This window comes from Triturus cristatus, chromosome 10 (genome assembly GCF_964204655.1).
Source record: "Triturus cristatus chromosome 10, aTriCri1.1, whole genome shotgun sequence".
Lineage (NCBI taxonomy): Eukaryota > Metazoa > Chordata > Amphibia > Caudata > Salamandridae > Triturus > Triturus cristatus.
In genome coordinates, this window is record NC_140593.1 from 12,971,987 (window position 1) to 13,035,272 (window position 63,286).

Genomic DNA, 63,286 nt, shown 5'->3' on the forward strand with positions numbered 1-63,286 from the left:
TTTTTTCAAATAAAACTAACATCGCTCCGAGTCTTTCTTTTAAAAATTTTCATCCCAGAAAATGCAATCATAGAAACAACCAGAAGAGGGCCTTGCACTCCAACTGAAGACCATAGAGCTGCAGCTTGGAGTGTTTTAAAACAAAACAGGTAAATTATCCTGGAGTCATGGCTTATACAACCCAGAAGCCATACTGTTTTGTTTTTAATGTTGCTGGGGGGCTGCTGAATTTCCTGTAGCCTCCACAAAATGACAAAATGGCTTTATGGTACTCCTTCCTATTCTAGTGGCACCTCAAAGTAAAACAAAGAAGCATAAAAAATAAAACAGGGCATGATGGGAAGCTCCTATATGGCGTACAGCATAATTATTGAGCGGCTCCTGACGCTCATTTATTATTAACATATTTTACAAAATTTGCATTGGGTGTCATGTTGCCCAACTCAACCCTCATATATTATTTTTTTATAAGGATATTGGGGCAGCCAGTCTTTCTCTCAAGCTTTTGAAGGCTCAGGGGATCCCTCTGCCCAGGTATGTATTTATTTTAATGAGGGGAGAGGGCACTTGGGCACCCTCATTGAGCCACTGGGGGCCCTGGGGACCTCATCTCACTGGGCCTTTTTTTTAAATTAGGGGAAGGCACTCACGGTCCCCCTCTCCAAGCCACTAAGGGCCCAGGGGACTCTATCCCCAATGGCCTTTTTTAAATTAAGGGGAGTGGCAGTCTACCCCCTCACTGGGCTTTTAAACCTCAGGGATTCCACATCCCAGGGCTTTCGGTAGAGGCCCCTGTGTCCATCCTGGATACACACAAATAACTGCATTTGGGGATGCGGGGGAAATAGCAAGGACCCATCCCCCAGCTGGCTCTCCAGATAGCACCACTTTTTCTACGCTCCAGCCCGACTGAGACCAGCATTTTTCTACTGTGTCAACCAGGTGGAAGCAAAGTCGATTTCCCTGCCTGGGACAGTACGGGCATGGATATTGAAGACCTCTTTGAGGTATCGGCAGGCATTCCATGACAGGAACTTGAGCTGTGAGGCTATGCAAGTGTTTTCAGCTACTTTTTTTGATTGTGTGGGAACAGGAATGCTACTTTATCAACAATATAAGTCAGATATTACGCAAGAAAACTGAAGCAGTGCATAGCATGTTTGATGAAAGCACAATGTACACACTTTTGGAAATTGATTTGTATACAGATGAACCATATGATTCACCTAAGACTGATAAGCAGTATTTGTATCATTAGGAGAAATTGTGCAAAAAGAAAATCAATAGATGGTGAGAAGTTACATCTCTGAAGAATGACATCGAGGTGAGCTGAATGCTTCATGGTCTCAATGGATTCAACGTATGAGAAACCACCCCAAAATCTACTGGAAGAATGGTCACAATTAATGGTGTATTCATGTAAGGAAATAGTGAGGTTTTGTCCTAGTATGCCCATTTGGAACTTGATAATATTTGAGAAGATATTAAAAAAAATAAAGGAGCTTTTGGATAAAAATCCAGCACAAGAGAAAGTATAATCCTTTTTTTTGTCACTGAAAAAGAGATTAGTAAATATGAGGAAGAAATTAAGCAGAAAAAGAGAAGCAACTTTTAGAGAGATAAACAAGTTTCTGCCAGTGGGAGAATTATGACTTTACCAGGGAGATTGACACTTTGAGAATAGATTACAAACCTAGGAAACAAGCACTGATAAGCACAGAATCAGGAGCAGATACATATTCAGACATTGAAGTGCAGCAGTCCCTCAAATAAGTTGGGCCAGCCTTTTATTTTTTTAGCTGAATACAGACTACTACAAATGAGCAGAGTACAAGAAAAACCTCAAAAACAGTACAAAGAAAAGGTGAAAACAACAAGAAAGGCCTAAACCCAAAGAGGAGGTGAAGGTAACAAAGGACAGTTTGCCACATCGAAAGAGAACAAGGGCAGTAAGAAAGCAAATATAATGGGTGAGATAAATCCAGCAGTGATTACCTTGTCACCTGAACTGACTAAAGATAAACAGCCAAAATTAGAATTAGGACTTTCATTTTGACCAATAGTAAATTTTGATTAGTGCCTACCTCACATTGATTTGTTTTTATTTATAGGAAAATTGAAATTATTGACGGTTTTCCCCCTTCAAGAAAACAAATGGTCCTTGAAGAGGGCACCACTAAATTACCAGCATATGACCACACATATGATAATCTCTTTATATGTGTTATTAAAGGTCAAGCTACATTAATGGAGTTAAAGGTTTGGAGTGCTGCTTGGGCCACAGAAGGGTACTAGTGGAGATCAATGGGCCCTGATACAGACTGTAGAAGTATGAGTAATTTCGAACCAAAGTCACACTGGAATTCCACAACACCATAATACAGTATTGACACATTTCATGAGGAGGTTATGGTTACTAATTAGAATTTGGCAAAATTTAGAGGACCGTTATGCCACCAACATGACCAAAGCTAAAAGAACAGATGATGGACGGAATGCTGAGCAATGCAAACATTCACCCCCAGTCAACTGATCTTGCTATAATACAGCATACATTTTTTTGCCCACCAAGTCAGCCCTGTTTAGAACTAGACAAATGAAAATCTGTCTTGACCCTGCTCCTCTTGGAAACAGTCCAGCTCAAACTGCAAAGCCAGTTCCTACATGGACCGGAAGCAAGCATCTTAAGCAAGCATCTTGGGACCGGGTTTAGGGTATCAACCCTCAATAGCCAGGCTAGCAGAATTCAGTGGCGCAGTGAGTATGGGACCCACATCTGGGCATACCTTTCCCTATTAGGGTAACAAATGCAAAATAAACAGATGACAGATGGAATGCTGAGCAATGCAAACATTCAACCAACAGTCGATAGATCTGGATTTAATCCATTGTTTTTTTGACCACCACATCACACCAGTTTGGACCGAACCATATGCAAATCAATATTGACCATGCTCCTCATGGGAAAAGTATAGCCCGAAATGCCAAGCCAGCTCCTCCCTGGATGGGAAATAAGCATCCTAGGACCGGGTTTTGGGATATTACCCCTTATCAGTCAGTCTAGCTGATTCCAATGGCCCACTGAGCATGGGACCACCCCTGTGCATTCACATCCCACTTAGAGTGAAAGAAACGAAAAGAACAGATGATGGATGGAATGCTGGACAATGCAAACATTCACCCCCACTCAACAGATCTGGGTTTAATTCATCATTATATTGACCTCCACACCACCCCAGTTTGAATACAGCCATATGAAAATCAATTTTGACCCTGCTCCTCATTGAAACATTCCAGGCCAAACTGCCAAGCCTGGGCAGAGTTCATGTAGTGTCGCTATGCAGAACTCTGCGAAGCAGCAAAAAAACTCAGCCGTGCTACGTGGAGTTCTGCGAGTGGGCGGAGTTGCTTGTCCCACCCGTTCACATGGCGTTTCCTGCTGAACAGCAACACGGATTGCGTGTTCGATGGGAAATATCGCTCAAACTGCACCATGTATTTCTTCTATGTTATTGTTTGGGGCCTGTTTTAAATCCTCCCTTAATCTTTCCAATCCTTTATTCCCAAAACTTTTTTTCTGATCTTTTTTTATTTATTATCTATCCCTCTCTTTTCTTGAGTGTATAATTTGAATTCTATTTTACTTTTTTGTTTTTAACTCCTTCAGTGCTTCTGACGGCTCCCGGGCAACATGAGTCCAGTAGGGAAGGTGTTGGTATATTCCTTATGTTGGAGCACCATCTAGAGCAAGTCCAGTACGGAATGTGTTGGAATAGTAGCACGCAATGCTTTCCAAAGGGGCGACCAGATAGCCGGGCTTCCCTGAAAGTCCCGATGAGGGCTCATTTGCCTCCCCAATCTCAGCCAGGGCTCCAGGAGGTCGGGCATGTCCGGGCATTGGATCCCCTCAGTCTCGGGGTGCACACGGGTTACCAGAAATAGTGGTAGCCTTCCTCCAGATTATTAAGGGCAAGGTATGCCAGGACACCCCTCCCGGGCTGGCGGTTCTCTGATGGGGACCAGATCAGCTATGCCCGGGTAACACCTCCCAGGCGTCCGGGCTCCCTCCTCCGGCCTGCACCGAGGCAAAGTGCCCGGGCAGTCCTCCTCCGGGTGTGAGGGCCCCGGGAGCTCCCGCGGGCCTCCCTGTGCCTGAGGCCCAGCCGGCGTCCCCGAGCCCCCCAGGACGTGCAGCTCCCAAGCCCTGCAAGGGCAGGTGGGAGCCCACCCGGGAAGGCTTGGCTCGGGGCAGGCAGATGGGAGTCCTTTTGGTCCTGGTCATCTGGTCGCACCTTTCCCCTCGGCCATCTGGTCGCACGCAATGCTTTCCAATGGTGCAACCAGATGGCAGGGCTGCCCTGGAAGTCCCGATGGAGGCTCATTCACCTCCCCAATCCCAGCCAGGGCTCCAGGAGGACGGGCTGGTCGTTGCCCTGGGTCCCCTCCATCACTCGGTGTGCATGGCTTCCCAGAAATAGGGGTAGCCTTCCTCCGGATTACTAAGGGCAGTGTATGCCTGGGTACCCCTCCCGGGCTGGCAGTTCTCTGCCGGGGACCAGATGGGCTATGCCCGGGCAACACCTCCCTGACGTCCGGGGCTCCCTCTTCCAGCCCTCGGCGTGGCAAAGTGCCCGGCACGGGCTCCATGAGTCCCAGGCAGTCCTCAAACGGGCGTGCGGGCCAGGGAGCGCCCACGGTCCTCCCCATGCCTGAGGCCCAGCCGGGTCCCCGAGCAGCCCAGAACATGCAGCCCCTGAGCCCTGCAAGGGCAGGCGGGTGTCCTACCAGGAATGCTCGGCTCGGGGCAGGCAGATGGGAGTCCTTTTGGTCCTGGCAATCTGGTCGCACCTTTCCCCTCGGCCATCTGGTCGGATGGCCGGGCTGCCCTGGAAGTCCCGATTGGGGCTCATTCACCTCCCGGATCACAGCCAGGGCTCCAGGAGGTCGGGCACATTTGCGCACTGGGTCCCCTATGTCACTTAGTGCGCATGGGTTTCCAGAAAGAGGGGTGGCTTTCCTCCAGGTTAGTAGGGGCAGAGTATGCGGAACACCCCTCCCAAGCTGGCGGTTCTTTGCCAGGGACCAGATGGGCTATGCCCGGGCACCACCTCCCAGGCGTCCAGGGCTCCCTCCTCTGGGGTTTGGCATGGCAAAGTGCCCAGGACGGTCTCCACGGGTCCCAGGCAGTCCTCCCCCAGGCACCTGGTCATGAGAGCTCTGGTGGTCCTCCCCGTGCCTGAGGCACAGCCGGAGTCCCCGAACCCCCTGGGAAGCGGAGCCCCCTGAGCTCTGCGTGGGCAGGCGGGAGCTCTACCGAGAAGGCTCGGGTCGGGTATACGGGAGTCTTTCCAGGTCCCGGACATTTGGTCGCACCTTTCCCCTCAGCCATCTGGTCGCACACAGTGCTTTCCAGTAAGGGCGACCAGATGGCCGGGACAACCTGGAAGTCCCGATGAGGGCTCATTTGCCTCTCTGATCGAAGCCAGGGCTCCAGGAGGTCGGGCGACAGACCGTCAGCATTGGCGTGATCTGTGCCAGGGGGATGCTCCACCGTAAAGTCCATACCCTGTAGGGAGATGGACCACCTCAACAGTTTTGGGTTCTCACCCCTCATTTGCATCAACCATCTGAGGGGCCTGTGGTCGGTCTGAACCCGGAAGTGAGTCCCAAACAAGTAGGGCCTCAGCTTCTTCAGCGCCCAGACCACAGCAAATGCTTCTCGCTCTATCGCACTCCACCTTTGTTCCTGTGGAAGTAACCTCCTACTAATAAAGGCTACAGGTTGGTACCAGCCCTCCTCAGTCATCTGTGAGAGAACAGCCCCTACACCATGCTCTGATGCGTCTGTCTGCACTAGGAATTCTTTGGAGAAGTCAGGAGCCAAGAGCACGGGCGCCGTGCACATGGCAGTTTTCAGGGTGTCAAAAGCCTTCTGACAGGTGTCAGTCCATATCACTTTTCTGGGCGGCTTCTTCGAAGTCAGCTCTGTCAAGGGTGCAACAATGCTGCCATACCCCTTGACAAACCTCCTGTAGTACCCTGTGAGTCCTAAAAAGGCCCTCACCGCTGTCTGGGTCTTTGGGGGTTCCCAAGCCAGGATGGTTTCAATCTTGGGTTGGAGGGGCGCCACCTGGCTACTCCCCACTTGGTGTCCCAAGTACACCACTGAACCCTGCCCGATCTGACACTTGCTTGCGTTGATCGTTCGGCCTGCCTTGCGCAGTGCCATCAACACTTCCCAGAGATGTTGCAAGTGTTCTTTCCATGTGCCACTGAACACTGCGATGTCATCCAGGTATGCGGCGCTGAACTCGGTCAGCCCAGCCAACACCTGGTTGACCAACTTCTGGAAGGTGGCAGGGGCATTCTTCATCCCAAATGGCATAACCCGGAACTGGAAATGCCCATCTGGTGTAGAGAATGCGGACCTCTCTTTGGCCCCATCAGTCAAGGCGATCTGCCAGTACCCAGACGTTAAATCAAACGTGCTGAGGTACCGTGCAGCCCCTAACCGATCGATGAGCTCATCAGCTCTGGGGATGGGGTGCGCATCAGTCTTGGTTACTGAATTGAGTCCTCTGTAGTCCACACAGAACCGGAGTTCGGGTGTGGCTCCCGGCGCTGCAGCCTTTGGGACCAAGACCACTGGGCTGGCCCAAGGACTGCTGGAGGACTTAACCACCCCTAGAGCAAGCATCTTTGAGACCTCCTCTTTGATTCAGGCTCTGGCCCTGTCAGTTACCCTGTAAGCCTTGTGCTTCACAGGTAAGCTGTCTCCTGTGTCCACATCATGGACGCACCAATCTGTGACACCAGGAATCAGGGAGAACAGGTCAGGAAACTGCCCCAGCAGCTGGCGGCAGTCATCCTGTTGCTCAGGGGTCAGGGTGGGTGAGAGGCTAACTCCATCCACTGACCCGTCTCGCTCAGAGGCTACCAGGAGGTCAGGAAGAGACTCGGACTCCTCCTCCGTCCCATCATCTGTGGCCAAGAGCATGCCCACTTCGGACCTCTCCAAGTGGGGCTTCAGTCGATTGACATGGAGGACCCTCAAGGGGTTCCTAGGAGACTGCAAGTCCACCAAGTAGGTGACAGAACTCTTGCGCTCCACAATCTCAAAGGGTCCTGTCCACTTGTCCTGGAGTGCACAAGGCTCCACCGGGGCCAGGACCCATACCTTTTGACCAGGTTGAAGCTCAACCAGAGTGGCGTTCTGGTCGTACCACCACTTCATTTCCTCCTGGCTGGCTTCCAGGTTTGCCTCAGCAAGTTGCCTGAAACGCCTAGTCTGGTTCCGGAAGGCCAGCATGTAACTGTTTACATTCTGGGGAGGTTTCCTGGGAGATTGCTCCCAGCCTTCCTTGACCAAACTAAGAGGTCCTCGTACTGGGTGGCCATACAGAAGCTCAAAGGGACTGAACCCCAGAGACTTCTGTGGCACCTCACGGTATGCAAGGAGAAGGCATGGTGAGAGGACGTCCCACTTACGCCTCATGGGTCCCTCAAGGCCCATAATCATGCCCTTTAGGGTTCGGTTGAATCGCTCAACCAACCCCTTTCCTTGGGGATGGTAAGGGGTGGTGAATTTGTATGTCACACCACACTCTTGCCAAAGGGATTTCATATATTTTGATATGAAATTGGTCCCGCTGTAGAACACCACCTCTAGAGGGAATCCTACTTGTGTGAAAATTCCCATCAGTGCCCGTCCCACCACGGGGGCCGTCACTGTCCTCAGAGGGATGGCTTCAGGGTACCGGGTGGCATGGTCCACCAAGACCAGGATAAACCTGTTGCCCATGGCTGTCTTGGGGTCCAGTGGCCCCACAATGTCAATCCCCACTCGCTGGAATGGGGTACTGACTACAGGGAAAGGTTGGAGTGGAGCTTTCAGCTTCCTTCCACTCTTGCCACTTGCCTGGCAAGTCTGGCATGTCCTGCAGTGAGTGTCAGAACTCCTGCGCCTTTGAGGCCAATAAAAGTGGGTGACAAGCCTTTCGAAGGTCTTGTCCTGCCCCGAATGCCCTGCTAACGGAACGTCGTGAGCCAGCCCCAGTAGGAAGGCTCTGAACTTCTGGGGTACCACCAGCTCACGGGCTGACCCAGGTTCAGCAACCTTAGGCTCGGAGTACAGGAGGTCGTTCTCCCAGTAGATTAAGTGAGTACCGGACTGATCACCATTGGCCTGGGCTGCAGCCTGCTGCCGCATACCCACTAGACAGGGGCACTCTTTCTGCTCCCTGCAGAATTCCTCCCTGGTGGGGCCTCCTTCTTGCTGCCAATGGGTCAGCTCAGGCAGGTCCCCCAGTTCGGCTATCTGTTCCCCGGTAGGCTCCAGGGCATCCCCCTCAAGGTCTGCTTCCTCCTGGGCCGTGGGAACTTTAGGAGCCGGTTTCCCGTGCCTCCCGCACCCTCTCCTTAAGGCCGGTTCCTGGGCCTCTCCCTCAGGCTCCAGGGTCCCTTCAACACCCCTACTGGCTGCCATCGACCGGGTGGTCACGCACGCCCAATCAGGTAAGCCCACCATCCGCAGGTGAGCTGTCTTCTCCACCTTTTCCCAAGGGGAGCTCTCCAAATCATTACCTAAGAGATAGTCTACAGGCATGGCAGTCCTCACAGCGACATGCAGAGTACCAGAGACCCCCCTACTCAAATGGAACTTGAGCCATTGGACAATGACTCTGCGTGTTGTCACCATTGACAACCCGACAATAGGCATGGGGTACGACCTGCTCTTGACATACCAGGTGCTGCCGCACTGCAGTCACGCTGGCTCCTGTGTCTCTAAGAGCCTCTACCTTCTCCCCATGGACGGTCACCACTTGCCCATATTTCTTAGTGTTAGAGGGCAAGTCGGCGTTAGGGACCATCTCACTGTCTCCTTGTTAGACGGCGACCTCAGAGGAGCCCGGGAAGGAGTCCTGACTACCCTGAGACCCACCCTCGTAGTATCGTAGCCGGGCACTGGCGGGAGACTCCCCAGGGGGAGGAATCTCGCAACTAGGATCGTACTTGTAGCACCACACAACACAGAGTGACCACACTGGGTTTCCTCAGAAAGTAAGCTTTATCAAGTAGGTTATCACTGCAAATATGTACAAGGTGAGCACGGGCTCGAGAGTCTCAGAAAGGTAGGGGGTAGCGGGACAGTCTTTGGCCAAGGTTCAAAGCAGGGAGGTATCCGGCGCACAGCTCACAATCCTCGAGCTGGGGGGATACGTGGTCGTAGTCGGGGTCCGGCGGGACCGTGAGAGTCTGGGGGAGCCGCGAGTCACTCAGCAGGCTCAGGCACAGGTTCGGAGGTCTTACGATCTTCACGGAGCTGCGAGTCACTCAGCAGGCTCAGGCACAGGTTCGGAGGTCTTACGATCTTCAAGGAGCCGCGAGTCACTCAGCAGGCTCAGGCACAGGTTCGGAGGGCTTACGATCTTCAAGGAGCCGCGAGTCACTCAGCAGGCTTAGGCACAGGTTCGGAGGTCTTACGATCTTCAAGGAGCCGCGAGTCACTCATCAGGCTTAGGTCGGTTCAGTTCCAGGAGCCGCGACCACGTCAGCAGGCTCTCGTTGTTCCAGCGTCGAATCTGCCGGCCAGACCCAGAGCACCCCTTGTTATAGGTCGACCCCTCTTTGATGTCCGGAGTCTGTGCAGGCAGGGGTCTTGACACCTGGGGGTCGCTTGTCGGGATTTCCTGCTATTGTCTTTTGATCCTTTCAGGGCCGGGTCGGGAGGAGTCCCAGACACCCAGCAGGCACGGAGCCAGCCCTCAGGGAGGCCGGAGGGCCGATCGAAACCCATCGTCCCAGGGGAGTTCAGAGGTGCGATAGAACTGCTCCTCCCTCTCTCATCCCCTGGAAGCGTGATGTCCTCCAGCCGGAGTGGCGCCTCTAGGCCCGGGTCGCGCTGGGGCCGGCGGCCATCTTGGTGCATGGAGTGGGCACGCGGGCCCGGGGTGGCCGAAAGGAGAGGCCATGGACGGGGATGTCCGGGGTCGGTGCGGGTGTCCTGGTGGAGAGGGTCGGCTGGGCCGTGTGCTTGGGCTGCAGGTACCAAGTTTCGGTGGTGCGGGGGCACGGAGGGCCATTCTACGAGGCCGGGTCCAACACGCGTCCCCCCCAGCTGAAAGCCGGAGAGAACTGCCCATCATCTTGGGGGGTTCTCTTCGCTGAAGCGGAAGAACCTGGAGAGGCCGTCAGCGTTGGCGTGGTCCGTACCTGGGCGGTGTTCTACGGTGAAATCCATTCCTTGGAGGGAGATTGACCACCGCAGTAGCTTGGGGTTTTCTCCTCGCATCTGCATGAGCCATCGCAAGGGCCGATGGTCAGTTTGGACTCTGAAATGAGTGCCGAACAGGTAGGGTCGTAGTTTTTTGAGTGCCCAGACCACGGCAAAGGCTTTGCGCTCTATGGTGCTCCACCTCTGTTCTCGGGGCAACAGCCGCCGACTGAGGAAGGCGACGGGCTGGTCTAGGCCTTGGTCATTCACTTGGGACAGGACGGCCCCAATGCCATACTCGGAGGCATCGGTCTGGACTACGAACTCCTTGGCGTAGTCGGGAGCCTGTAGGACGGGGGCAGTGCACATGGCCTTTTTTAGAGCATCGAAAGCTTCCTGGCAGGCAGCCGTCCACTGCACCTTCTTTGGCTGTTTTTTAGACGTGAGTTCAGTGAGGGGGCCGACAAGGCTGCCATACCCCAGAATGAATCTGCGGTAGTAGCCCGTGAGTCCCAGAAAGGCTCGGACCTCCGTTTAGGTGATGGGTGGTTCCCAGGCCAGGATGGCGTCGATCTTTGGCTGTAGAGGGGCGACCTGGCCACTCCCGACCTGGTGCCCCAGGTAGACTACGGATCCTTGCCCGATCTGGCACTTGCTGGCTTTTACTGTGAGGCCTGCCTGGCGCAGGGCGGTTAGCACTCTCCGGAGGTGCTGGAGGTGCCCACTCCACTCTGAACTGAAGACAGCGATGTCGTCCAGATATGCCGCGCTGAACTGTTCTAGCCCGGCCAGAACCCTATTCACCAGTCGCTGGAAAGTGGCCGGGGCATTTTTCATCCCGAAGGGCATCACGCGGAAGCGGTAGTGCCCATCGGGGGTGGTGAAAGCGGACCGCTCCTTGGCCCCTTCGGTGAGCGCAATCTGCCAGTATCCGCAGGTGAGGTCGAAAGTGCTGAGGAACCGGGCTGCCCCTAGTCGGTCAATGAGTTCGTCGGCTCGTGGAATGGGGTGGGCATCGGCTCGGGTAATGTCATTGAGCCCCCGGTAATCCACGCAGAATCGGAGCTCGGGGGTGACACCGGGGGCCCCTGCCTTCGGGACCAGGACCACGGGGCTGGCCCAGGGACTGTCAGAGGGCTCGATCACCCCCAGGGTCAACATCTTCGAGACTTCATCTTGAATGCAGGACCGGACCCGGTCAGGAACCCGGTAGGCTCGGTGTCTCACCGGCGGGCTGTCCCCTGTGTCCACGTCATGAACACACCAGTTGGTGACCCGGGGGGTCAGAGAGAAGAGGTCGGCAAATTGTCTTAGGAGCTGGCGGCAGTCCGCTTGTTGCTGGGCAGTGAGGGCTGGGGTGAGGTTCACCCCCTCCACGGAGCCATCCTGCTCCTTGACACACAGGAGGTCCGGGAGGGGATCCGACTCATCTTCGGCCCCGTCATCGGTGGCCAGCAGGAGGCTCAGTTCTGTCCGCACAAAGTGAGGCTTGAGGCGGTTCACGTGCAGGACCCGGAGGGGGTCCCGAGGCGACTGGACGTCCACCAAGTATGTGACTTGACTCTTCCGCTCAACCACTTTGTAAGGCCCAGTCCATCGGTCCTGGAGGGCGCCAGGTTTCACGGGGGCCATGACCCACACCTGTTGGCCCGGCTGGAACTCGACCAGAGTGGCATTCTGGTCGTACCAGCGCTTCATTTCTTCTTGACTTGCTTCCAGGTTGGCCTCGGCCATTTCTCTGAACTTCCTGGTCTGGTTCCGGAGGGCCAGGACGTATTGGAACACATCTCGGGGTGTGGTCTGGGGCGCTGCCTCCCACTCTTCCTTAACCAAACTGAGGGGACCTCGGAGGGGGTGCCCATAGAGTAATTCAAACGGGCTGAACCCTAGGGACTTCTGGGGGACCTCCCGGTAAGCGAACAAGAGGCAGGGGAGTAGGACGTCCCACTTACGCCGGAGGGGCTCTTCTAGGCCAGCGATCATCCCTTTCAAAGTCCTATTAAACCTTTCTACTAGGCCGTTCCCTTGGGGATGGTACGGGGTGGTGAACTTATAGGACACTCCACATTGTTGCCACAGGGACGTCATATACCTTGATATAAAATTAGTGCCGCGATCGCTCACGACCTCGCGGGGAAAACCCACCCTGGAAAAGATCCCCATCAGGGCCCGGCCCACCACGGGGGCCGTAATGGTGCGTAGGGGAATAGCCTCCGGATAGCGGGTGGCGTGGTCTACTAGGACCAATATGAAACGGTGACCTTGGGAGGTGGGGGGGTCCAGTGGTCCCACGATGTCGATTCCGACTCGTTCGAAGGGGGTACTGACGACCGGGAAGGGCTGGAGGGGAGCCTTGCGCTTCCCCCCACTCTTCCCACTAGCCTGGCACGTGGGGCAGGACTTGCAGTGGGCCTCTACTGCTGCTCTCATCTTAGGCCAATAAAAATGGGTCACGAGACGGCTGTAGGTCTTGTCCTGACCCAGGTGGCCGGCGAGGGGAACGTCGTGGGCTAAGCCCAGGAGGAGATCTCGGAAGCGGAGGGGTACCACCAGTACCCGTCCGGATCCCAGCTCCACCGACTTCTGCTCACTATACAGGATGTTATTCTCCCAATAGATTCGGTGTGTCCCGGTCTGGTCACCTGCGGCTTGGCCCTCGGCCTGGCGCCGTAGTCCGACTAGGGAGGGACAAGTGGCTTGTTCCCGGCAAAATTCTTCCCGGGTGGGCCCATCCTCGTGGCGCCAATGGGCTAACTCGGGTAGATCCCCCAACTCGGGGACCGGGGCGGGGTCGGATAGGGCGGGTTCATCGCGGGCGACGGACCCTTCTGCTGGGGGGACGGGAGGACCCTCGGCGGGGACTGTACTGGTTTCTTCGACCGGGGTGCTCTCGACTTCTCTCCGGGGAGTGAGTCGGGCTGACATAGATCGGGTGGTGGCGCACACCCACTCGGGGAGTCCCATCATGCCTAGGTGGGCCTTGCGCTCTACGTGCTTCCAGGGAGAACTCTCCAGGTCGTTCCCTAGGAGGCAGTCGACCGGCTGGGAGGTTCTTACGGCCACCCTGAGTTTACCTATCACCCCTCCCCACTCAAATGGCACCAGGGCTACCTGACACATACTTTCTCTATTGTCGGCGGATATTACGGGCCAAAAGACGTTGGGGAGGATCTGCTCCTCGGGGACTAGGTGCCGGAGGACACCGGTGATACTGGCCCCGGTGTCCCGCAGGGCCTCTACCTGGTGGCCATTGATCTTGACGAGCTGCCCATATTTCTGTGTGTTGGAGGGTAGGAGGCTACCAGGGATCATCTCCCTATCTCCCAGGGATACTAGGGCCATCGCTGCGGGTTCCCACTCCTCGGCTTCCTCAACCTCCTCCCCCAGGGCTACGTTGGCTATCTGTCTCGCAGGGGGGACTGTGGTCATGGGGCACTCGGGGTCATTGGCGTAGTGCCCGGGTTTCTGGCAACGGAAACAGGTGACGGTCACCCGGTGTCCCCGTCTCCCAGGGGGCCCGGTCACTGGAGGGGGGGCGCCGGGAAAGGTGGGGGTTGTGTCTTCGGGGGGCTAGGCTGGGACTCTCTCGGCCCTCCCTGGTTCCCTCCCCCCCTCTGGCGGGGTGGTCCCTGACTGTTTCGGGGGTACTCTCCTACCATGCCCCGGGAGACCCGGGTGTTGGTCCAGCGGTCGGCCTCTACAGCCAGCTTCCGGGGATCTGTGAGCTTGCTATCCAGCAGATGCTGACGTAGCTCTATGAAGCAGTTCGCAGCCAGATGTTCCCACAACATGAGATCAGTGAGTTCGGCAAGGGTGGTGACTTTGCTGCCCTTGATCCACCCATCGAAGGCCCGACTGAAAAAGTTTACATACTCCACCCAGGTGGTGCCCGGGATCTTCCTGCAGTCCCGGAACCGTTGGCGGTACATTTCTGGGGTGAGGCCGTATCTTGTGAGTAGAGCCTCTTTCATGTGGCTGTAGGAGGTCTGCAGGGAGAGGGGTAGGTCGAGCAGGGTGTCCCTTCCTTCGCTCAGAAACCGCCCCCACAACCCCGCCCCCCAGTCCTTCTGCGGTATCCGATGGGAGGTCATGGCGACCTCGTAGGCCCGAAACCATTGCTGAATGTCATCGTTTTTATAATATTCCTTGACCACATCCTTGGGGATGTGGACTTTCTGTTCCGCTGGGGAGGCCGTCTCTTGGTTTCCCGGAGCCTCCCCTCCTCGTTTCGGGCCTTGAGCTCGAGTTCCTTTAAGCTGCGTTCGTGCTCCAGTTGGAGCTTCCTTCCTTCGTGCTCCCGTTGGAGCTTCTTTTCTTCCAGTTCGCCTTGTACGCGCATTTGCTCTACCGCTAGTTTTTTCTCCGCTAACTTCAATTCGCCCTCGATTTTGAGTTTGGCTAACTCGAGTTCATGATTGCGGCTTCTCTCTCTGTCCGCGAGTTCTTCCGGGGATAGGCCCCCGTCTGGTACGATGCCTCGCACCCGATTGCCGCTGCTTTCACCTGGGGGGGGTTCGGCTTCGTCGGGGCGCTCCCCCGTGCCTTCCGAGCGGGAGGCCTCGGTTTCCACCCAAGTTTTCAGTGCTTTCTGCAAATCTTCCTTAGTGTTGAGACCAGTGGTAGCGATTTTAAGTTCTTTGCAAAATTGCTTTAGCTCTTTGTGTGTATATTCTTCTAGATGCTCCACCTGGAACACTCTGTTGGCGTTGGTTTCTGCGGGGCTCATGGCGCTTCCTTCTGCCATCTTTGTCGGTCGTGCGTCCGTTGTTCACTGTACGATCTCTAGGTGATGGGCCCGAATCCCGTTGTTTGCCACCAATGTTAGACGGCGACCTCAGAGGAGCCCGGGAAGGAGTCCTGACTACCCTGAGACCCACCCTCGTAGTATCGTAGCCGGGCACTGGCGGGAGACTCCCCAGGGGGAGGAATCTCGCAACTAGGATCGTACTTGTAGCACCACACAACACAGAGTGACCACACTGGGTTTCCTCAGAAAGTAAGCTTTATCAAGTAGGTTATCACTGCAAATATGTACAAGGTGAGCACGGGCTCGAGAGTCTCGGAAAGGTAGGGGGTAGCGGGACAGTCTTTGGCCAAGGTTCAAAGCAGGGAGGTATCCGGCGCACAGCTCACAATCCTCGAGCTGGGGGGATACGTGGTCGTAGTCGGGGTCCGGCGGGACCGTGAGAGTCTGGGGGAGCCGCGAGTCACTCAGCAGGCTCAGGCACAGGTTCGGAGGTCTTACGATCTTCACGGAGCCGCGAGTCACTCAGCAGGCTCAGGCACAGGTTCGGAGGTCTTACGATCTTCAAGGAGCCGCGAGTCACTCAGCAGGCTCAGGCACAGGTTCGGAGGGCTTACGATCTTCAAGGAGCCGCGAGTCACTCAGCAGGCTTAGGCACAGGTTCGGAGGTCTTACGATCTTCAAGGAGCCGCGAGTCACTCAGCAGGCTTAGGTCGGTTCAGTTCCAGGAGCCGCGACCACGTCAGCAGGCTCTCGTTGTTCCAGCGTCGAATCTGCCGGCCAGACCCAGAGCACCCCTTGTTATAGGTCGACCCCTCTTTGATGTCCGGAGTCTGTGCAGGCAGGGGTCTTGTCACCTGGGGGTCGCTTGTCGGGATTTCCTGCTATTGTCTTTTGATCCTTTCAGGGCCGGGTCGGGAGGAGTCCCAGACACCCAGCAGGCACGGAGCCAGCCCTCAGGGAGGCCGGAGGGCCGATCGAAACCCATCGTCCCAGGGAAGTTCAGAGGTGCGATAGAACTGCTCCTCCCTCTCTCATCCCCTGGAAGCGTGATGTCCTCCAGCCGGAGTGGCGCCTCTAGGCCCGGGTCGCGCTGGGGCCGGCGGCCATTTTGGTGCATGGAGTGGGCACGCGGGCCCGGGGTGGCCGAAAGGAGAGGCCATGGACGGGGATGTCCGGGGTCGGTGCGGGTGTCCTGGTGGAGAGGGTCGGCTGGGCCGTGTGCTTGGGCTGCAGGTACCAAGTTTCGGTGGTGCGGGGGCACGGAGGGCCATTCTACGAGGCGGGTCCAACACTCCTAGTAAGACTAAGGTCAGTTGGACGGGGTCCCACCCACCTGGGACTTCTACCTCCTCCCCAAAGGCTACTGTAGCCACTTGCTTCGGTAGAGCACCAGTGGGTGCGGGTTTCGCATACTGGCGACACTTGGGATCACTGGCAAAGTGACCTAGTTCACCACATTTATAACATTGAGGGGGCCCCTTGGGAACAGGTTTACCTGTCGGGGCCCCTGTCGGCTTCGGGGGTGGGGGAGGCTGAGAACCTTTCTGCTGGTTCCCTTGGGGATTACTTTGGGGGCCTTTTTGGAACCCTTTCTGTTTTCCCTTGTCCCCCCCACTCTTCTGCTGGGGACCCTGCCCACACTTGGCGGAGTCTCCCACGTGATCTTTGTGGACCCTGGTGCTGACCCAACGGTCCGCCTCCTCAGCAAGCTTCCTAGGGTTAGTCAGCTTGCTATCTATCAGGTGTTGGCGTAGCTCAGGAAAGCAATTAAGCGACAAGTGCTCCCATGCAATTAAATCAAAGAGTCCTTGGTAATCATCTACTTTGCTACCCTTCACCCAGCCATCCAGTGCTCTGCAGAAAAAGGTTACATGCTCCACAAACGTACTCCCCACAATCTTGGTACACCCCCTGAACCTCTGTCTATATAATTCAGGAGTTAGCCCATATCTGGTCATTAAAGCTTCTTTCATGTGGGGGTAAGAATTGTAGACATCAGAGGGCAAATCTAAGAGTGTGTCCCAGCCCTCACTGAGGAACCGTCCCCACAACCCCGCTCCCCAATCTCTCTCAGGGACCCGGTGGGAGGACATGGCTACCTCATAGGCCCGGAACCATTGCCCTATGTCATCATTCTTGTGGTACTCTTTAACTACATCTTTTGGCATGTACACCCTTGACTCTACCTGCACAGGCGTTGCGCTGCCACCAGAGGGAGGGTTTTCCAAACTTTTCTCTTTTATCGGCAACTCACTCATTCTTGCGTCGTGCTCCATCAGAATCTTTCTTTCTTCCAGAGCCATTCTCTTTTCTTCCAGAGCCAGTTTCTTGCTCTCTAGCTCCAACTGGCCATTTAATTTCAATTTTGCCAAAGTGACCTCTTGCTCTCTGGCGGCCTGTCTGTCTGCCAGCTCCTCTGGTGACAGGCCTCTGCCAAAACTGTGGACGCTCTCCGCTGGCTCCACTGGCACCATCCCATCAACGTCACCTCTTGATTCCATCCAGGCTCTCAGCGCCGTGTAGAAGTGTGCTTTGTTTGTGCATCCTTTGCGTGGAACCTTGAACTTCTTGCAGAAATGTTGGAGTTGATCTCTTGTGTAGCTATCCAGTTTCGACTCATCCCATACCAATTCTTGCCTTTCAGAGGTTTCAGAGAGCGATTTATTTCTCAATGCTGTTTGGGCCAGGCATGACTCCAAACACAGGGGATCTTCTTGGCAAGTGAAATTAAGATTAAAAGTTCTGTGGCTTTAAGCTGCTGGACTGTCCTCACTGTGCAATGGCTAGGAATCACTGCGCAGACACCAAGAATGCAAATCCGTAAATCCTCACCGCTGCCACCAATGTTAGAATCCGGGGTCTCTGGTTGGCGCAGGTATGCACTTGCGACAAGCAGGGACCCCTTTCCTCTAAGTCGGGGCAAAGGATTACCTCTTTAAAAATAACCCCTGCTCACCCTCTAGGTAACATGGCGCGAGCAGTCAGGCTAGATTCCAGAGGGCATTAGGTTAAGCATTCAAGTTGTCCCACACAATAACCACCAACCCACCACACAGAGACACAAGGCTGTATTTATGCAAAAATAAAGTTCTCTATATAAAAGATTTCTTTACGCAGGCTTCAGAAAATACAGTTCTTCACTTCAATAAGGTTCCAGTTACTTGTATAGCGTTTAGGCAGTCCACAGTTCTTAAAATGGCAAAGTTCTACTTTAAATATGCTTCTTTGGGGTATTGTACGCTTCGTAGCGCCTCCGGTACGCTTCGTGCTGCTATTTGGATGTGTCGTGCTGTTCCTCACGCTTCTCGCGTGAGTACGCATATGCTGGACGTGAACTGTACGGACCGTACCCTCGTAGGTAGGCGTCGTACACGTTCGGGACGCCTCTTGCCAAACCTCACGCTTCCCGGGTGGGCAACGTACTATACTTTCAATGGGGTACGGCTCGTACTCTTCCGGATCGCTTCGGACGGCTGCTACGTGGGTTGCCGAAGCTCACGCTTTACGCGTGAACAGCGTAGCGGGTCTAAAGCGCCAGTACGGTCGGAACAAAGCAACGGACGGATCGTACAGGAGCGCGCTGCACAAAGTACCTCAAATTCTTGGGCAAGGATGGTCACAGCAGGTTCCGTAGAGGGGTGTCCCACGTCGCGTTGTCGTCCCTCTTGGACAGCGGGCGGCGGTGCTTTGTGGGACGCTTCGGGACTTCTCCAGGCACTCGACTAGGTCAGAAGCAGGAGGGGCAGCTCGGGGGCAATTCCTTCAGCGCGTCGCGCTGGCAGCTTCACGGGGAGGACACCCAGTGCATCGTAGGTCTTTTCAGGGGCTTCCACGGCCAGGGGAGTCGCAGAGGCTCGGCGCTCAGAGCCTAACCTGTCTCTTCTTCGCGGTGCGAGCTACGGCTCGGGGGCAGATGCTTGCGGTGCTTGGACCCAGAAGGCAGGTCTTTGCGGTGCTCGCAGTAGCCCCGGTGGCAGATGTCGCGGTGCTCAGATGAGGGACACACAGTTCCTCAGGGGTCAGCGTCACAGGATCGCCTCTAGCAGCTTCTTCTCTTCTTGGCGAAAGGTAGCGCCCACTGTTCCTGGGGCGCAGTTCAGGGGGCAAGTTCACAAGCAATCCCTTGGAGATTGTTTTAAAAGCACAAGTTGAATTTAAAAGTCTTTCTCAGTCTTTTCCTCCTCTCCTTCAACAGCAAGGCACCCACCACAGGCCAGTCTCACAGGTCAGAGACAGTAGTCCTCCATGCAGCTTTCCCAGGTCCTTCTCTTCGGGCAGAGGTTCTTCTTGGCGCAAACCGGATCTGATTTCTTTGGAGCCAGGCTCCTACTTTTATAGCACAATTATTTTGTTCTTTGTTGCCAGGGGGCCTGGGCCTGGCTCAGTCCAGTTTTGGAGCACTTTGTTGTGGTGACTCTGCTCTTTCCTTTCAGCAGCAGGGCCGAGACATCAGCCGCTCCACAGGGGGCGGAGCGGGCATTGTGGTGGCAGGGCACAGGTCTATTCAGAGTCAAAGGTGTACTCCTCCCACCCATCCTGGTGTAATCTCTCTACCCACCACCTGGCAGCCAGCCTGTCTCCTGGAATTCCCCAGCCCTGCTCCTTACTGTTGCTAGGCAGAACACACACACACAGCAGAGGCGGACTGAAATGGCAAGGTCAGTAAATACTAACTTTCTAAAAGTAGTATTTACAAACACAGGATATTAAAATAAACTTTACTAAAAGAAGTATTTTATTATTCTGAGTTCAGGCATACTAAACTTGACTTTCTACCATCTCTATGAGTCCATTCTGGCCTATGGAGAGCAGGTAGCCTTCAATAGTGAAAAACGAAAATGGCTGTAATTCACTATTAAGACATGCCACACACATCAGGGCATGTCCTACCTTATGCCTATAATGCACCCTACCCTTGGGCCTACCAGAGGGGTGGCTAATATGCAGCATTTGTATTTACAAGCCCCGGCACTCCTGGTGCACTTTACTAGGGGCTGATAGTAAACCGAATAAGCCAAACATGGACACCAATTAATGTAGACACTTTTCATAAGGGAGCACTTGCACTGTGGCACTGATTGGCAGTGGCACAGTGCTCTGAGCAGCCAACACCAACAAAACATCTGAGGCACATCTCAAAAAGTGGAAGGGAAACTCACGCCAAGGTGCCAGGTCTAACAGTTAGTTTTACCCTACTGATGATGTGTTGTTGCAATAGGAATTCTGCTCAGTATGAGACATTTGGTGTATGTGCTTGGCTGAGGAGCCAATGGGGCGAAGCGACTATATGTGGGATTATGATTGAACGCCTCTAAGTCAGAATCCCCCCAAACCGTAACAATACCGCTGTGCCGTGGAGCATCCGTTGGCCTGGGATAGCTGGCCTCTCTCGGGGGGCCAGTGTGTAGAGCTGCTCGCTTGCGGACCGGAGCACGGACAGAAGGGGGCCGCCTCCATCAGCCTTAGTGCACCGCATGTTCGTGGGGCACCCAGTGCTAAATCATTCGTAGACGACCTGATTCTGGGTCAGGGTTTCGTAAGTAGCAGAGCAGCTACCTCGCTGCGATCTATTGAAAGTCATCCTCTGAGCCAAACTTTTGTCTCTCCGTGCGTGGGCCCTCGTGGATGCCCTCCTCCACCACACCCAGGGGTAGGTCCCTCTGCCACTGGGCCGGCGGGAGGGACACAGAGGGGGTAATGTGGGTTTGTGGGAGGCTGCCTCCACCATGTGCCCTCCAGCACCAGGGTGCGGTGATGGGGGCCACCATCCCTTGCGGGTTGGCCGGGTGACCAGATGGCCTGTGCTGGCCAGGCCTCTCCTTCCCGCTGCTCCTGCCCCAGTCAGGCAGGGAAGCGAGCAGCAGCACCGGGGAAGGAGGCTCCCGAGTGGCTGCCTCGGGGCACCTGGCCACCCCTCGCCGGACTGCAAAGGCGACCGGGTACGGCACCCTCCCATGCTATGTGGGGGCTTAATAGTTGATAAAAATGTGCTCCCCGGGCAGGCTGTCGGGAAGAGGACATAGCCTGGGCTTAATCCTCCTTGGTTCCAGCTAAGGGTCCGGGCGCTGGTGACGGGGGTCCCCCTGGGCCTGGGGAGGCTCTCCCCGGCCTGGCTGGGATCCGGAAGCTGGGACCGGGCCCAGGGCTTAAACTCCATCCAGCGGGCCCCGGGGTGTGGGAGCCCCCCGTCCAGCAAGCCGAGTGTCCGGATGCTGGGGACGGGGGTCCACCGGGGCCCGGGCAGACTCTTGCTGGCCTGGCTAGGGCTCAGAAGCTGGGACAGGCCCCGGGGCTTAAGCTCCACCTGGGTTCCATCGGGGCCAGGGGAAGCTCTCCCTGACCTGGCTAGGGTTTGGAAGCTGAGACTGGGCTCCGGGGTGTGGGAGCCCCCGGTCCTGCAAGCCATCGGAGGGTCCGGGCGCTGGTTATGGGGGTCCATCAGGGCCCTGGGAGGCTCTCCGTAGCCTGGCTAGGGTTCGGAAGCTGGGACAGGGCCCGGGTCTTGAGCTCCATCCGGTGGGCCATGGGGTGTGGCAGCCTCCCATCCTGCAAGCCAGCCGAGGGCCCCGGTGCTAGGGGCAGGGGTTCATCCTGGCCTGGGGTGGCTCTCCCCAACCTGTCTATGGTTCAGAAGCTGGGACAGGGACAGGGTCTCAAGCTCCGTCTGGTGGGCCCCGGGGTGTGGGAGCCCCCATGTCTTGGATGCCAGCTGAGGGTCCAGGCGCTGGGGACGGGGGACCGCTGGGTCCTGGGGAGGCTCTCCCGGCCTTGCAAGGGTTCAAAAGGTGGGACCGGGCCCGGGGCTGGAACTTTGTCCGGCGGGCCCCAGGGTGCGTGAGCCCCCCGTCCTGCAAGCATCGGAGGGTCCGGGTGCTGGGGACGGGGGTCCACCGGGGCCTGGGGAGGCTCTCCCCGGACTGACTAGGGTTCGGAAGCTGGGACTGGGCCCGGGGCTTGAGCTCTGTCCGGCGGGACCCAGGGTGTGTGAGCCCCCCATCCTGCAAGCCAGCTGAGGGTCCGGGCACTGGGGATGGGAGTCCACTGGGACCCGGGGAGGCTCTCCCTGGCCTAGCTAGGGTTCAGAAGATGGGACCGGGCTCGGGGCTTGCGCTCCATCCGGTGGACCCTGGGGTGCGTGAGCCCCCCATCCTACAAGCCATCGGAGGGTCCGGGCACTGGGGACGGGGGTCCACCGAGCCTGGGGAGGCTCTCCCCGGCTTGGCTAGGGTTCAGAAGCTGGGAGGGAATGTATTGGAATAGTAGCGAGCAATGCATTCCAATGCGGCGACCAAATGGCCGGTCTTCCCCGGAAGTCCCGATGAGGGCTCATTTGCTTCTCCGGTCCCAGCCAGGGCTCCAGGAGGTCGGGCATGTCTGCGCCTTGGGTCCCCTCAGTCTCGGGATGCGCACGGGTTACCAGAAAGAGGGGTAGCCTTTCTCCGGATTACTAAGGGCAGGGAATGCTGGAACACCCCTCCCGGGCTGGTGGTTCTCTGCCGGGGACCAGATGGGCTATGCCCAGCAAACACCTCCCAGGCGTCCAGGGCTCCCTCCTCCAACCCGCGCTGTGGCAAAGTGCCCGGGATGGGCTCCATGGGTCCTGGGCAGTCCTCCCCCGGGCATGTGGGCCCCTGGAGCTCGCCCATTCCTCGCCGTGCCTGAGGCCCAGCTGGGTCCCCGAGCCCCCCAGGACATGCAGCCCCCGAGCCCTGCAGGGGGCGGTGGGAGCCCTACTGGGAAGGCTCAGCTCAGGGCAGGCAGATGAGAGTCCTTTCGGTCCCGGCCATCTGGTCGCACATTTCCCCAAGGCCATCTGGTCGCACGTAATGCTTTCCAATGGGGCAACCAAATGGCCGGGCTGCCCTGGAAGTCCCGATGGGGGCTCATTCACCTCCTGGGTCCCAGCCAGGGCTCCAGAAGGCCTGGCTAGTCCGGGCCCTGGGTCCCCTCTGTCACTCGGCGCACACGGGTTCCCAGAAAGAGGGGTAGCCTTCTTCCAGATTACTACGGGCAGGAAATGCCAGGACACCCCTGCCGGGCTGGCGGTTCTCTGCCAGGGACCAGATGGGCTATGCCCAGGCAACACCTCCCAGGCATACGGTGCTCCCTCCTCCAGCCCATGGCGTGGCGAAGTGCCCGGGACGAGCTCCATGGGTTCCGGGCAGTCCTCTCCCGGGCATGCGGGCCCCGGGAGCTCCAGCGGACCTCCCGTGCCTGAGGCCCAGCCATCAGGGCCTGTGGAGGCTCTCCCCAGCCTGGCTAGGGTTTGGAAGCTGGGACAGGGCCCGCATCGATTTGCTCTAGATGGCACTCCAACCTGAGGTATAGTTTAATTTACTTTTCCAACTCCAACCTGCGCAACAGTAGGAAAGGTGTTGGAATACTAACTCCTTCGGTGCTTCTAAAGACTCCCTGCCGACATGAGTCCAGTAGGGAAGGTGTTGGTATATACTATATTCCTCATGATGGAGCGCCATCTAGAGCAAGTCCTGTAGGGAAGGTGTTGGTATATTTCTTATGTTGGAGTGCCGCTCTGCCAAAGGCCTGGGACAGGGTTCCATTGTGCCTGGGGAGCCTCCCCTTGCTTGACTGGGTTCAGGAGCTCCGTCCAGGGCCCCTGAGGGCCCCGGGGAGGGCAGCCTCCCCACCCCGGTTTCTGTCCTCGGTCCTGCCGCGTTGCAGGGTGCCTGGGATGGGTTCGGCGGGCCCAGTGATGCTTCCCCTGTGCTTCCGGGCCTGGGAGCCCTGGTTGGGTCCAGAGGCCCCCTTGGGCCTTGGGTCAGGTGCTCCGGCCCTGGGCCCGATCCCCAGGCCTGCCGCTCTGCCAAAGGCCTGGGACGGGGTTCCATTGTGCCTGGGGAGCCTCCCCTTGCTTGACTGGGTTCAGGAGCTTCAGCCGGGCCCCTGAGGCCCCCGGTGAGGGCGGACTCCCCATTCCGGGATCTGTCCTTGGTCCTGCTGCATGGCAGGGTGTGCAGGATGGTGTCTGGCAGGCCCAGGGAGGCTTCCCCTGCACTTCTGGTCCTGGGAGCCCCGGCTGGGTCCAGGGGCCACGCCAGGCACCTGGTCGGTTGCTTTGGCCCTGGGCCCCGTCTCCCAGCCTGCTGCGCTGCCAAAGGCCCAGAACGGGGTTCCTTTGTGCCCGGGTAGCCTCCCTTTGCTTGGCTGGGTTCTGGAGCTCCGGCCAGTGCCCCTGAGAGCCCAGGGGTGAGTGGCCTCCCCACCCCAGTCGCCGTCCTTGGTCCTGCCACGTGGCAGAGTGCCTGGAATGGGGTCCGGTGGGCAAGGGAAGGCTTTGCCTGCGCCTCTGGGCCTAGGAGCCCCGGCGTGGTCCAGGGGCCCCGCCAGGCCCTGGGTCAGGTGCTCCGGTCCTGGGCCCCGTCGCCTGGCCTGCTGCTCTGCCACAGGCCTGGGACTGGGTTCCGTTGTACCTGGGGAGCCTCCCCTTGTTTGACTGGGTTCAGGAGCTCCGACCGGGGCCCCTGAGGGCCATGGAGAGGGCAGTCTCCCTATCCCAGGCTCTGTCCTTGGTCCTGCTGCATGGCAGGGTGCCCAGGATGAAGTTCGGCTGGCCCGGGGAGTCTTCCCCTGTGCCACAGGGCCTGGGAGCCCCGGGTGGGTCTAGGGGCCCCTCTGGGCACCGGGTCGGGTGCTCCGGCCCTGGGCCCCGTCCCCCAGCCTGCCACAATGCCTAAGGCCCAGGACGGGGTTCCGTTGTGCCCAGGGAGCCTCCCTTTGCTTGGCTGTGTTCTGGAGCTCCGACCGGTGCCCCTGAGTGCCCCGGGGTGAGTGGCCTCCCCACCAGGGGCTCCGTCCTCGGTCCTGCCGCGTGGCAGGGTGCCCGGGATGGGGTCCAGAGGGCCCGTGGAGGCATCCCCTGAGCCTCTAGGCCTGGGAGCCCCGTCTGTGGCCTGGGGCCCAATCGTGCCCTGAGTTGGGTGCTCCGGCCCTGGGCCCGGTCACCCGGCCTGCTGCTCCACCAAGGGCCCAGGACTGGGGTCCATCGGTCACATGCAGGCCTCCCCTGCTTGGCAGGGTGTCCGTGGGCCCCAGGTCGGAGGGCCCGTCAGCTCCCCCTCGCAGCCTCCATGGCTGGGTCCCAAAACACACCAACTCCAAATTGGCAAACCCTAGCCACATGTCAGCCCCTGGTAAATGGTACCCTAGGTACCCAGGGCCTTGTGGCAAGGGAAGGCCTCTAGGGGCTGCAGCACTCGTTGTGCCACCCTTAGAGGCCCTGTACCCTTACACCCACACACTGCCTTTGCAGGCTGAGTGTCTGGGTGCAGGACAAAACAAAGAGTCGACATGGCACACATCTCTGTGTGCCATGCCCATCACCTACGCTGCCAAGGCATATATCAGTCACCCCTCTAGCTGGGTGCTTTACGCCTATGGTGTGGGCACAGGAGCAGGAGCCCTGTGCCCCTACAGTACCCGGGTCCATTCCTGGGCACTGTAAGTGCAGTGCTGCCATTTAAGAGTACATGGTGCTGAGAGCTCGTCAAACACGAGCTCCACAGCACCATAATGGCAACACTGAAGACTGGGAAGTTTGGTATCAAACTTCTCAGCACATTAAACCCACACTGATGCCAGTGTGGGATTTAATGTACTAAGCACCCCAGAGAGCATCTTAGAGATGCCCCCTTACAACTAACCTACAATCCACATCTGCTCTGAGGCTGCCCAGGCTGCCACACAGCAGACACGTTGCTGGACCCCTGGGTGGGAGAGCCCCTCCTCTCCCGGGCCTGCAACAATGCACATCCTGAGTGAGGTAATAAATCTCCTCCCTCAGGATGAGCAAAGGGAAGCTTCAAAGGCATGCCGCCTCTTGGAGTTTCCCCAGGCCACTGCAACCCCCCACTCTGGCGGGAAGCTTGGCCAGAAACCCCATACAAGGACAGGGGATGTGCCAGCCTGCCCACCCCACCCCTCAGGTGGGGGAGGCGAGGTGATGCACATCTCCGGGCTCTCACCATCTTGAAGATGGGGGGCCCTACCCTATCAGGATTAGGCTACTGCCCCCCTCCCACAGGAGAGAGGCAGGATAGGGGGTGTACCCACCCCAGGACAAGGACCCATTGGTCCCTGGCCTTCACCTACCTGTAACGCCCCTAAATCTAGTATTTAGGGGCACCCTGAACCTTCCTTCCCCAGATTCCAGATTCGAAAAACTACAAGAAGAGCAAGAAGAACAAAGACCTGCCCTGCAGCTGCTAAAAAGGGAAGAAGCCACCACCTGCTTTGGCCCCAGCCCTACCGGCCTGTCGACTCCCGGACCTGCACCAGCGCGGCATCTCTCGTGGCCAGCAACCTCACCAAACCCCGGAGGACCTGGCTACCTTTTGGCTCTAAGCCCCTGGGACTCCCATGAGTAGAGGCTCTACTCAGAAACCTATTTTTAACCCCTGGCAGCAGCCCGGAACCGCGGACCCAACACACTCTGCACCAGCCAAGCCTGGCCAGTGCCGGAGTGGTCAAAGACCCTGAGGACGACCCCACGGCGACTGTGACCCCGAGTCCGGCACCCAAGGACCCCCCTCGACATTCCGGAAGAAGCCTGCAGCCTCAGAACAGAGTGCCACCCCAACCGCGATCAACAAAAGGGTAAGATTTCCAACATCAAAAGGCACCCCTGCACCCGGCGCCCTGCGGCCCCCTGTGCCCAATCCCGGGGTACCCACCTAACCTACAACTACCCAACTTACCTCTCGAAGTGGTGGTGGCACCTGAAGCATCCTCGTCCCCGAGCTTGCAGCCTTTTTCCAAACCAGAACATTCCCATTGATTTCCATTGAGCGCCCGACGACTCAAAATCATCCTGCACCCAGCCGCCCGAGTGGCCCTGGCAGTGCAATCTCTACAAAAGCCTACTTCCCCACTTGCCCTGAGTGAGTGACCAGGAGCCCAGCTCCCACAACCGCGTGGCCTGCTAGTCAGCAGCCACCAAACCAGGCCCCCCTATTCCTCATAGGCTAACATTGGGCCTAACTCTCTCTGCACCCGGCAGTCCTGAAACCGCTGAGGGTGAACTGACTGTACCTACCTGACACTGGGAGACCCCTGAGTCTATGCCCAGAACTTCAACTCTGCCAGTCGAGAACTTACCCTTAAACCGCGATCTTCATTTTCCTCATAGGGTAACATTGGCTGGCTTTTTCTTGGAAATTCTTCTAAGTGTGAACTTTTCAAAACTCAAAATATTCACCAAAAATCAGCCGAGTACCAAAAACGAATTTACTCACCTGCTCTTATGTGAGCTCCCAGTGCTGGATCTTGGTGCCCAGCACTGACTCTGAAAAGTACCCACAACTACACTTACCTTTAACTCCTTTTTCTTCCATAGGAAACCATTGACTGCTTTTCTGTGAAATTTCTTCTAAGTGTTGATTTCTGCAATCTTGAAATATTCTTTTAAAATCGCACAATTTCTGCAAACGTAATTGCTTACCTGTTTCTGATAAAGACCCCAGTGCTGAGTCTAGGTACTCAGACCTGGATTACAAAAGTAACGATAAAGTACTCTACCTGCAACTTGAATTTCTTGCCATAGAGATCCATTGAATGTTTTCTTTGAAATATTTTCTAAGTGTCAACTTTTGAAATAGCTAAATATTATTTAAAAATCAGTACAGTAATTAAGTCGACTTTCACCACTTGATTCTGAATATTGTCCCAGGGCTGGATCTAGGAGCCAGACCTGGAATTCCAAAAGTAATCTGAAAAGTAATTTATTACAAATAACCTGAATTTACCATTGAGCTCAATGCATTGTTATGTTTAGGAAATAGGATTGTTTATTGCACCAACTGTGACTGTTTACAAAAATCCATTGCTTATTGCAAAAGTATTTATATTCAACCTCTCATTCTGAGAAAGTATAATTTTATTCCCTTTGTGGTTCTAAAAATAAAACAAGCATATATTTTATATATATAAACCATTGGCCTAGAGTTCAGTTATTGAGTGTGTGAGACCATTTGCTGACTGAGTGTGCACAACAAATGCTTTACACTGTCCTCTGGTACTGCCTTACTGCTCGACCAAGCTACCACTTTAGAGAGTAAGGTCATACCTAACTTTAACCTCTATCAGCCCCTGGGGGACTGTGGACTCTGTACACCCTGTACCTATTAGGGAACAGTATATACAGAGCCACTTTCTCACACAACCCTCCCGGGCTGGTGGTTCTCTGCCGGGGACCAGATGGGCTATGCCCAGCAAACACCTCCCAGGCGTCCAGGGCTCCCTCCTCCAACCCGTGGCGTGGCAAAGTGCCCGGGATGGGCTCCATGGGTCCCGGGCAGTCCTCCCCCGAGCGTGTGGGCCCCTGGAGCTCGCCCATTCCTCACCGTGCCTGAGGCCCAGCTGGGTCCCCGAGCTCCCCAGGACATGCAGCCCCCGAGCCCTGCAAGGGCCGGTGGGAGCCCTACTGGGAAGGCTCAGCTCAGGGCAGGCAGATGAGAGTCCTTTCGGTCCCGGCCATCTGGTCGCACATTTCCCCAAGGCCATCTGGTCGCACGTAATGCTTTCCAATGGGGCCACCAAATGGCCGGGCTGCCCTGGAAGTCCCGATGGGGGCTCATTCACCTCCTGGGTCCCAGCCAGGGCACCAGAAGGCCTGGCTAGTCTGTGCCCTGGGTCCCCTCTGTCACTCGGTGCACACGGGTTCCCAGAAAGAGGGGTAGCCTTCTTCCAGATTACTAAGGGCAGGAAATGCCAGGACACCCCTGCCGGGCTGGCGGTTCTCTGCCAGGGACCAGATGGGCTATGCCCAGGCAACACCTCCCAGGCATACGGGGCTCCCTCCTCCAGCCCATGGCGTGGCGAAGAGCCCGGGACGAGCTCCATGGGTTCCGGGCAGTCCTCTCCCGGGTGTGCGGCCCCCGGCAGCTCCAGCGGACCTCCCGTGCCTGAGGCCCAGCCATCAGGGCCTGTGGAGGCTCTCCCCAGCCTGGCTAGGGTTTGGAAGCTGGGACAGGGCCCGCATCGATTTGCTCTAGATGGCACTCCAACCTGAGGTATAGTTTAATTTACTTTTCCAACTCCAACCTGCGCAACAGTAGGAAAGGTGTTGGAATACTAACTCCTTCGGTGCTTCTAAAGGCTCCCTGCCGACATGAGTCCAGTAGGGAATGTGTTGGTATATACTATATTCCTCATGATGGAGCGCCATCTAGAGCAAGTCCTGTAGGGAAGGTGTTGGTATATTTCTTATGTTGGAGTGCCGCTCTGCCAAAGGCCTGGGACAGGGTTCCATTGTGCCTGGGGAGCCTCCCCTTGCTTGACTGGGTTCAGGAGCTCCGTCCAGGGCCCCTGAGGGCCCCGGGGAGGGCAGCCTCCCCACCCCGGTTTCTGTCCTCGGTCCTGCCGCATTGCAGGGTGCCTGGGATGGGTCCGGCGGGCCCAGTGACGCTTCCCATGTGCTTCCGGGCCTGGGAGCCCTGGCTGGGTCCAGAGTCCCCGTTGGGCCTTGGGTCAGGTGCTCCGGCCCTGGGCCCCATCCCCAGGCCTGCCGCTCTGCCAAAGGCCTGGGACGGGGTTCCATTGTGCCTGGGGAGCCTCCCCTTGCTTGACTGGGTTCAGGAGCTTCAGCCGGGGCCCCTGAGGCCCCCGGTGAGGGCGGACTCCCCATTCCGGGATCTGTCCTTGGTCCTGCTGCATGGCAGGGTGTGCAGGATGGTGTCTGGCAGGCCCAGGGAGGCTTCCCCTGCACTTCTGGTCCTGGGAGCCCCGGCTGGGTCCAGGGGCCACGCCAGGCACCTGGTCGGTTGCTTTGGCCATGGGCCCCGTCTCCCAGCCTGCTGCGCTGCCAAAGGCCCAGAACGGGGTTCCTTTGTGCCCGGGTAGCCTCCCTTTGCTTGGCTGGGTTCTGGAGCTCCGGCCAGTGCCCCTGAGAGCCCAGGGGTGAGTGGCCTCCCCACCCCGGTCGCCGTCCTTGGTCCTGCCACGTGGCAGAGTGCCTGGAATGGGGTCCGGTGGGCAAGGGAAGGCTTTGCCTGCGCCTCTGGGCCTAGGAGCCCCGGCGCGGTCCAGGGGCCCCGCCAGGCCCTGGGTCAGGTGCTCCGGTCCTGGGCCCCGTCACCTGGCCTGCCGCTCTGCCAAAGGCCTGGGACTGGGTTCTGTTGTACCTGGGGAGCCTCCCCTTGTTTGACTGGGTTCAGGAGCTCCGACCGGGGCCCCTGAGGGCCCTGGAGAGGGCGTCCTCCCTATCCCAGGCTCTGTCCTTGGTCCTGCTGCATGGCAGGGTGCCCAGGATGAAGTTCGGCTGGCCCGGGGAGTCTTCCCCTGTGCCACAGGGCCTGGGAGCCCCAGGTGGGTCTAGGGGCCCCTCTGGGCACCGGGTCGGGTGCTCCGGCCCTGGGCCCCGTCCCCCAGCCTGCCACAATGCCTAAGACCCAGGACGGGGTTCCGTTTTGCCCAGGGAGCCTCCCTTTGCTTGGCTGTGTTCTGGAGCTCCGGCCGGTGCCCCTGAGTGCCCCGGGGAGAGTGGCCTCTCCACCAGGGGCTCCGTCCTCGGTCCTGCCGCGTGGCAGGGTGCCCGGGATGGGGTCCAGAGGGCCCGTGGAGGCATCCCCTGAGCCTCTAGGCCTGGGAGCCCCGTCTGTGGCCTGGGGCCCCATCGTGCCCTGGGTTGGGTGCTCCGGCCCTGGGCCCGGTCCCCCGGCCTGCTGCTCCACCAAGGGCCCAGGACTGGGGTCCATCGGTCACATGCAGGCCTCCCCTGCTTGGCAAGGTGTCCGTGGGCCCCGGGTCGGAGGGCCCGTCAGCTCCCCCTCGCAGCCTCCATGGCTGGGTCCCAGATGGGTCCCTGGGCCTCCGGTCCCCCATGCCCTGGCACCCGCACACTTTTTCGTTGGTAGCCATTACAAAAATGGGGTAACCCAATAGTCAAGGACCTGGGTGTAATTACGGTACAAAAAACAATGGTCCTGGACCTTTATTAACAGAAGGTGCTATAGGCCCTTACTCAGTGATATCATTCACTTAATTAAGAGCCAAAGAGAATAGATTTAGTAGCTCTCGGTATTAAATACAATATTCAACATAAACACGAAAATGCAACAACCCAAATCATAATCACCATACATTTATTTTATAATCTTTAGTTTTGACACTTGTTGTCGTCAAGGTTGCTCCAGAGGGAACGTGCATGTAGCAAGGGTGCTTAAGGGTGAATGAGTGAAAGAGGAAAGAATTCAGAGCGATGTGACATAGGAAAATTTTTGACAAAATTCTAAAGTGGACTGGTTATCAATCAATGTCCTATGAGGCCTGGACACGTTTGAGAGTATACAAACTGAATTATACATTTTGAAAATGAACTAGAAAACAATTCTTAGTATAGCACGTGGGGGAGTGCCGTGTCCCAGGCAGTTGAACTGGGGGCGTCGACGTTTCGACCCGTCTATATGGCCTTAAGGGTGGTTTAAGCCTTGGCCGTGCGGATCTTCATCAGGACAGAAGGGGCAACCTAGGTAGGTGCTAGACTCGTTCATATGCCTAGAGATAATAAAAGGGTGATGAGGGTGTTGCACTGAGAAATATATACTAATTACAATTAAAGGCCTACACGTAGGCTTACCTGCTATCATTCGTGTTGCGGGGTTCCTTTAATGAAGGACATAGGGGATCAGGATCAAGGTTCCTGTGTCCAAAGTAATAGACAGCTTACGGATACATTATGAATCAGTGGCTGAAAAATTAAAAACAAAATCGCATTAAATTCCAATAGAATACAGAGGTATGCATTGCAAGTCATACTCTGAAGGGTGAGGGGAGGTGGCAAGGGGGGGGTTTAGCGCGACAGTTTTACCTTCAAGTAGAAGACAGAATCCGTTTGGAAGGTGTACGTGTCTCTAAAGGCTGGAAGTCAAACCCAGCTGTAATGAGATTAAGGGAGCATGATTAAATCTAAGAACTATCTCGGCATCAATGGATGCAGAAATGAGAGGATATACGGATGGGGGCGAGGGGAGAGGGGTTTATTTAAAATACCTTGGACTGCTCTATTTCGGCATCCGTGTGGTGTTTCTGTTCGCTGGTAGCGGGAAAATGTCGTTCACCGCGAGGACGCTTAAATGAAATTGAAACGTCAACGTGAGATTGACGGTGCCGGTATGTTAAGGAACAGAGTGGAAAGATTCAAAACCGGGCAACTATTCAGAAATGGTTACTCGGAAAACCCATGATGAGGAAGAGAGTGTTATGGTCACGCAATTAATATATTATGCGGGCAATACATTAAATGAAAAGATGGTCAAAAGGTTAAAAAGCAATACAGACATTTACAAAACAACATGTATTAACAATAGCGAGCCCAGGGGTTTAACAAAGCAATGCTAAGCCACAATTATGATAAGTATCTCGTAAGGTGTGAACAGTTCGGTTGATACAAAATGGAAAAGGGTTAAAAATAATGATAAACAATACAATGCAGTATGTATTAACAGTTGCGAGTAAGAAGACATTTATATGATTAATGTACAGGTGCAGGGCACTGAGATCATAATATAGGTGGTCTATGATAGATATAAATTCTCGTTTCCTACAGTTATGAGTAATGATGAACCTCAGACTCAATTGGTGCACTGTAACGGGCGGGTAGTTCGATTGTGAGAAGGAAAAAGGACAATGACAAATATTAAAATCCAGCGTGGATACGAGGTTGTGAGTCAAGATGTTCACGTGATAAGGTCAAAAGCGATCTCATACTGGAAGCGCTCGTCAGCTTATGGGTACAGAACACTAGAGCCCTAGTGGTCAGAACCCGTAACTCTTTCGTTGGGGCACAGAGTGACCAGATAGCTTCCCTTTCCAGCCCGGCCTTCTGGTTGCCCCTTTCCGCTCGGCCATCTGGTCACACCTATCCCTCGGCCATTTGGTCGCACCTATCACTTTGGCCATCTGGTCGTCTCTATCCCCTCGGCCATCTGGTCTCCCACAATGCTTTCCAATGGGGCGACCAGATGGCTGGGCTTGCCTGGAAGTCCTGATGAGGGCTCATTTGCCTCCCCGATCCCAGCGAGGGCTCCAGGAGGTCTGGTACATTCGCACCTTTGGTTCCCTCTGTCACCTCGTGTGCACAGATTACAAGAAAGGGGGTAATTTTCCTCCGGATTACTAGGGAGAGGTTCAGTCAGATCTCTGTGAGGTCCAGCGAATCGGAAACAGGGGAAGGCAGCACCCGGGCCCGTCCGTCGGGGCCCCCAGGGGCCTGGGTACGCATCTGTCTCTCAGACCCTTCCCGATGGTCCTTTTTCTCTGCGGTTGCTCGGTCAGACCTACATGAGGTCCGGCGATACTGAGACGGGGAAAAGTAGTACCCGGGCCAGCCCATCGGAATCTCCAGGGGCCCGGGTCTGCGCCTGCCTCTCTGCCTCTTCCCGATGGTCCTTTTTCTCCGAGTATGTTGGGTCAGACCTCCGCAAGGTCTGGTGATCCTGAGACAGGGGGAGGCAGCACCCGGGCCCGCCCACCGGGGCCCCCAGGGGCCCGGGTATGCACCTGCCTCTCAGCCGCTTCCCGATGGTCCTTTTTCTCCGAGTTTGTTCAGTCAGACCTCCGTGAAGTCCGGCGATACTGAGATGGAGAAAGCAGCACCGGGGCCCGCCTGCCGGGGCCCCCAGGGTCCCGGGTCTGCTCCTGTCTCTCGGCCCCTTCCCAATGGGCCTTTCCATTGAGCCTGCTTCCCCGGGAGCAGGTAGGGATGTGAATCCGGCATCCCCCCGCGCAGGGCGGTCTGCCAGGGGATGCCTTGGCCGTACTCTGATCGTTTGGGCACTCTCTGTCTGTTTAGGGTGGACTGCTTGGCCAGCCTCGACTGTTGTTTCAAGCAAGGAGCTTCCTCCCCACAATCGGAGGTTCTGGTCGCTGGTTACGGGGGTCCATCAGGGCCCGGGGAGGCCCTCCCCAGCCTGGCTAAGGTTTGGAAGCCTGGACAGGGCCCGGGTCTCGTCTGGCAGGCCACGGAGTATGGCAGCCCCCAAACCAGCAAGCAAGCCTAGTGTCCCGGTGCTGGGGGCGAGGGTCTTGGGGAGGCTCTCCCCGGCCTGTCTTGGGTTCGGAAGCTGAGACAGGGCCCGGGTCTTGAGCTCCGTCTGGTAGGCCCTGGGGTATGGGAGCTCCCCCGTCCTGGATGCCAGCTGAGGGCAAAGGTGCTGGGGAAGGGGGTCCACTGGGGCTCAGGGAGGTTCTCCCCGGCCTGGCTAGGATTCAGAAGCAGGGCCCGGGGCTTGAGCTCTGTCTGGCGGGCTCCAGGGTGCGTGACCCCCTGTACTGCAAGCCATCGGAGGGTCTGTTCGCTGGAGACAGAGGTTCATTGGGGACCGGGGAGGCTCTCCCCAGCCTGGCTAGGGTTCAGAAGTTGGGACCGGGCCTGGGGCTTGAGCTCTCTCCGGCGGGCCACGGGGTTCGTGAGCCCCCCATCCTGCAAGCCATCGAAGGGTCTGAGCTCTGGAGACAGAGGTTCATTGTGGCCCGGGGAGGCTCTCCCAGCCTGGCTAGGGTTCGGAAGCTGGGACTTGCTTTCCAATGGGGCAACCTCATCCTGGGTTCCGTCCTCGGTCCTGCCATGTGGAAGGGTGCTCGGGATTGGGTACGGCGTGCCTGGGGAGGCTTCCCCTGTGCCTCCAGGCCTGGGAGCCCCGGTTGGGTCCAGGGGCCCTACCGGGCCCGGGGTCGGGTGCTCCGGCCCTGGCCAAATCCCCTGCCTGCCGCTCTGCCAAAGACCTGGGACGGGGTTCCGTTGTGCCTGGGGAGCCTCTCCTTGCTTGACTGGGTTCACGAGCTCTGACCGTGGCCCCTGAGGGCCCCGGGGAGGGTGGCCTCCCCTCCCCAGGCTCTGTCCTCAGTCCTGCTGCGTGGCAGGGTGCCAGTGATGGTGTCCGGCATGCCCGGGGAGGCTTCCTCTGCGCCTCTGGACCTGGGAGCCCTGGCTGGGTCCAGGGGCCCCACCGGGCACTGGGTCGGGTGCTCTGGCCCAATCCCCTGCCTGCCCCTCTGCCAAAGACCTGGGACGGGGTTCCGTTGTGCCTGGGGAGCCTCTCCTTGCTTGACTGGGTTCACGAGCTCTGACCGTGGCCCCTGAGGGCCCTGGGGAGGGCGGCCTCCCCTCCCTGGGCTCTGTCCTCGGTCCTGCTGCGTGGCAGGGTGCCAGGGATGGTGTCCAGCATGCCCGGGGAGGCTTCCTCTGCGCCTCTGTGCCTGGGAACCCTGGCTGGGTCCAGGGGCCCCACCGGGCACTGGGTCGGGTGCTCTGGGCCTGGACCCCATCCCCCAGCATGCCACACTGCAAAAAAGCCCAGGACAGTGAGCCTCCCTTTGCTTGGCTGGGTTCTGGAGCTCCAGCAGGTGCCCCTGAGGGTCTCGGGTGGGTTGCCTCCCCACCCCGTGCTCCGTCCTCGGTCCTGCCGCATGGCAGGGTGCCCGGGACGGGGTCCAGAGGGCACGGGGAGGCGTCCCCTGCACCTCTGGGCCTGGGAGCCCCGTCTGTGTCCTGTGGACCTGTCGGGTCCCGGGTCGGGTGCTCCGGCCCAGGGCCCCATCACCCAGCTGGGGTCCCTTGGTCTCGTGCAGGCCTCCCCTGCTTGGCAAGGTGTCCACGGGCCCCGGTTCAGAGGGCCCATCGGGTCCCCCTCGCAGCCTCCATGGCTGGTCCCCCATGCCCTGGCACCCGCTCACTCTTTCATTGGGGAACAGAGCGACCAGATAGCTTCCCTTTCGAACCTGGACATCTGGTTGCCCCTTTCCCCTTGGCCATCTGGTCACACCTATCCCCTCGGACGTCTTGTCACACCTATCCCGTCAGCCATCTGGTTTCCCCTATCCCCTCAGCCATCTGGTCACCCGCAATGCTTTCCAATGGGGTGACCAGATGGCCGGGCTTATCTGGAAGTCCAGATGAGGGCTCATATGCCTCCCAGATCCCAGCAAGGGCTCCAGGAGGTCATGTACATTCCCGCCTTGGGTCCCCTCTGTCACCTCGTGTGCTCGGATTACAGGAAAGGGGGCAATTTTCCTCCAGATTACTAGGGAGAGGGTCAGTCAGACCTCCGTGAGGTCCGGCGATTCGGAAAAAGGGGAAGGCAGCACCCGGGCCCGCCTGCCGGGACCCCCAGGGGCCCGGGTAACCACCTGCCTCTCAGCCCCTTCCCGATGGTCCTTTTTCTCCAAGTTTGCTGGTTCAGACCTCCGTGAGGTCTGGCGATCCTGAAACAGGGGAAGGCAGAACCCAGGCCCGCCAGCCGGGGCCCCCATGGGCCCGGGTACGTGCCTGGCACTGAGCCCCTTCCCGATGGTCCTTTTTCTCCGAGTTTGTTCGGTTAGACCTCCGTGAGGTCCGACGACACTGAGATGGGGGAAGGCAGCACCTGGGCCTGCCCGCCGGGGCCCACCAGGCCGCTGGTCTGAACCTGCCTCATAGCATCTTCCCGATGGTCCTTTTTTTCTGACTTTTTTGGGTGAGACCTCTGCGAGGTCCAGCGAACCTGATACAGGGAAAGGCAGCACCCGGGCCCACCCGCCGGGGCCCCTAGGCGCCCAGGGATGCACCTGTCTCTCAGTCCCTTCCCGATGGTCCTTTTTCCTCCGAGTTTGCTCGGTCAGACCTCCATGAGGTCTGGTGATACTGAGACGGGGGAAGGCAGCACCCGGACCTGCCCGCCAGGGCCCCCAGGGGCCTGGATACGCACCTGTCTCTCAGCCCCTTCCCGATGGTCTTTTTTCTCCGAGTTTCCTGGGTCAGACCTCTGCGAGGTCTGGCGATCCTGAGTCAAGGGAGGCAGCACCCGGGCCTGCCCGCTTGGGCCTCCAGTGGCCCGGGTATGCACCTGCCTCTCAGCCCCTTCCCGATGGTCCTTTTTCTCCAAGTTTGCTTGGTCAGACCTCCGTGGGGTCCGGCGATACTGAGACGGGGGAAGGCAGCACCTGGGCCCACCCGCCGGGGCCCCCAGAGGCACTGGTCTGCGCCTGCCACTAAGACTCTTCCCGATGGTCCTATTTCTCCGAGTTTGTTGGGTCAGACCTCCGCGAGGTCCGGTGATCCTGAGACAGGGGAAGGCAGAACACTGGTCTGCCCGCAGGGGTCCTCAGGGGCCCGGGTTTTCACCTGCCTCTCAGCCTCTTCCCGATGGTCCTTTTTCATCGAGTTTGCTGGGTCAGACCTCCGCGAGGTCTGGCGATCCTGAGACAGGGGAAGGCAGCACCCAGGCTCACCCGCCGGGGCCCCCAGGGGCCCGGGTACATACCTGCCTCTCAGCCCCTTCCCGATGGTCCTTTTTCTCTGAGTTTGCTCGGTCAGACCTCCGTGAGGTCCGGTGATTCTGAGATGGGGAATGCAGCACCCGGGCCTGCCCACCAGGGTCCCCAGGGGCCCAGGTCTGCGCCTGCCTCTCAGCCCCTTCCCAATGGGCCTTTCCTTTGAGCCTGCTCGCCCCGGGAGCAGGCAGGATGTGAAGCCGGCATCCCTCCTGAGCAGGGCAGCCTGCCAGGGGATGCCTTGGCCATACTCTGCTCTATTGGGCACTCTCGGTCCATTTAGGGATGGACTGCTTGGCCAGCCTCGGCTGTTGTTTCAAGCAAGGAGCTTCCTCCCCACATGGACTGTCTGACTCGAGGGCTTGCCGCCTGGCAAGTGGCCCTTCACTCTACCCAGCAGAGCAAAGGCTGAGCTGCCCCAGCAGCTCGTTTCCCCCAGTGTACTGACCCGAGCGGAAGGGGTCGGGTGGTGCCAAGCCCTCAGATGCTTCTGCCCAGCAGGTTCGTATGCCCCATGCGCCATGCCGTCACCCCTCTCTGCCCAGCACATTTCCACAGCAGCTCGGAACAATTGTTCTGAGGGGTGTCGCCGCCGCCAGGCTCCGGCACCCCCTGCGTCTCGCTCAGGCTGTGCCTTAGCCCACCTCTCCCTTCCGGGGGAGATGGCTGGGCCTGCCGGTACCCATGCGAGCGTACCTCTCCACCCCGCCAGTGAGCCTTCCCACCCAGGCGGGTGGGCTCCTTCACCCAACAGGCTCCCGAGAGGGAGGGGTGCGCGAAGGTTGTCCAGTCGGGGAGATGGGCACCCAGCCCCCCGAACCCACCCCTTCAGCAGGTGCGGCTACCTGGTTGATCCTGCCAGTAGGATATGCTTTTCTCAAAGATTAAGCCATGCACGTTGTTGGACCCGGCCTCGTAGTATGGCCCTACGTGCCCCCGCACCACCGAAACCTGGTACCTGCAGCCCCAAGCACACGGCCCAGCCGACCCTCCCCACCAGGACACACGCACCCGACCCGGACATGTCCATGGCCTCTCTCCTTTCGGCCACCCCGGGCCCGCGTGCCCACTTCATGCACCAAGATGGCCACCCGGCCCCAGCGCGACCCGGGCCTAGAGGCGCCACTCCGGCTGGAGGACATCACGCTTCCAGGGGATGAGAGAGGGAGGAGCAGTTTCTATCGCACCTGTGAACTCCCCTGGGACGATGGGTTTCGATCGGCCCTCCGGCCTCCCTGAGGGCTGGCTCCATGCCTGCTGGGTGTCTGGGACTCCTCCCGACCCGGCCCTGAAAGGATCAAAAGACAATGACAGGAAATCCCGACAAGCGACCCCCAGGTGACAAGACCCCTGCCTGCACAGACTCCGGACATCAAAGAGGGGTCGACCTATAACAAGGGGTGCTCTGGGTCTGGCCGGCAGATTCGACGCTGGAACAACGAGAGCCTGCCGACGTGGTCGCGGCTCCTGGAACTTGGACCCTCCTGAGCCCTGCTGAGTGACTCGCGGCTCCCTGAAGATCGTAAGACCTCCGAACTTGTACCTGAGCCTGCTGAGTGACTCGCGGCTCCTTGAAGATCGTAAGACCTCCGAATTTGTACCTGAGCCTGCTGAGTGACTCGCGGCTCCTTGAAGATCGTAAGACCTCCGAACCTGTACCTGAGCCCGCTGAGAGACTCGCTGCTCCCTGAAGATCGTAAGACCTCCGAACTTGTACCTGAGCCCGCTGAGTGACTCGCGGCTCCGACAGACTCTCACGGTCCCGCCGGACCCCGACTACAACAACGTATCCCCCAGCTCGAGGATTGTGAGCTGTGCGCCGGATACGTCCCTGCCTTGAACCTTTGCCAGAGACTGTCCCGCTACCCCCTACCCCTTCCGAGACTCATTGAGCCCGTGCTCTCCTTGTACATATTTGCAGTGATAACCTACTTGATAAAGATTGATTTCTAAGAACACACGGTGTGGTCACTCTGTGTCGTGTGGTGCCAGAAGTACGATCCTAGATACGAGATTCCTCCCCCTGGGGAGTCTCCCGCCAGTGCCCGGCTACGATACTTCGAAGGTGGGTCTCAGGGTAGTCAGGACCCCTTTCCGGGCTCCTCTGAGGTCGCCGTCTAACATTGGTGGCAAGCGACGGGATTCGGGTCCATCACCTAGAGATCGTACCGTGAACGACGGACGCACTACCGACAAAGATGGCAGAAGGAAGCGCCATGAGCCCCGCAGAAACCAACGCCAACAGGGTGTTCCAGGTGGAGCATCTAGAAGAATACACACACAAAGAGCTAAAGCAATTTTGCAAAGAACTTAAAATCGCTACCACCGGTCTCAACACTAAAGAAGATTTGCAGAAAGCACTGAAAACTTGGGTGGATACCGGGGCCTCCCGCCCGGAAGGCACGGGGGAGCGCCCCGACGAAGCCGAACCCCCCCAAAGTGAAAGCAGCAGCAATCAGGTGCGAGGCATCGTACCAGATGGGGGCCTATCCCCGGAAGAACTCGCGGACAGAGAGAGAAGTCGCAATCATGAACTCGAGTTAGCCAAACTCAAAATCGAAGGCGAATTGAAGTTAGCGGAAAAAAAGCTAGCAGTAGAACAAATGCGTGTACAAGGCGAACTGGAAGAAAAGAAGCTCCAACGGGAGCACGAAGGAAGGAAGCTCCAACTGGAGCACGAACGCAGCTTGAAGGAACTCGAGCTCAAGGCCAGAAACGAGGAAGGGAGGCCCTGGGAAACCGAGAGACGGCCTCCCCAGCGGAACAGAAGGTCCACATCCCCAAGGACGTGGTCAAAGAATATTATAAAAACGATGACATTCAACAATGGTTCAGGGCCTACGAGGTCGCCATGACCTCCCATCGAGTCCCGCAGAAGGACTGGGGGGCGGGGTTGTGGGGGCGGTTTCTGGGCGAAGGAAGGGACACCCTGCTCGACCTACCCCTCTCCCTGCAGACCTCCTACAGCCACATGAAAGAGGCTCTACTCACAAGATACGGCCTCACCCCAGAAATATACCGTCAGCGATTCCGGGACTGCAGGAAGATCCCGGGCACCACCTGGGTGGAGTATGTAAACTTTTTCAGTCGGGCCTTCGATGGGTGGATAAAGGGCAGCAAAGTCACCACCCTGGCCGAACTCACCGACCTCATGTTGTGGGAACACCTGGCTGCGAACTGCTTCATAGAACTACGTCAGCATCTGCTTGACAGCAAGCTCACAGATCCCAGGAAGCTGGCTGTGGAGGCCGACCGCTGGACCAACACCCGGGTCTCCCGGGGCATGGTAGGAGAGTACCCCCGAGCCAGTCAGGGACCACCCCGCCAGAGAGGGGGAGGGAACCAGGGAGGGCCGAGAGAGTCCCAGCCTAGCCCCCCGAAAACACAACCTCCACCTTTCCCGGCGCCCCCCCCACCAGTGACAGGGCCCCCTGGGAGACGGGGACACCGGGTGACCGTCACGTGTTTCCGTTGCCAGACCCCCGGGCACTACACCAATGACCCAGAGTGCCCCATGGCCACCCAAGTCTCCCCTACCACCCCTGCGAGACAGATAGCCAACGTAGCCCTGGGGGAGGAGGTTGAGGAAACCGAGGAGTGGGAACCCGCAGCGATGGCCCTAGTATCCCTGGGAGATAGGGAGATGATCCCTGGTAGCCTCCTACCCTCCAACACAAAGAAATACGGGCAGCTCTTCAAGATCAATGGCCACCAAGTAGAGGCCCTGCGGGACACCGGGGCCAGTATTACCGCTGTCCTCAGGCACCTAGTCCCCGAGGAGCAGATCCTCCCCAACGTCTTTTGCCCCGTAATTTCCGCAGACAATAGAGAAAGTATGTGTCAGGTAGCCCTGGTGCCGTTTGAGTGGGGAGGGGTGATAGGTAAACTCAAGGTTGCCGTAAGAACCTCCCAGCCGGTCGACTGCCTCTTAGGGAACGACCTGGAGAGTTCTCCCTGGAAGCACGTCGAGCGCAAGGCCCACCTAGGAATGATGGGACTCCCCGAGTGGGTGTGCGCCACCACCCGATCTATGTCAGCCCGACTCACTCCCCGGAGAGAAGTCGAAAGCACCCCGATCGAAGAGACCAGAACAGTCCCCGCCGAGGGTCCTCCCGTCCCCCCATCAGAAGGGTCCGTCGCCAGCGACGAACCCGCACCATCCGACCCCGCCCCGGTCCCCGAGTTGGGAGATCTACCCGAATTGGCCCAATGGCGCCACGAGGGCGGGCCCACCCGGGAAGAATTTTGCCGGGAGCAAGCCACTTGTCCTTCCCTGGTCGGGCTGCGGCGCCAGGCCGAGGGCCAAGCCGCAGGTGACCAGACCGGGACGCACCGAATCTATTGGGAAAATAACATCTTGTACAGTGAGCAGAAGTCGGTGGAGCTGGGATCCGGACGGGTACTGGTGGTACCCCTCCGCTTCCGAGACTTCCTCCTGGGCTTAGCCCACGACGTCCCCCTCGCCGGCCACCTGGGTCAGGACAAGACCTACAGCCGTCTCGTGACCCATTTTTACTGGCCTAGAATGAGAGCAGCGGTAGAAGCCCACTGCAAGTCCTGCCCCACGTTCCAGGCTAGTGGGAAGAGTGGGGGGAAGCGCAAGGCTCCCCTCCAACCCTTCCCGGTCGTCAGTACCCCTTTCGAACGAGTCGGAATCGACATCGTGGGACCACTGGACCCCCCCACCTCCCAAGGTCACCGTTTCATCTTGGTCCTAGTGGATCACGCCACCCGCTATCCTGAGGCTATTCCCCTACGCACCATCATGGCCCCCGTGGTGGGCCGGGCCCTGATGGGGATCTTTTCCAGGGTGGGTTTTCCCCGCGAGGTCGTGAGCGATCGCGGCACTAATTTTATCTCGAAATATATGACGTCCCTGTGGCAACAATGTGGGGTGTCCTATAAGTTCACCACCCCGTACCATCCCCAAGGGAACGGCCTAGTAGAAAGGTTTAATAGGACTTTGAAAGGGATGATCGCTGGCCTAGAAGAGCCCCTCCGGCGTAAGTGGGACGTCCTGCTCCCCTGCCTCTTGTTCGCTTACCGGGAGGTCCCCCAGAAGTCCTTAGGGTTCAGCCCGTTTGAATTACTCTATGGACACCCCGTCCGAGGTCCCCTCAGTTTGGTTAAGGAAGGGTGGGAGGCAGCACCCCAGACCACCCCCCGAGATGTGTTCCAGTACGTCCTGGCCCTCCGGAACCAGACCAGGAAGTTCCGAGAACTGACCGAGGCCAACCAGGAGGCAAGCCAAGAAGAGATGAAGCGCTGGTACGACCAGAATGCCACTCTGGTCGAGTTCCAGCCGGGCCAGCAGGTGTGGGTCATGGCCCCCGTGAAGCCTGGCGCCCTCCAGGACAGGTGGACTGGGCCCTACAAAGTGGTTGAGCGGAAGAGTCAAGTCACATACTTGGTGGACGTCCAGTCGCCTCGGGATCCCCTCCGGGTCCTTCACGTGAACCGCCTCAAGCCTCACTTCGTGCAGACAGAACTGAGCCTCCTGCTGGCCACCGATGACGGGGCCGAAGATGAGTCTGATCCCCTCCCGGACCTCCTGTGTGTCAAGGAGCAGGATGGCTCCGTGGAAGGAGTGAACCTCTCCCCAGCCCTCACTGCCCAGCAACAAGCGGACTGCCGCCAGCTCCTAAGACAATTTTCCGACCTCTTCTCCCTGACCCCCCGGGTCACCGACTGGTGTGTTCATGACGTGGACACCGGGGACAGGCCGCCGGTGAGACACTGAGCCTACCGAGTTCCTGATCGGGTCCGGTCCTGCATTCAAGCGGAAGTCTCGAAGATGTTGACCCTGGGGGTGATCGAGCCATCTGACAGTCCCTGGGCCAGCCCCGTGGTCCTGGTCCCGAAGGCAGCGGCCCCCGGTGTCGCCCCCGAGCTCCGATTCTGCGTGGACTACCGGGGGCTCAATGACGTTACCCGAGCCGATGCCCACCCCATTCCACGAGCCGACGAACTCATTGACCGACTAGGGGCAGCCCTGTTCCTCAGCACATTCGACCTCACCTGCGGATACTGGCAGATTGCGCTCACCGAGGGGGCCAAGGAGCGGTCCGCCTTCTCCACCCCCGATGGGCACTACCGTTTCCGCGTAATGCCCTTCGGAATGAAAAATGCCCCGGCCACTTTCCAGCGACTGGTGAATAGAGTCCTGGCCGGGCTAGAGCAGTTCAGCGCGGCATATCTGGACGACATCGCTGTTTTCAGTTCAGAATGGAGTGAGCACCTCCAGCACCTCCGGAGGGTGCTAACCGCCCTGCGCCAGGCAGGCCTCACAGTAAAAGACAGCAAGTGCCAGATCGGGCAAGGATCCGTAGTCTACCTGGGGCACCAGGTCGGGAGCGGCCAGGTCGCCCCTCTACAGCCAAAGATCGACGCCATCCTGGCCTGGGAACCACCCATCACCCAAACGGAGGTCCGAGCCTTTCTGGGACTCACTGGCTACTACCGAAGATTCATTCGGGGGTATGGCAGCCTTGTCGGCCCCCTCACAGAACTCACGTCTAAAAAACAGCCAAAGAAAGTGCAGTGGACGGCTGCCTGCCAGGAAGCTTTCGATGCCCTAAAGAAAGCCATGTGTACTGCCCCCGTCCTCCAGGCTCCCGACTACTCCAAGGAGTTTATAGTCCAGACCGATGCCTCCGAGCATGGCATTGGGGCCGTCCTGTCCCAAGTGAATGACCAAGGCCTAGACCAGCCCGTCGCCTTCCTCAGTCGGCGGCTGTTGCCCCGAGAACAGAGATGGAGCACCATAGAGCGCGAAGCCTTTGCCGTGGTCTGGGCACTCAAAAAACTACGACCCTACCTGTTCGGCACCCATTTCAGAGTCCAAACTGACCATCGGCCCTTGCGATGGCTCATGCAGATGCGAGGAGAAAACCCCAAGCTACTGCGGTGGTCAATCTCCCTCCAGGGGATGGATTTCACCGTAGAACATCGCCCTGGTACGGACCACGCCAACGCTGACGGCCTCTCCTGGTTCTTCCGCCTCAGCGAAGAGAACCCCCCAAGATGATGGGCAGTTCTCTCCGGCTTTCAGCTGGGGGGGACGCGTGTTGGACCCGGCCTCGTAGTATGGCCCTACGTGCCCCCGCACCACCGAAACCTGGTACCTGCAGCCCCAAGCACACGGCCCAGCCGACCCTCCCCACCAGGACACACGCACCCGACCCGGACATCCCCGTCCATGGCCTCTCTCCTTTCGGCCACCCCGGGCCCGCGTGCCCACTTCATGCACCAAGATGGCCGCCCGGCCCCAGCGCGACCCGGGCCTAGAGGCGCCACTCCGGCTGGAGAACATCACGCTTCCAGGGGATGAGAGAGGGAGGAGCAGTTTCTATCGCACCTCTGAACTCCCCTGGGACGATGGGTTTCGATCGGCCCTCCGGCCTCCCTGAGGGCTGGCTCCATGCCTGCTGGGTGTCTGGGACTCCTCCCGACCCGGCCCTGAAAGGATCAAAAGACAATGACAGGAAATCCCGACAAGCGACCCCCAGGTGACAAGACCCCTGCCTGCACAGACTCCGGACATCAAAGAGGGGTCGACCTATAACAAGGGGTGCTCTGGGTCTGTCCGGCAGATTCGACGCTGGAACAACGAGAGCCTGCCGACGTGGTCGCGGCTCCTGGAACTTGGACCCTCCTGAGCCCTGCTGAGTGACTCGCGGCTCCCTGAAGATCGTAAGACCTCCGAACTTGTACCTGAGCCTGCTGAGTGACTCGCGGCTCCCTGAAGATCGTAAGACCTCCGAATTTGTACCTGAGCCTGCTGAGTGACTCGCGGCTCCTTGAAGATCGTAAGACCTCCGAACCTGTACCTGAGCCCGCTGAGAGACTCGCGGCTCCCTGAAGATCGTAAGACCTCCGAACTTGTACCTGAGCCCGCTGAGTGACTCGCGGCTCCGACAGACTCTCACGGTCCCGCCGGACCCCGACTACAACAACGTATCCCCCAGCTCGAGGATTGTGAGCTGTGCGCCGGATACGTCCCTGCCTTGAACCTTTGCCAGAGACTGTCCCGCTACCCCCTACCCCTTCCGAGACTCATTGAGCCCGTGCTCTCCTTGTACATATTTGCAGTGATAACCTACTTGATAAAGATTGATTTCTAAGAACACACGGTGTGGTCACTCTGTGTCGTGTGGTGCCAGAAGTACGATCCTAGATACGAGATTCCTCCCCCTGGGGAGTCTCCCGCCAGTGCCCGGCTACGATACTTCGAGGGTGGGTCTCAGGGTAGTCAGGACCCCTTTCCGGGCTCCTCTGAGGTCGCCGTCTAACACACGTGTAAGTACACACGGACCGTACAGTGAAACTGTGAATGGCTCATTAAATCAGTTATGTTTCCTTTGATCGCTCCATCTGTTACTTGGATAACTGTGGTAATTCTAGAACCAATACATGACGACGAGCGCTGACCTATCGGGATGCTTGCATTTATGAGACCAATACCAATCTGGGCTCGCCCGGCTGCTTTGGTGACTCTAGATAATCTCAGGCCGATCTCACGTCCCCGTGGCGGCAATGATACATTCGGATGTCTACCCTATCAACTTGCGATGGTACTTTCTGTGCCTACCATGGTGACCACGGGTAACGGGGAATCAGGGTTCGATTCCGGAGAGGGAGCGTGAGAAACTGCTACCACATCCAAGGAAGGCAGCAGGCGTGCAAATTACCCAATCCTGAATTGGGGAGGCAGTGATGAAAAATAACAATACAGGACTCTTTCGAGGCCCTGTAATTGGAATGAGTACTCTTTAAATCCTTTAACGAGGATCCATTGGAGGGCAAGTCTGTTGCCAGCAGCTGCGGTAATTCCAGCTCCAATAGCGTATATTAAAGTTGCTGCAGTTAAAAAGCTCGTAGTTGGATCTTGGGATTGAGCTAGCAGTCTGCCGTGAGGCGAGCTACTCCCTGTCCCATCTCCTGCCTCTCTGCGTCCCTTGATGCTATTGACTGAGTGTCCTGGGGGTCCGAAGCGTTTACTTTGAAAAAATTAGAGTGTTCAAAGCAGGCCGGTTGCCTGAATACCGCAGCTAGGAATAATGGAATAGGACTCTGGTTCTATTTTGCTGGTTTTCGGAACTGGGGCCATGATTAAGAGGGATGGCCGGGGGCATTCGTATTGTGCCGCTAGAGGTGAAATTCTTGGAGCGGCGCAAGACGAACCAAAGCGAAAGCATTTGTCAAGAATGTCTTCATTAATCAAGAACGAAAGTCGGAGGATCAAGATGATCAGATACCATCGTAGTTCCGACTATAAACGAAATCGACTAGCGATCCTGCGGCGTTATTCCCATGACCCGCCGAGCAGCTTCCAGGAAACAAAAGTCTTTGGGTTCCGGGGCGAGTATAGTTAAAAAGTTGTAAAGCCGAAACTTAAAGGAATTAAGGGAAGTTCACCACCAGGAGGGGAGCCTACGGCTTAATTTGACTCAACACGGGAAACCTCACCCGGCCAGGACACGGAAAGGATTGACAGATTGATAGCTCTTTCTGGATTCTGTGGGTGGTGGTGCATGGCCGTTCTTAGTTGGTGGAGCGATTTATCTGGTTAATTCCGATAACAAACGAGACTCCTCCATGCTAACTAGTTACGCGACCCTCAGAGGTCGGCGACCAACTTCTTAGAGGGACAAGTGGCGTTCAGCCACTCGAGATCGAGCAATAACAGGTCTGTGATGCCCTTAGATGTCCGGGGCTGCACGTGTGCTGCACTGAACGGATCAGCATGTGTCTACCCTTCACCGACAGGTACGGGTGACCCCCTGAACCCTGTTTGTGATAGGGATTGAGGATTGCAATTATTTGCCATGAACGAGGAATTCCCAGTAAGTGTAGGTCATAAGCTTGCGTTGATTAAGTCCCTGCTCTTTGTACACACTGCCCGTTGCTACTACTGATTGGATGGTTTAGTGAGGTCCTCGGATCGGCCCTGCCGGGGTCGGCAACGGCCCTGGCGGAGTGCCGAGAAGATGATCAAACTTGACTATCTAGAGGAAGTAAAAGTTGGAACAAGGTTTCTGTAGGTGAACCTGTGGAAGGATCATTAACGGCGGACCGGCCCGAGCAACCGACGGCGCCAGCCTGAAGCCCTCAGCTGCCTCCTGCAAGCACACACCATAGGCACAGGGCCCATCCCTGCCGTGGCGTGCCCCGGCTGGTGGAGCTGTCCGCGGCCGCATGGGGTGCTTGGGTGAGGATCGGGCCTTCGGTGGGCCTCTACTGCCAGGGAGGAACAGACCGATGCGCGAGGGACTGGGGACGGGGGTGGCCCCCATCTCCTGTACCTCTCTGGGAGGGGCACAGTGGTAGGCCCTCCTGAGATGGAACCCAAGCTCACCCGGCACCACCCCTGCGGTGAGGGGAAACCAAATGGCAGTGGGCTGGTACCACACCCCCTAGAAGGACCTGCTGCTGGCTGGGACCTCCTGCACCCAACATCCCTGCCCTACCGAGATCCGGGCGACTGAGGTTGGGCCCTTCTCATGTGGCAGGGCAGCCTGGAAGAGAAGGATCTGAGGGCCTGCGACGGGACCCCCGGCTCCTCTCGGTGGGAGGCGTGCGGGATGGGGAGCTGCCTGGCTCTTCCCTTCCGGCACCTCTGGCACGGGCAAGGGTGGGGTGGGCTGTACAAGCCAGCTTGGTGAGCGGCTCGGACCCGCACAAGCGATGGATGGCTGAGGCGCAGGTGGGGCGACCCTCCCTCGTTGCCAGGTACCTGGTTTGACCCGGTCCCGTGCAGCTGGGCTGAGGGGTTTTGAAGACTTGTGCGGTTCCTCCCGGTCTGGCGGGTGTGGAGCTGCCTGCTCCTGATGCACCGGGAGCCCCCTTCCTTGCCTGCGGAAGGGTTGGGGGACTCCTGTGCCGAGCACCTGGCAATGCTTTTTTCTCCCAACGGTGCAGTCTGACTCCCAGAGGGTAAGCCTTGAATGGGGCACCTGAGCCGTCTCGCCGCGCAGGTGGTGGACGGATGGCGTAGCCTTCTTCCCACCTCTCCTACGCCCGCAGGTGGGTGAACATTTTCAAAAAGTTGCCTGTGACTCTTGGCGGTGGATCACTTGGCTCGCGCATCGATGAAGAACGCAGCTAGCTGCGAGAATTAGTATCAATTGCAGGACACATTGATCATCGACACTTCGAATGCACCTTGCGGCCCCGGGTTCCTCCACGCCTGTCTGAGGGTCGCTCGATCGTCAATCACCCCGGGGTTTCCCCTTGGATGCAGCTGGGGCCGTCACAGGGTTAGCTCTGCTTCCCTTCGTCCCTCACATGGTCAGACTCCCCCGATCGCCCTTGGCAGGGTCCCTCGCTGGGTCCTGCAACGGAGGTATGCCGACGGCGCACCTGGCTCCCGAGAAGGGGTCTGGTGACTGGTCCGGGTCCCCGTGGTGCCTGGCTGCATGCTGCCCATGGCTGTCTGTGGTGTCCCACCGGCTACCTGCACGCACGTGCCTCAGGTGCCCACCTCCGTGGCCGGCATCCCGGGATGGGCGAAACCCCTCCAGATCCAATCCGTGGAAGGAGGGTTCACGCTCCTGGAATGCCAAGCCCCTGCTCCGACAGGGGCCTGGCCTTCCCCAGCAACCCCCTTGATGCTCCGGCTCCAGATCAGACTTGGCGACCCGCTGAATTTAAGCATATTGCTAAGCGGAGGAAAAGAAACTAACCAGGATTCCTCATTTGGCCCAAGTCCTTCTGATCGAGGCTCACCCCGTGGACGGTGTTAGGCCGGTAGTGGCCCCTGGCACACCAGTATCAGGTCTTCTCGGAGTCGGGTTGCTTGGGAATGCAGCCCAAAGCGGGTGGTAAACTCCATCTAAGGCTAAATACAGGCAAGTACCGTAAGGGAAAGTTGAAAAGAACTTTGAAGAGAGAGTTCAAGAGGGCGTGAAAACGTTGAGAGGTAAATGGGTGGGGTCCGTGCAGTCCGCCCGGAGGATTCAACATGGCGGGAAGGTCAGTGGCCCGGGAGTTCCGGATCCCCTCAGCGGGACTGGCGCCCAAGCCCTACCCGGCCCCTGCAGGGTGCATTTCCTCCGCAGTGGTGCACCGAGACCGGCTCTGGGTTGGCTGGAAAGGCTTCGGGGTGGCAGGTGGCCCTCGGCAGCCCTCTTGGCAGCAGCTTTGCCGTGTCCGCGGGGCCGAGGGAGACTCGATCTCCTCCGCGCCCTCCCTGGGCACCCATCCCCAGCCACCCCTCGGGGTGCGCCGGGGCGGTTGAAGGGGGGACTGGGCCCCCTGCTCCTGGCGTGACTGTTGACTGGGGCGGACTGTTCTCAGTGTGCCCTGATCGTGTCGTGCGGCCAGGCGGGGAGGCCCACACCGGGCGCCAGGGGTCTGCAGGTATATCTGTTACCCACCTGACCTGTCTTGAAACACGGAGCAAGGAGTCTAACACTGGCACGAGTTGGAGGGCCGATCGAAACCCTGTGGCGCAATAAAGGTGAGGGCCGTTACGCGCTGGCTGAGGTGGAATCCCACCACGCTTCCAGCGGCAGGCGCACCACCGGCCCGTCTCGCCTGCTCCGTCTGGGAGGTAGAGCATGAGCATTCGTGATAGGACCCGAAAGATGGTGAACAATGCCTGGGCAGGGCGTAGCCAGAGGAAACTCTGGTGGAGATCCGTAGCGGTCCTGACGTGAAAATCGGTCGTTCGACCTGGATATAGGGGCGAAAAACTGATCGAACCTTCTAGTAGCTGGTACCCTCTGAAGTTTCCCTCAGGTTTGCTGTCGCTCGGAGCCCCCAGTTTTATCTGGTAAAGCGAATGAATAGAGGTCTTGGGACATATTCTCAAACTTTAAATGGGTAAGAAGCCCTGCTTGCTGGCGTGGAGGCGGGCATGGAATGCGAGTGCCTGGTGGGCCACTTTTGGTAAGCAGAACTGGCGCTGCTGGATGAACCAAATGCCAGGTTAAGGCGCCCAATGCCGACGCTCTTCAGACCCCAAAAAGGTGCTGGTTGATATAGGCAGCAGGACGGTGGCCATGGAAGTCGGAATCCGCTAAGGTGTGTGTAACCTGAAAATGGATGGCGCTGGAGCGTCGGGCACAAACCCAGCCATCGCCGGTGCTGAGAGCCGCAGGGGCTAAGCCACGATGAGTAGGAGGGCCGTTGCGGTGCGCACGGAAGCCCGGGGCGAGAGCCCAGGTGGAGCCCCCAAAGGTGCAGATCTTGGTGGTAGTAGCAAATATTCAACTGAGAACTTTGAAGGCCGAAGTGGAGAAGGGTAACATGTAAACAGCAGTTGAACATGGGTCAGTCGGTCCTAAGAGATGGGCGAGCGCCGTTCGGAAGGGACGGGTGATGGCCTCCTTTGCCCTCGGCCGATTGAAAGGGAGTCGGGTTCAGATCCCCATACCCAGAGTGGCGAAGATGGGCGCCCTCGCGGCATCCAGTGTGGTAATGCAAATGATCCTGGAGAAGCCGGTAGGAGCCCCGGGGAGAGTTCTCTTTTCTTTGTGAAGGGCAGGGAGCCCTGGAATGGGTTCGTACCGAGAGAGGGGCCCAAGACTTGGAAAGCATCGCAGTTCTGGCAGCATCCAGTGAGCTCTCGCTGGTACTTGAAAATCTGGGGAAGATGGTGAAAATCTCACACCGGGCCATACCCATATCCGCAGCAGGTCTCCAAGGTGAACAGCTTACGAAGTGGGTCGCGACACTGCTCGTCATACTAGCAAATAACCCCAAAGAATTCTGGATAATGTAGTGGCAGCGGTGAGTACGCCTACACCACGAGTATGTGAAATAATGCCATCCCTGGACACGTGTTTCGAGGTAATTGCCTCTCATCAGCAGAGAGCAGGTAGGTATGCGGGGTGCCGAGTAGACTGCCAAAATATATAGGTAAAGTACCTTTCAAGGCGCGCAGGTGCAGACACCAGGCTCGTCAGCCCAAAGTCGCTCGAAAGAGCTTTAAATAATTTACGTAGTGGGTCGCGACACTGCTCGTCATACTATCAAATAACCCCAAAGAATTCTGGATAATGTAGTGGCAGCGGTGATTACGCCTACGCCACGAGTATGTGAAATAATGCCATCCCTGGACACGTGTTTCGAGGTAATTGCCTCTCGTCAGCAGGGAGCAGGTAGGTATGCGGGGTGCCGAGTAGACTGCCAAAATATATAGGTAAAGTACCTTTCAAGGCGCGCAGGTGCAGACACCAGGCTCGCCAGCCCAAAGTCGCTCGAAAGAGCTTTAAATAATTTACGTAGTGGGTCGCGACACTGCTCGTCATACTAGCAAATAACCCCAAAGAATTCTGGATAATGTAGTGGCAGCGGTGAGTACGCCTACGCCACGAGTATGTGAAATAATGCCATCCCTGGACACGTGTTTCGAGGTAATTGCCTCTCGTCAGCAGGGAGCAGGTAGGTATGCGGGGTGCCGAGTAGACTGCCAAAATATATAGGTAAAGTACCTTTCAAGGCGCGCAGGTGCAGACACCAGGCTCGTCAGCCCAAAGTCGCTCGAATTCTTTGGGGTTATTTGCTAGTATGACGAGCAGTGTCGCGACCCACTACGTAAATTATTTAAAGCTCTTTCGAGCGACTTTGGGCTGACGAGCCTGGTGTCTGCACCTGCGCGCCTTGAAAGGTACTTTACCTACATATTTTGGCAGTCTACTCGGCACCCCGCATACCTACCTGCTGCCTGCTGACGAGAGGCAATTACTTCGAAACACATGTCCAGGGATGGCATTATTTCACATACTCGTGGCATAGGCGTACTCACCGCTGCCACTACATTATCCAGAATTCTTTGGGGTATTTGCTAGTATGACTAGCAGTGTCGCGACCCACTACGTAAATTATTTAAAGCTCTTTCGAACGACTTTGGGCTGACGAGCCTGGTGTCTGCACCTGCGCGCCTTGAAAGGTACTTTACCTATATATTTTGGCAGTCTACTCGGCACCCCGCATAGCTACCTGCTCCCTGCTGACGAGAGGCAATTACCTCGAAACACGTGTCCAGGGATGGCATTATTTCACATACTCGTGGCGTAGGCGTACTCACCGCTGCCACTACATTATCCAGAATTCTTTGGGGTTATTTGCTAGTATGACGAGCAGTGTCGCGACCCACTACGTAAATTATTTAAAGCTCTTTCGAGCGACTTTGGGCTGACGAGCCTGGTGTCTGCACCTGCGAGCCTTGAAAGGTACTTTACCTATATATTTTGGCAGTCTACTCGGCACCCCGCATACCTACCTGCTCCCTGCTGACGAGAGGCAATTACCTTGAAACACGTGTCCAGGGATGGCATTATTTCACATACTCGTGGAGTAGGCGTACTCACCGCTGCCACTACATTATCCAGAATTCTTTGGGGTTATTTGCTAGTATGACGAGCAGTGTCGCGACCCACTACGTAAATTATTTAAAGCTCTTTCGAGCGACTTTGGGCTGACGAGCCTGGTGTCTGCACCTGCACGCCTTGAAAGGTACTTTACCTATATATTTTGGCAGTCTACTCGGCACCCCGCATACCTACCTGCTCCCTGCTGACGAGAGGCAATTACCTCGAAACACGTGTCCAGGGATGGCATTATTTCACATACTCGTGGCGTAGGCGTACTCACCGCTGCCACTATATTATCCAGAATTCTTTGGGGTTATTTGCTAGTATGACGAGCAGTGTCGCGACCCACTACGTAAATTATTTAAAGCTCTTTCGAGCGACTTTGGGCTGACGAGCCTGGTGTCTGCACCTGCGCGCCTTGAAAGGTACTTTACCTACATATTTTGGCAGTCTACTCGGCACCCCGCATACCTAGCTGCTCCCTGCTGACGAGAGGCAATTACCTCGAAACACGTGTCCAGGGATGGCATTATTTCACATACTCGTGGCGTAGGCGTACTCACCGCTGCCACTACATTATCCAGAATTCTTTGGGGTTATTTGCTAGTATGACGAGCAGTGTAGCGACCCACTACGTAAATTATTTAAAGCTCTTTCGAGCGACTTTTGGCTGACGAGCCTGGTGTCTGCACCTGCGCGCCTTGAAAGGTACTTTACCTATATATTTTGGCAGTCTACTCGGCACCCCGCATACCTACCTGCTCCCTGCTGACGAGAGGCAATTACCTCGAAACACGTGTCCAGGGATGGCATTATTTCACATACTCGTGGCGTAGGCGTACTCACCGCTGCCACTACATTATCCAGAATTCTTTGGGGTTATTTGCTAGTATGACGAGCAGTGTCGCGACCCACTACGTAAATTATTTAAAGCTCTTTCGAGCGACTTTGGGCTGACGAGCCTGGTGTCTGCACCTGCGCGCCTTGAAAGGTACTTTACCTATATATTTTGGCAGTCTACTCGGCACCCCGCATACCTACCTGCTCCCTGCTGACGAGAGGGTATTACCTCGAAACACGTGTCCAGGGATGGCATTATTTCACATACTCGTGGCGTAGGCGTACTCACCGCTGCCACTACATTATCCAGAATTCTTTGGGGTTATTTGCTAGTATGACGAGCAGTGTCGCGACCCACTACGTAAATTATTTAAAGTTTTTTCGAGCGACTTTGGGCTGACGAGCCTGGTGTCTGCACCTGCGCGCCTTGAAAGGTACTTTACCTATATATTTTGGCAGTCTACTCGGCACCCCGCATACCTACCTGCTCCCTGCTGACGAGAGGCAATTACCTCGAAACACGTGTCCAGGGATGGCATTATTTCACATACTCGTGGCGTAGGCGTACTCACCGCTGCCACTACATTATCCAGAATTCTTTGGGGTTATTTGCTAGTATGACGAGCAGTGTCGCGACCCACTACGTAAATTATTTAAAGCTTTTTCGAGCGACTTTGGGCTGACGAGCCTGGTGTCTGCACCTGCGCGTCTCTTGAAAGGTACTTTACCTATATATTTTGGCAGTCTACTCGGCACCCCGCATACCTACCTGCTCCCTGCTGACGAGAGGCAATTACCTCGAAACACGTGTCCAGGGATGGCATTATTTCACATACTCGTGGCGTAGGCGTACTCACCGCTGCCACTACATTATCCAGAATTCTTTGGGGTTATTTGCTAGTATGACGAGCAGTGTCGCGACCCACTACGTAAATTATTTAAAGCTCTTTCGAGCGACTTTGGGCTGACGAGCCTGGTGTCTGCACCTGCGCGCCTTGAAAGGTACTTTACCTATATATTTTGGCAGTCTACTCGGCACCCCGCATACCTACCTGCTCCCTGCTGACGAGAGGCAATTACCTCGAAACACGTGTCCAGGGATGGCATTATTTCACATACTCGTGGCGTAGGCGTACTCACCGCTGCCACTACATTATCCAGAATTCTTTGGGGTTATTTGCTAGTATGACGAGCAGTGTCGCGACCCACTACGTAAATTATTTAAAGCTCTTTCGAGCGACTTTGGGCTGACGAGCCTGGTGTCTGCACCTGCGCGCCTTGAAAGGTACTTTACCTATATATTTTGGCAGTCTACTCGGCACCCCGCATACCTACCTGCTCCCTGCTGACGAGAGGCAATTACCTCGAAACACGTGTCCAGGGATGGCATTATTTCACATACTCGTGGCGTAGGCGTACTCACCGCTGCCACTACATTATCCAGAATTCTTTGGGGTTATTTGCTAGTATGACGAGCAGTGTCGCGACCCACTACGTAAATTATTTAAAGTTTTTTCGAGCGACTTTGGGCTGACGAGCCTGGTGTCTGCACCTGCGCGCCTTGAAAGGTACTTTACCTATATATTTTGGCAGTCTACTCGGCACCCCGCATACCTACCTGCTCCCTGCTGACGAGAGGCAATTACCTCGAAACACGTGTCCAGGGATGGCATTATTTCACATACTCGTGGCGTAGGCGTACTCACCGCTGCCACTACATTATCCAGAATTCTTTGGGGTTATTTGCTAGTATGACGAGCAGTGTCGCGACCCACTACGTAAATTATTTAAAGCTTTTTCGAGCGACTTTGGGCTGACGAGCCTGGTGTCTGCACCTGCGCGTCTCTTGAAAGGTACTTTACCTATATATTTTGGCAGTCTACTCGGCACCCCGCATACCTACCTGCTCCCTGCTGACGAGAGGCAATTACCTCGAAACACGTGTCCAGGGATGGCATTATTTCACATACTCGTGGCGTAGGCGTACTCACCGCTGCCACTACATTATCCAGAATTCTTTGGGGTTATTTGCTAGTATGACGAGCAGTGTCGCGACCCACTACGTAAATTATTTAAAGCTCTTTCGAGCGACTTTGGGCTGACGAGCCTGGTGTCTGCACCTGCGCGCCTTGAAAGGTACTTTACCTATATATTTTGGCAGTCTACTCGGCACCCCGCATACCTACCTGCTCCCTGCTGACGAGAGGCAATTACCTCGAAACACGTGTCCAGGGATGGCATTATTTCACATACTCGTGGCGTAGGCGTACTCACCGCTGCCACTACATTATCCAGAATTCTTTGGGGTTATTTGCTAGTATGACGAGCAGTGTCGCGACCCACTACGTAAATTATTTAAAGTTTTTTCGAGCGACTTTGGGCTGACGAGCCTGGTGTCTGCACCTGCGCGCCTTGAAAGGTACTTTACCTATATATTTTGGCAGTCTACTCGGCACCCCGCATACCTACCTGCTCCCTGCTGACGAGAGGCAATTACCTCGAAACACATGTCCAGGGATGGCATTATTTCACATACTCGTGGCGTAGGCGTACTCACCGCTGCCACTACATTATCCAGAATTCTTTGGGGTTATTTGCTAGTATGACGAGCAGTGTCGTGACCCACTACGTGAATTATTTAAAGCTCTTTCGAGCGACTTTGGGCTGACGAGCCTGGTGTCTGCACCTGCGCGCCTTGAAAGGTACTTTACCTATATATTTTGGCAGTCTACTCGGCACCCCGCATACCTACCTGCTCCCTGCTGATGAGAGGCAATTACCTCGAAACACGTGTCCAGGGATGGCATTATTTCACATACTCGTGGCGTAGGCGTACTCACCGCTGCCACTACATTATCCAGAATTCTTTGGGGTTATTTGCTAGTATGACGAGCAGTGTCGCGACCCACTACGTAAATTATTTAAAGCTCTTTCGAGCGACTTTGGGCTTACGAGCCTGGTGTCTACACCTGCGCGCCTTGAAAGGTACTTTACCTATATATTTTGGCAGTCTACTCGGCACCCCGCATACCTACCTGCTCCCTGCTGACGAGAGGCAATTACCTCGAAACACGTGTCCAGGGATGGCATTATTTCACATACTCGTGGCGTAGGCGTACTCACCGCTGCCACTACATTATCCAGAATTCTTTGGGGTTATTTGCTAGTATGACGAGCAGTGTCGCGACCCACTACGTAAATATTTAAAGTTTTTTCGAGCGACTTTGGGCTGACGAGCCTGGTGTCTGCACCTGCGCGCCTTGAAAGGTACTTTACCTATATATTTTGGCAGTCTACTCGGCACCCCACATACCTACCTGCTCCCTGCTGAGGAGAGGCAATTACCTCGAAACACGTGTCCAGGGATGGCATTATTTCACATACTCGTGGCGTAGGCGTACTCACCGCTGCCACTACATTATCCAGAATTCTTTGGGGTTATTTGCTAGTATGACGAGCAGTGTCGTGACCCACTACGTAAATTATTTAAAGCTCTTTCGAGCGACTTTGGGCTGACGAGCCTGGTGTCTGCACCTGCGCGCCTTGAAAGGTACTTTACCTATATATTTTGGCAGTCTACTCGGCACCCCGCATACCTACCTGCTCCCTGCTGACGAGAGGCAATTACCTCGAAACACGTGTCCAGGGATGGCATTATTTCACATACTCGTGGCGTAGGCGTACTCACCGCTGCCACTACATTATCCAGAATTCTTTGGGGTTATTTGCTTGTATGACGAGCAGTGTCGCGACCCACTACGTAAATTATTTAAAGCTCTTTCGAGCGACTTTGGGCTGACGAGCCTGGTGTCTGCACCTGCGCGCCTTGAAAGGTACTTTACCTATATATTTTGGCAGTCTACTCGGCACCCCGCATACCTACCTGCTCCCTGCTGACGAGAGGCAATTACCTTGAAACACGTGTCCAGGGATGGCATTATTTCACATACTCGTGGCGTAGGCGTACTCACCGCTGCCACTACATTATCCAGAATTCTTTGGGGTTATTTGCTAGTATGATGAGCAGTGTCGCGACCCACTACGTAAATTATTTAAAGCTCTTTCGAGTGACTTTGGGCTGACGAGCCTGGTGTCTGCACCTGCGCGCCTTGAAAGGTACTTTACCTATATATTTTGGCAGTCTACTCGGCACCCCGCATACCTACCTGCTCCCTGCTGACGAGAGGCAATTACCTCGAAACACGTGTCCAGGGATGGCATTATTTCACATACTCGTGGCGTAGGCGTACTCACCGCTGCCACTACATTATCCAGAATTCTTTGGGGTTATTTGCTAGTATGACGAGCAGTGTCGCGACCCACTACGTAAATTATTTAAAGTTTTTTCGAGCGACTTTGGGCTGACGAGCCTGGTGTCTGCACCTGCGCGCCTTGAAAGGTACTTTACCTATATATTTTGGCAGTCTATTCGGCACCCCGCATACCTACCTGCTCCCTGCTGACGAGAGGCAATTACCTCGAAACACGTGTCCAGGGATGGCATTATTTCACATACTCGTGGCGTAGGCGTACTCACCGCTGCCACTACATTATCCAGAATTCTTTGGGGTTATTTGCTAGTATGACGAGCAGTGTCGTGACCCACTACGTAAATTATTTAAAGCTCTTTCGAGCGACTTTGGGCTGACGAGCCTGGTGTCTGCACCTGCGCGCCTTCAAAGGTACTTTACCTATATATTTTGTCAGTCTACTCGGCACCCCGCATACCTACCTGCTCCCTGCTGATGAGAGGCAATTACCTCGAAACACGTGTCCAGGGATGGCATTATTTCACATACTCGTGGCGTAGGCGTACTCACCGCTGCCACTACATTATCCAGAATTCTTTGGGGTTATTTGCTAGTATGACGAGCAGTGTCGCGACCCACTACGTAAATTATTTAAAGCTCTTTCGAGCGACTTTGGGCTGACGAGCCTGGTGTCTGCACCTGCGCGCCTTGAAAGGTACTTTACCTACATATTTTGGCAGTCTACTCGGCACCCCGCATACCTACTTGCTCCCTGCTGACGAGAGGCAATTACCTCGAAACACGTGTCCAGGGATGGCATTATTTCACATACTCGTGGCGTAGGCGTACTCACCGCTGCCACTACATTATCCAGAATTCTTTGGGGTTATTTGCTAGTATGACGAGCAGTGTAGCGACCCACTACGTAAATTATTTAAAGCTCTTTCGAGCGACTTTGGGCTGACGAGCCTGGTGTCTGCACCTGCGCGCCTTGAAAGGTACTTTACCTATATATTTTGGCAGTCTACTCGGCACCCCGCATACCTACCTGCTCCCTGCTGACGAGAGGCAATTACCTCGAAACACATGTCCAGGGATGGCATTATTTCACATACTCGTGGCGTAGGCGTACTCACCGCTGCCACTACATTATCCAGAATTCTTTGGGGTTATTTGCTAGTATGACGAGCAGTGTCGCGACCCACTACGTAAATTATTTAAAGCTCTTTCGAGCGACTTTGGGCTGACGAGCCTGGTGTCTGCACCTGCGCGCCTTGAAAGGTACTTTACCTATATATTTTGGCAGTCTACTCGGCACCCCGCATACCTACCTGCTCCCTGCTGACGAGAGGCAATTACCTCGAAACACGTGTCCAGGGATGGCATTATTTCACATACTCGTGGCGTAGGCGTACTCACCGCTGCCACTACATTATCCAGAATTCTTTGGGGTTATTTGCTAGTATGACGAGCAGTGTCGCGACCCACTACGTAAATTATTTAAAGTTTTTTCGAGCGACTTTGGGCTGACGAGCCTGGTGTCTGCACCTGCGCGCCTTGAAATGTACTTTACCTATATATTTTGGCAGTCTACTCGGCACCCCGCATACCTACCTGCTCCCTGCTGACGAGAGGCAATTACCTCGAAACACATGTCCAGGGATGGCATTATTTCACATACTCGTGGCGTAGGCGTACTCACCGCTGCCACTACATTATCCAGAATTCTTTGGGGTTATTTGCTAGTATGACGAGCAGTGTCGCGACCCACTACGTAAATTATTTAAAGCTCTTTCAAGCGACTTTGGGCTTTCGAGCCTGGTGTCTGCACCTGCGCGCCTTGAAAGGTACTTTACCTATATATTTTGGCAGTCTACTCGGCACCCCGCATACCTACCTGCTCCCTGCTGACGAGAGGCAATTACCTCGAAACACGTGTCCAGGGATGGCATTATTTCACATACTCGTGGCATAGGCGTACTCACCGCTGCCACTACATTATCCAGAATTCTTTGGGGTTATTTGCTAGTATGACGAGCAGTGTCGCGACCCACTACGTAAATATTTAAAGTTTTTTCGAGCGACTTTGGGCTGACGAGCCTGGTGTCTGCACCTGCGCGCCTTGAAAGGTACTTTACCTATATATTTTGGCAGTCTACTCGGCACCCCACATACCTACCTGCTCCCTGCTGACGAGAGGCAATTACCTCGAAACACGTGTCCAGGGATGGCATTATTTCACATACTCATGGCGTAGGCGTACTCACCGCTGCCACTACATTATCCAGAATTCTTTGGGGTTATTTGCTAGTATGACGAGCAGTGTCGCGACCCACTACGTAAATTATTTAAAGCTCTTTCGAGCGACTTTGGGCTGACGAGCCTGGTGTCTGCACCTGCGCGCCTTGAAAGGTACTTTACCTATATATTTTGGCAGTCTACTCGGCACCCCGCATACCTACCTGCTCCCTGCTGACGAGAGGCAATTACCTCGAAACACGTGTCCAGGGATGGCATTATTTCACATACTCGTGGCGTAGGCGTACTCACCGCAGCCACTACATTATCCAGAATTCTTTGGGGTTATTTGCTTGTATGACGAGCAGTGTCGCGACCCACTACGTAAATTATTTAAAGCTCTTTCGAGCGACTTTGGGCTGACGAGCCTGGTGTCTGCACCTGCGCGCCTTGAAAGGTACTTTACCTATATATTTTGGCAGTCTACTCGGCACCCCGCATACCTACCTGCTCCCTGCTGACGAGAGGCAATTACCTCGAAACACGTGTCCAGGGATGGCATTATTTCACATACTCGTGGCGTAGGCGTACTCACCGCTGCCACTACATTATCCAGAATTCTTTGGGGTTATTTGCTAGTATGACGAGCAGTGTCGCAACCCACTACGTAAATTATTTAAAGCTCTTTCGAGCGACTTTGGGCTGACGAGCCTGGTGTCTGCACCTGCGCGCCTTGAAAGGTACTTTACCTATATATTTTGGCAGTCTACTCGGCACCCCGCATACCTACCTGCTCCCTGCTGACGAGAGGCAATTACCTCGAAACACGTGTCCAGGGATGGCATTATTTCACATACTCGTGGCGTAGGCGTACTCACCGCTGCCACTACATTATCCAGAATTCTTTGGGGTTATTTGCTAGTATGACGAGCAGTGTCGCGACCCACTACGTAAATTATTTAAAGCTCTTTCAAGCGACTTTGGGCTGACGAGCCTGGTGTCTGCACCTGCGCGCCTTGAAAGGTACTTTACCTATATATTTTGGCAGTCTACTCGGCACCCCGCATACCTACCTGCTCCCTGCTGACGAGAGGCAATTACCTCGAAACACGTGTCCAGGGATGGCATTATTTCACATACTCGTGGCGTAGGCGTACTCACCGCTGCCACTACATTATCCAGAATTCTTTGGGGTTATTTGCTAGTATGACGAGCAGTGTCGCGACCCACTACGTAAATTCTCCAAGGTGAACAGCCTCTGGCATGTTGGAACAATGTAGGTAAGGGAAGTTGGCATGACAGATCCGTAACTTCGGGATAAGTGTTTTCTCTAAGGGTTGGGTCGGTCGAACTGGGGCGCAAAGCGGGGCTGGGTGTGCACCACGGATGGACGCGCTGCCTCCCTCCAGGGCGGTGGCGACTCTGGACATGAGCCGGGCCTTTCCTGTGAATCGCCCCAGCTGTGGTGGTCGGTCAGCGCCTAGCAGCTGACTTAGAACTGGTGCGGACCAGGGGAATCCGAATGTTTAATTAAAACAAAGCATCGCGAAGGCCCGAGGCGGGTGTTGACACGATGTGATTTCTGCCCAGTGCTCTGAATGTCAAAGTGAAGAAATTCAATGAAGCGCGGATAAACGGCAGGAGTAACTATGACTCTCTCAACCTATTCTAAGTTGTAGTGGCCTTTACCTCCCAGTGGCCCCGCTGGTAACTGCCTCTATGGTTTCAGACTCTGCATAGAGAAGTCTATAGATACAGGCCACACAAGGTTCTATCATGGCAGCGAGCGTGATAGTGAGAAGTGGCGAAGCAAACAAACACAATTCCAGATGGGGTACTTCCTGGGGATTAAAAACCCTGTTAAGATGGCGTAAGGAGGTGCTGTCTTTTCAAGAAATCATTAACCTCCTCACCGAATTTGACAAACCAGCACCCGCTTCAAACAATGCAACAAGCAACAACGATTCAGGTCATGTTATAAGCCTTAGTTCACCCTCCAAAGCAGAAGAAGACACAACAGTAGACCTCAGCGAAACCATCGAATTTGTGGCCTCCTCAGCCAAGAATGACATTGGTACAGCCAACTTTGAAAATCTACCTGATGTTTACGAGGTCAGCAAAGAACTGATAACAAAGCAAAGTGACTACACAAAAAAAGTCACATATTGGAAATACCCAAACGAAAAGTATAAATTTGACTTGTGTGGAGACATATTGGGAACTTTTAAAGAATTGAGAAAACATGTCTCCAAAAAGCACAAAGGCTTCTATCTCAAAATGTATTGTTCAAAATGTGACAAAGAAGCCGAATACCACAATATTGCATGCCATTATGCAAAATGTAAAGGAAGACCTCAAAAAGGAGAGTTGCCATTCCTGTGCAGCTTCTGTGACCTCAGATTTGGAACAAAGATTTGAGCTTCACAACATGCTCGGCACGCGCATCCAAGAGCGCAAAATGAGGCTAGACTAGCAGCTCTAGCAAGCAGCAAATCATCAAAACTATGGTCACAGGAAGAAATACTGCTATTAGCAGAATTGGAAAAAATTTATGAGAACAAAAGAAACATTAATGCGCTGATGGTTCCGCATTTTGACAATAAAAATAGTAAACAAATTGCAGAAAAAAGAAGCGATAGAAGAGATAAGAGCAAAAAATTGGCAAAGGATGTACTGCAAGCATCAAATATCTCTGAGAATGACTCCTGCGATGATCCAGAGATTGCAGTAGAAGTAACAACAGAAAGGCGCAGAAACTTTATCAATCGGAAACAAGCACCAAAAATGAAAAACTTTGATGAACTGAATGATAGAATCACAGAAATCGAGAAGTACACCAAAAACATCCAGCATCACGATGCTGCTATGGATCTGATGGATGAGATAGTGACTTATATATCAGAAAACACCAATGATATAAGTCCTGTACCGGCAAATCGTACCGAACCAACGAGCGAACCCAACAATGAGCCTATGAACTCTGCTCAAGATGAGCAACAGACTGCCTCTGTACAAAACAAGATACCAAAGAAAGATAAGAAAAATGGAAGGCTCAATCAGACACACAAGAAAAACTATGCAAAAGCAAAGGGCAGTTACAAAGAATACCAGGCAATGTTTCAAAAAGAAAATTGCCAGGTTAATCACTGATGGGGCAGAAGATGTCACCTGCCAAATCAGTGCTGATGAAATCTTCCAATAGTATAAAGACATAACTGAAAAAGAAAATAAGAAAAATCCCAAATTCATCCCACTTGATCGGATACCAGATGAATGGGAAATTGAAAGTCTGTGTAAAGAAATTACACTGCTCGAAATAACTAAAGCCTTCGATGAATCAGATTTAAAGAAAGCAGTGGGGCCTGATAAGATTGGTCTGAATAACTTATATAAAGTGCATAGCAGGCAACCAAGA

The 63,286-nt window shown here is 56.1% G+C and overlaps 1 non-coding gene and 2 pseudogenes across 1 annotated transcript; all 3 read left to right on the forward strand.

Annotated features, from left to right (window-relative positions):
* The first annotated feature begins 45,485 nt into the window (after positions 1-45,485).
* On the forward strand, positions 45,486-47,289 carry LOC146788723 (18S ribosomal RNA; annotated as a pseudogene).
* Positions 47,290-48,278: 989 nt separating this feature from the next.
* Positions 48,279-48,425, forward strand: LOC146788724 (5.8S ribosomal RNA). Its single transcript, XR_014970273.1, has one exon. It is a non-coding gene; the product is annotated as a 5.8S ribosomal RNA (ribosomal RNA).
* Positions 48,426-48,838: 413 nt separating this feature from the next.
* LOC146788725 (28S ribosomal RNA) lies at positions 48,839-50,947 on the forward strand (annotated as a pseudogene).
* Positions 50,948-63,286: the final 12,339 nt, after the last annotated feature.